At 39.0% G+C, this 72,010-nt stretch overlaps 1 protein-coding gene across 1 annotated transcript; it reads left to right on the top strand.

The window, feature by feature from the left end:
- Nucleotides 1-46,769: 46,769 nt before the first annotated feature.
- On the top strand, nt 46,770-47,243 carry LOC110732560. The gene has a single exon (XM_021912547.1). It carries the CDS (start codon nt 46,770-46,772, stop codon nt 47,241-47,243), a length of 474 nt encoding a protein of 157 aa, XP_021768239.1.
- The last annotated feature ends 24,767 nt before the right edge of the window (nt 47,244-72,010 follow it).

The raw sequence follows: 72,010 nt of genomic DNA, 5'->3' as shown, positions 1-72,010 counted from the left end.
TACAAAATTCATTTCAAAGATTAAAAAGATAAAACTTAATTAAGAATAAAGGAAAATAACAAGGAGTGAATAATCTAATATATATAAATAAAGTAGGTATTTTTTGGGAGCATTTGGCGCGCCACATAAGCGAAGGTATATTTTCGAACAATTAAAAATTAGATTTCTATTTATTTTAGAATTTAAAAATTCACTTGCCACCTAAACAAAAGTGACGAATCAGATTTAAGAATTTTGCCACGTAAATAAAAACAACGAATAGTAATTTATCATGATTTAATCTAATTAAAAAACTAAAAATTATCTTTAAGAAAAAAATCATCTTTAGATACAGGATTTAATCTTGATAGTGTTTATAATAAGAAATAAAAATTATTCTTTTATTATAATTAAATTAAAATTTGTGATACCTACCACTATAAATTGACGCATCCTATAACACCAATAAAATTTCGTATCAATACAAAACCAAATCAAGCGAATTTTTTTGTCAGTTTAAGGTCATCAATGGTTGCGTAATTCTTAGTTTAATTTTGAAAATCCATGTTTAAATGTATATTTGTGATTATTGCTTACATTGTGTTTATTTGGAATTTACTGAATTTGTTTTTACATGTAGATCTAATTTAATCAGAGAACTAAATTCGAGCAAAAATGATTGGAAAATCAAAGAAGGAAGAGGTATTATATCTTTATTAATCGTTTACAATTATTAAGTTTTTTTATAAACCTTTTTTTGTTTTTATTAATTAATTTTATGATTAAAACAAATTTTTTGTGATTTAATTAGATAGCTTAATCAAGTCATCAAATTAACTTAATTTTTATTTTTAATTACAGGGTGATTACGTTCATGCCTCAGTTAAAGCCAACTTTGTACAATTTCATCCAAAATTAATTGAAAGAAAAGTTTACTCCATTAGATACTTTTCAATCGTTACAAATAAGAAGCAATATCACATGCATTGTCAGTGACAACAAAATAATGATTTAATTTTCAAAATACTATTGTTCGGGCAATTTGGGACGATGAAAAAATTCCAATGCATAGATTTGATTTTGTACAATTATAATTTTTAGATCAATTTCACAACAATTTTTCACTTCATGGTAAATATATTGATTTATTTTATAAGACTATAAAGATTATTTTATATAAATTTATTTTTGCTAACATTTTTTATTTATCCATTTTGATTAGATGGAAGAGATATGGGTGTGAACGAAGTTGGTGATTCTATCAAAATAAATGATAAATAGTATACATGTTTATAATATTTTTATTTCTTTTAAAAAAACAACAAATAATGATTTAGGATTTAAATTATTTAGAAAATAAAAAAAAAATTATCTTTTCACATTAAAGATTTAAACCTAGTATGTAACCAATAAAATATCATATGTACAATGTTTTTTTTGAAAGATATCATATTTCAATTTATTCATATTTTTAAATCTAATTGTCATATAATAAATAACCACAAATATAATACAAAACAACAATAAATAAATAAAGTCGCATTATAAATTACATTAGAAAAAAAAATTATACTTTTGTAATAGGCAGTAACAATTTAATTAAATTATTATGTATTTTTTTTGTATGAAATTATTAAATAGTAAATATAAATTAAATAATTATTAAAAAAACTTAAAATCTATACGAAAATATCTTTTCTTGAGATTTATATATGAAAAACCCGTGCGTCGCACGGGCTTTCATCTAGTATATAACTAAAGAAATTAAAAATGGCACGGGAAGCAAAGATAAACATACAATAATTAATACTTTTCTCTTTTAACGTACCTTTGTACGTTGCTTCCTCAAGAATTGATGTTGTGTGCATAAGTGAAGCCATATTTGGATCAAGCAGTAAGATACGAATTCCCATAGCATAATTTGGGATTGATAGCCCGTAATCACCATACTCTTGACTCATTAGCCTTTCGCGAAAGCACACAAATACAAGAATTATGAGGGCGACAAGTTTCAGATTAGTACCCAATGGAGAAGAGTATTTAATTTGGGGGGGTTTTTTTTAGAGAGACGTGTATTTGATGAGTGACAGGAAAAAAATGAAATTTAATACTTTTTGTATGAAAATTATGAAGGTTATATAGTTAAAAGGGGTTGAGATTAATTATTCAAATAATTATGTAACACGTGTATGAATTACAAATATTTTGAAAAAGGTAATTATGTATCCGATTTTGTTTCAATCTGGTTTTGCCATGATTTGGTTCAAATCTGGTTTTTCCAAACCGCCCACTGTGAACTTGTGGTCAAATAATAGTTTTGTAGTTTTTATTTCATCTTTGTAGGTAGTCCAAACTGATTTGACTTGACTTTATAACTTTTCTTTAAGTAAAAACCCACAGAGGACAGGACACTGATGTAGACAAATTCTATTTCAAGTAGGTCTTCCATATCATCTTCTTGAAAACAAAATTGTGATGAATGTATAGCCTCCACATCATAACTAAGATTATATACATGAATTAAAATTTTTTTGAGCTCTTAAGAAAATACAAAATCTCAACAAAATGTTATGATATTGTTACAAAGTGATATTATTTATTTCCTAATTGTTGTTATTTGCACAATAACTTTGATCACCTATCTTGAGTGATTCATTTCCAAATACATACATTATCCCTCTTTTTTTTCTTTTTTTTTTTTTTTTTTTTTTTTTTTTGTATTTTATTAAAGGAAGTCAAAGTAATATTTGTAATAATATCTTTAAAATAGATCGAAATACATAAGAAAAAATTACTCAGTAGCTTGGATACAAGATGGTAAAGCCTTGATGATATGATGCATATAAATAGTTTAGATAAGTATGCACAAAATAATATAAGTTAAGATAAATTTAGTTAAAATAATATGAGTTTAGACAAAATAATGTATATAAGGGAACATAATATTAGATGAAATCAAATAAATCATACCCATCATACTTAGCTAAACCATACAATTCGAATATTATATTGACTAAAGAAATGTTAATGAACCTTCTTGTTAAAAACTTATAATCATGTTTTTTTTTTTTTTTAGTTTGCCCTACTCGGTTTCGATCAGGGTTGCACACCTTTAATTTGCTTATGGTGGATGAGTCTCCCAATAAGGGTATTTTGCATGCATCCGGTGAGGCTCAAACCCGAGACCTTTCTTAAGCGACATCAAGTTGCTAACAACTTGAGCCAACTCTATCTTGTTGGTTTTGTTATAATCACGTGCCATAACATTTTACTTAATTTTGTCCATTCATTTTTGAAGAAAATAACAATTGGTTTAATAATGTGCATTATTGGAGATTAACACTATGTAAAATTAAAACCAGTTAAAATCAAGATGTTTGAAGACTGAACTATTTAGATAAAATATAAAGATTTAGTTTTGTATGCATAATATAGATTTGTTTGTTTCTATTTTCCTTATCATAACAAAATTTTATAATTTTTTTATTTTAAAAAAGCCCACCCTCCCCCCACTAGCACTAGTCCATCTCATCCCCTACACCTCTGGTAGTCCCCTTCCCCTGCTGGCATTCAACACACCTTCCCCTCCGGCGCCATGTCTCCCCCTCGCTGGCGACCCTATCCCCAAAGGTTTGGGTAGTTTCGGACTTTTGGGTGGAGGTTTTGGGATTTGGATCGTGTGTTTTGGGGTAGGGGACCTCACTAGTGACGACCCCCCTAACCCTAGTTAGGGCTTGGGTGCTTTCGGATATTTGGATTGGGGTTTTATGGTTTAGATGGGGCTTTTTGGGGGTGGGGGTCGATTCGAAGAAAAAGGAGGGGTGGTGGTGGGGTCGCCGACATGGGAAGGCATTGCGCTAGTGGGGAGGAGGTAACGAGGAGGGGTTGATGGATTGGTAATGGAGGGGGAGGAAGGTGGTTGGGCTGGTTATGGGGAAGGGGTGTTTAAAAGAAATATTTAATTCTTACAAAATTAATCATGATTAAAAATTTTAATTAAATTATTATTATATTTGATAATAAAAAATTTGGAAATATGAAAAATACCACAACCTATTATACTCATCTGTGTAATTACTACGAAGAGGTTTTTTTTTTTTTTTTTTTACTTAACCACCAATAGTATTTCAAAACATAAAAAATCACTACCTCTTTGCCAAAACCCTCTATAGTGACGTCACCTTCTTCAATATTCCTCTATTTTTCTATATTTTCTCTTGATTCTTAGCCTTCACTTTTTATTATCTTCTTAAACCTATATTACTATGCCCACCTACCAAAATTATTCCCCAAACGAATAAATTCTAACTTGTTTTTATCTCTCTCTCCTCTTTTCACATCAAATTGAATGTTCATCATTGTTGTTTGAAACAGAGCTCAAGGGGGGGGGGGGGGGATCAATAGCGAAGCACAAATACAACATTTGAAGGGGATTAAGGTTTGGATATTTGTTCTTATAACACAAGAAACAATCAAATATTTAGGTAAATGGTAAAAAAAAAAAAAAATTTGCAACCTTAAATTTGTTGCTAAATAGCAGTAATTCACAAAATAAGAATCAATTTTGCAACAAATATCACCACAATCAAATCCCCAAATTGATTTCACATATAAACTCTAATTTTAATTCAAAAAGCCCCAAATTGATTTCATAAACACTGATTTTAATTCAAAACCCCCTAAATTGATTTCATAAACTCTAGTTAAACATACCTTTTTGATAAGACGATTATGCATTCAGTGTTGCATAGTTGTTTGGATGGAGTGGCGAATTAGATACCTAGCTAATTACTTCATTGATTGCAAATTTTTTTTGCGAATTGAGAAGAAAGATGAAGAAATAGGAAGAATAGAAGTTAGAATCGAGAGAGGATGGAAGGAAATAGAGGAATACGGTAGTTAATAGGGCCCACATGACGTCATTATAGAGGGTTTGGAAAAAAAAGGTGGTGATTTTTGATGTTTTTATGAATTGTTGGTGGTAAAGTAAAACAAAAGCTCTTAGTAGTAATTAATAAAATAAGTATAATAGGTGGTGTTATTTTACAAATTTTTCTAAAAAATACAAGATTACTAAGGAAAATAAATTTTCTTTAAATTTAAGAAAGAGATAAATTAAAAATAGAGTGTTACCAATGAGAATTTCTAAATAATATTTAACAAACTAAACAATATAATAAAAAAACAAGGTTATTTTGTATTTTACCACCCACAAATAACTCACTTTTTGAAATTACCACCAAAAAAATATTTATATTAAAACATGATGAATAAAAAGTTATGCCGGAAGTGCACGATGTCTGTTGTTAGCAGAGACTTAGCAAATATGAGTTAAAACCCACAGGGAGACATGTTTTATTACTTTTTTTTTTTCCGAATTATTATAAACTATCTCAATAAACGAAGATTAATTTGATATTAATTAACTAAACTAGGAAAATAATGAAAATAAGGTTGTTCACAAATTAATAAGGGTCTATGGCATATGTTCGGTCCACCATGCTTATACTATAAGAAATGGAAACAACCCATTAATAAATAAACTAGGTAGCTTAGAATAATTAAAACACATGTTAATCCTACAGTCGGGAATTAACGCTTACGAATTAACATACGTAGTTCGGTCTCTAACATAATCAAATCCGCCAATTGTAATTTAGCCTATAAAATATGTTCTTTCAATTCTAATTTTTATTAGCTAAATGATATGATCAACTCATGATATTGGCCAATTACACGAATAAAAAAATAAAGCACAAATCAATTAGAATCATTCAAACCCTAATTCATGAATTCATAAATAAATAAGCACACATAATCAAGGTATAAACATGACTTCCCTCACTTAGCCCTAGAAAACGACTACTCACTCATAATTGAAATAGACAAAACAATAGGAATAAATAAACTTGAATTCATAATTAATAAAAATAAAAGACAAAAGATTCAATGAAATACCTTATATATCAAATTAATAAAGAACAATAATCTAGGGTTCAACAATACAAAAGAAACTAAAAAGAGCGTTCAATCCTAAAATCAAGCTTAAGAGGCAAAATAAAATCCTAAAATCAATCGTATTTAAAATTTTGCCTCATCCTAAATAAAATAATTAAATAAATACATAAGCTATAATGCTATTGGATGATAATTGTTGACGTGGAACGATACTGAACTTGATCACGTCAAACTACCAAGAAACACAGGAGCATCAACGACCTATAGCTTGTTCATCGAGTGAGCTCTCGCTCACTAATGTCGTGATGATTTGTAGGGGCGAGCTATAACTCTCTGACAAACGACCTATCGCTTCGACGTTGAATGTAGCTACTTCCTTGACGAGCTAGCATACAAGCTATAACTCGCATAGGACTTTGCATACGGTGGCAATGAGCTAGTAGGCGAGTTAGCTGGCGAGCTATAGATCACATCTTCCCTGACTTGCGGCCTTACTGAGCTAGTGCTCGAGCTATAGCTCAAGCTTAGCTTGATGCAATAATGCTTAGAAACTAGAATTGTCAATGCACCTAAGGCTTGAAACAATCTCGTGCTTGTAATAAGGACTACGAAACAACTCCGATTCGCTTCTAGGAATTTACATACATATATAGGCATAAGGTAAATGAATCATCGACCTCAAATCAACATCCTTCCATCGAACGACTATTTGAAAAATGCTGAATTCTTTCGAGAGCGTCCAAATAGCTATGAAAACTGCTTGAAACATTAAGAAAACACAAGCAGAGCATAATAACACGATAATGATAACTTATGCATAATTGACCCCTAAAAAAAGGACTAAAAGACTAACAAGTGACAAAAAAACAACAAAAATGTTCCCAACAATCCTATATAAATATGATTTAATAAATTCCCCCAACCTAAACCGTTTCTTGTCCCCAAGCAACACCTAAGACTTTAAATGAACGAATACAATAAACATGATTTCCAGGGAACCAGAATAAGACCAACCCAACTCTTGAGCAAACAATTAATTTGGTGTTATTAAGATCAAAATTTAGCTCGGATATGAACTTGGCCACAACCCATTTCCTGGTCAAGATAGTCGTCGTCGCACACCTTGCAGATTACAAACATTTGATGCAGAAAAGGGTAATGTAACAACAGTAAGAGATTACATTCACTCAATCATACAATACACATGCTGATCAAATGAAATTTTTAAGCTTGTAACGGGGCTAAGATGAAAAGGTAGGATAATATTTAAGAAGATGTGAACAAAGAACTAACTTGAGGAGCATAAATACGAACATGAACACGATCAAATGAAAAAGATTGAAATGATCTTTGCTATTCCATTTGACTTCACAAACATCATAAAGAATACTATGGAAGTGATTATTAAAAACAATCTACAGATTATTCATGCATGAAATTGATTTCTTCTCCTTTTCATTGCCTCTGTTTTTTTTTTCCGAACATATAAACAAGCTTTTTTTTTCATTTTTTTTTCTTCTTCGATTTTTTTTCATAGCAACATTTCAACTTTAGATACAACCCCATCAAACTCATTTAACCACGGTTTTGTATAGCATGAAACCCGACAATTTACAAACAATGACACCTTATCAATGAGCTCCCCCAAGCAAGACTTGGGAATAGTAACCAATGAGGCTAAGAGGCTTGTAATGTGGCTATATATCAATGAATGGGAAAAGACATCAACATTGGTGGGCAAGAAGGGAGCCAAAGTATCTAAATATCATCTGAAGGCTGCCTAGAGAAAAGAGCCTTTATCATACGCCACATGCATAAGTGATAACCAAATTACTAATTGTAGACACCCATTTGTCTCTCCCCAAAACCAAACCCAGTGATGAATAACTTTCGCGTCGAATCATAATCGAATGAAGTGAAAGTGTGAAAAGTCTAATGTTGCGGTTAGTTTTTATAAAAAATCTTTCTTTCTGTTTTTGAAAACCTGCTCTATTTTATGAAAATAGCCAGCCCAGTTCAGTTTGGTCCATGACAAGGGTCCAATAATTATGTATTTGGATGGGGCTCGAAAAGATCTTTCCAACGATACATTATAAGCCCAATTCCGATGAATTATGAGGAAGTGACAAGCGCACATTAGGGCGCGCATTAAGGCATATAAATGGGTGATTTTGGATGTATTTAGGCCCGTTTTGGTCGTTTATTGCCTTGTTACACTCGTTTCCTTCATATTACGTGCTTCACGGGTTTCGGTCTGTTTTTGGTGTGATAACAGGTATAGTTGACCAAGTTATGTCGAGTCCCGAACCATTGGTGCGTAATCAGGCTATTATTGATCCTAGTCCACCAAGCTAAGGCTTTGCTGCGGTTCTCAAGGCCTTGAAAGGCAAGTTAAGTAGCAGGCAAGGCAGAACAGTTCACAAATATGACACCTGTTCACTATTTTTCTCACAACTTTCGGTATACAAATGATAATGGAGTGATTTTAATTGCATTGGAAAGTAGACTTGAAGAGATTTCCAACGATATATTGCACGCCTTAAACAGAGCTTTGGATAAGAAGTTGTGACTGTTTTAAGAAGACCAAAGTGCCTGCAACCTTCCTGCCTATGCTGCACGGCCGTGCCAGATTCAGCACGGCCGTGCCAGGCATTAGCACGGCCGTGCCAGATTCAGCACGGCCGTTCCAGGCATTAGCACGGCCGTGCCAAGCCAATTTCCATGCCCGTGCCAGGCATTAGCACGGCCGTGCCAAATTCAGCACGACCGTGCCAGGAAGCTGCACGACCGTGCCATATATAGCACGGCCGTGCCAATTTGAAGAAGAAACCCGGTTTACTTACTGACAAGCTAGCACTGCCGTGCCAAATACAGCACGGCCGTGCTGATCCAGGGTTAATTGCGCGCTTGACTTCTCCGAATTAGAAGACGTATATAAGGCCCAACTTTAAGAGGATTCCGGAGAGAGTTTTAGAGATAGTTTTGAGAGCCTTTGTAGAGAGTTATTGGAGAACGTTCTTAGTATTAGAGATTCATTAGTTTTCTTAGAGAATTTCCTAGAGATTTTAGTTTTCTTGGATTGATTTGAAGCAAGATTTGCGAAGATTCTTTGTATTATTCATTGACGACGGATATCAAAGTTCTGAACTTTTCCATTGATTCGCATCAATACAATTGGTATTATTCATTCTTATTAATCAAGCTTTATTATTCCTTAATCAGAATTCATGTTTATATCTATTATGCTTTTGGAATTCATTATTGCTTTGATTATGAATATGTGTGAGTAGTCTCCTAGCTAGGGTTTCGGGATGAAACCCGGCCTAGGTAATCTATGTAATTGAGGATTGATTTTGATAAACGGATTGTGATTAAATTGATTATATGCGATTGCATGTTAATTCATTATAATAGGAGTAGCTAACCTAGAATCTTGAATTTGATTGCATGATATTCTTGATTTGAACAAGAGATTGTGAATTGAGTATTTCATTATTGAATGTGGTTTGATTATGTATCGAGTAATGTTAAGTGCATGAGAAATCCAAGCTTAGTATTGCCCGCTGTCTTCCTATCACATGATATTGATCAGACTTATAGTCTTTGCATATCCCGTTTGTCTCTGTGATTCCTTGTTGCTTAGTTACCAATGGTTAGGCGGATTCCCGTTCTCCCTAGTGTCTTAGTTTATTGATTTATTCCATCTTATTAGTAGTATTTTAGAACACCATTTTCCATTGATTTCGAACTAGCTTAGGTTTAAGATTGATTTGCAATTACTCTCGTTCCTCGTGGACCGAACCTTTATTTGCCATTGTACTTGGTTATAGGGTGTTCGTATAAGTATTGTTTGATTGAGAGTTAGATTGTAGCGACCGATTTAACCCTTGTCAAAATGGCGCCGTTGCCGGGGAACGGTGTTTGTTAATTGCTTTTTGATTTCTTGAGTCTAGTTCATCGTAAAAATCACAAAAAGATTTTTCCCTTTTGGCTACACTTGTAGCCCTGCTATTTAATTGGTTTGGTTAGTGTGTATGCGCAGGTCTAAACAGAGAGAATTAATACCCTTCGATCCAGAAATCGAAAGAACTTTGAAGAGCAATCGTAAATCTCGATTGACGTCATCAAACTCTCAAGGAAAGGAACACAACACACAACAGGTTCCAATGGCAGACATACCGCGCCAACCCAATCGGCCAGCACCACGACCCCTTAAGGAGTTGGGAACTCCTGGGGCGTATAGAGCTTCAAGTGGGATTGCTCCACCCACTACTGAGGCCAATGATTTCGAGATCCGGCCGGCTATGATCACCCTCATCGAGAGAAGGAAGTTTAGTGGTGCCAAGCATGAGAGCCCTTTGGCTCATTTGAACGAATTTGAGAAGTACTGCAATACCATCAAGGTTAATGGGGTGAATCAAGAGTTCGTGAGATTGAAGCTTTTCCCCTTTTCACTTATTGGGAGAGCTCTTGAATGGTTAGAGAAGGAGGTGAAGCCAAACTCTCTACACACTTGGGATGATGTCACGACAACATTTTTGGGAAGATTCTATTCTCAAAAGAAGACGGCCGATGCTAGAGCCTTGATTCAAGGGTTTCGGCAAAGGAGTGGGGAGTCGATCTATGAAGCATGGGAAAGGTACAAGGAGTACCAAAGAGAGTGTCCACACCACGGAATCCCAACATATCAAGTTTTATAGATTTTCTATGGAGGATTGAGTCCTCAAGGGAAGACCAGTTTGGATGCGGGAGCAGGTGGCCCAATAATGAACAAAACTGAAGAGCAGGTACATAGAGGAGCAAATGCTAGAGGACGATGATGGTGATAACGGTTTCAAGGAAATTACACCCATGTATGCACTTGCTGAGGCCACCACAAAAGAGGTAAACGAGGCCCCTAAAATAGAATTGAAACCTCTACCATTACATCTAAGGTACAAATTTCTTGGCCCTGATTCAACTTATCCTGTCATTGTGAATTCTTCTTTAGATGCGGATCAAACTCGGAAGTTGTGTGATATATTGAGAGAGCATCAAAGTGCCATAGGTTATACCATTGATAACCTCAAGGGTATTAGCCCCGCTATATGTATGCATCACATAACTCTCGAGGATGGTGCGAGGCCTTCTATTGAGAGGCAGAGGAAACTCAATCCTCAAATGGGGGAGGTGGTGAAGAAAGAGATCACCAAACTTCTTGATGCAGGTATCATCTTCCCCATTTCAAGCTCTAGATGGGTTTCCCCTGTGCATGTTGTCCCTAAGAAGGGGGGATTGACTGTAGTTGAGAATGAGAATGGTGAGCTCATCTCAACTAGAACGGTGACCGGCTGGCGGATGTGCATAGACTATAGACGTCTAAACGCATCTACCAAAAAGGACCATTTTCCCCTCCCTTTTATTGATCAAATGCTCGAAAGACTAACTAGGCACAAGTATTATTGCTTTCTTCACGGTTATTCGGGGTTTTTCCAAATACCTATAAACCCGGATGACCAAGAGAAGACGACTTTTACTTGTCCATATGGTACTTTTGCCTACAGGAGAATGCCTTTTGGACTTTGCAATGCACCGGGCACCTTTCAACGGTGTATGATGAGCATTTTTGGGGACATGTTGGAGGCTGAGATGGAGGTTTTCATGGACGATTTTTCTGTTGGGGGAGCCTCCTTTGATGATTGCCTAGTGAACTTGGGGAAGTGCCTACAACGGTGTGAGAGAGTGAATTTAGTCCTGAACTGGGAGAAGTGTCACTTCATGGTTGAAGAAGGTATTGTTCTCGGTCACAAGTTCTCAAATGCAGGCATAGAGGTGGACAAAGCAAAGGTTGAAGTTATAGCAAAGCTACCACCACCGGTCAATGCAAAAGGGGTAAGACAATTCCTAGGGCATGCGGGGTTCTACCGGCGATTCATAAAAGATTTCTCTCTTATAGCCAAGCCTTTGACTGCCTTATTGCAAAAGGAAGTCGACTTCAAGTTCGACAAAGAGTGCCTACAAGCTTTTAACACACTTAAGAAAGCTTTGATTTCGGCACCGATTGTGCAAGGACCACGGTGGGACCTACCTTTTGAGTTGATGTGCGATGCTAGTGATACGGCTATTGGAGGTGTTCTTGGGCAACGAGTTGAGAAGAGGGTTCACGTGATCTATTACATGTCCAAGACCTTAAATGAAGCACAAAGGAACTACACCACTACAGAGAAAGAGTTCCTAGCCATTGTTCATGCATTTGAGAAATTTTGGGACTACCTCATTGGTTCCAAAACGATTGTTTATACCGACCATGCTGCCATTAAGTACCTAATTTCGAAGAAGGAATCCAAACCACGCCTCCTCCGATGGGTCCTCTCTTTACAACAATTTCATGTGGAGATCCGGGACAAGAAGGGAGCCGAGAATGTGGTTGCGGATCACCTTTCGCGCATGGAGAGGGAGCAACAAGAAGATGATGGGCTGCCCATTTGTGATGAGTTGAAGGATGATGTTTTATAACTCCTCAAGGAGAAGATTCTACCATGGTTTGCGGATTTGGTAAACTACTTAGCTTGTGCGGAGTTTCCCCCCGATTACTCCAAGCACCAACGGAAGAAGATTAGGAGAGATGCAAGGCATTACATATGGGATGATCCAATTTTGTTCAAGAGAGGTGTAGATGGTCTCCTAAGAAGGTGCGTTCCAGAGGAAGAATTTCATAGTGTGCTGAAAATGTGCCACTCCGACCCTTGCGGAGGTCACATGGGGGCTAATAAGACAGCCCAAAAGGTTTTGCAATGTGGGCTATGGTGGCCCCATATCTTTAGGGACGCGTGGGCATTTGTGAAGACTTGCGATGCTTGCCAACGGAGTGGAAACATTTCCAAGAAGAATGAAATGCCTCAAAAACCCATACTTGAACTTGAGATCTTTGATGTGTGGGGCATTGACTTTATGGGACCCTTCCCTTCCTCCCGTGGGAACCAATTCATACTTGTGGCTGTGGATTACGTGTCTAAGTGGGTGGAAGCAATTGCCTCCCCTACAAATGATCACAAGGTGGTGGTAAAACTCTTCAAGAAGATTATATTTCCAAGGTTCGGGGTTCCTAGGGCGGTTATAAGTGATTACGGGTCACACTTTGTGCATGGGGCCTTTCAAAGGATGCTTCGAAAGAATGGAGTACATCAACGGTTCGGGACAACCTATCACCCTCAATCTAGTGGGCAAGCGGAAGTCTCCAATCGACAGATAAAGTCCATCCTTGAGAAGACAGTGGCGAAGAATAGGAAAGATTGGTCCGATAAGATTGATGATGCACTTTGGGCATACCGGACTGCTTTCAAGACCCCAATAGGCACCACCCCATACCGTTTGATCTACGGGAAAGCATGTCACCTCCCGGTCGAACTAGAGCACCGCGCTCAATGGGCTATCAAGAAGATAAATTTTGATCTAGCAAGCGCGGGAGATCAACGGATGTTGGACCTTCATGAATTGGAGGAGCTTCAGATGGACGCATATGACAGTGCGAACCTATACAAGTCCCGATCTAAGGAGTTCCATGACCGGAAAATAGAGCGGAAGGTGTTCAATGTTGGTGACAAAGTCCTCTTATATAACTCTAGGATGAAGCTCTTCCCCGGTAAGTTGATGTCAAGATGGAGGGGTCCATTCACTGTCAAAGATGTTTTCCCTTCCGGTGCGGTTGAGCTTTATGATTCTAGTGGGTTGCAATCCTTCGTGGTTAATGGGCAAAGGTTGAAGACATACTATGAGGGAGCCCATGTTGGTGTGATAGATGTGTTCGAATGCGGTCACAAGAGTTGAATGTGACCACGTCAAGCTATCGACGTTAAACTTAGCGCTTCCGGGAGGCAACCCGATTTTCTTGCTTTTACTAGAGTAGTTTCTTTTGTTTTGTAGTTGGTTTAGCTCCTATTTTGTGTGAGTTTTGTGTGCTCTTGTGTGTTTTTGTGCAGGTAGAAGATTGGTTAGAAGTCGAAATGAAGAGAGTGATGAGTGCCTTGAAGGAAAAGAAAACCTGCAGACTGCATCAGACAGCACGACCGTGCCATAATCCTGCACGGCCGTGCCAAACCTTAAAAGCCCACTGACATTCTAGCACGGCCGTGCCATTTTCAGCACGGCAGTGTCAAGTACTAGCACGGCCGTGCTAATTTTAACACGGCCGTGCCATCTGAAATTCAATTTCGCAAAAAGCCTGCCAAGCCAACACGGCCGTGCCAAACTTCAGCACGGCCGTGCCAGTTATAGCACGGCCGTGCCATCTGAAATTCAATTTCGCAAAAAGCCTGCCAAGCCAACACGGCCGTGCCAAACCTCAGCACGGCCGTGCCAGTTATAGCACGGTCGTGCAGTGCGGGTTCCAGATAGTTTTTCGTGTTTTTTTTTTTTAAACACGATTTCACTCACACTCTCTCATTATTCTCCAACTCTCCTACCCTTTTTCTCTCTACACTAACCCAAACCCCCAACCTCCTCCCTCAATTCCTCAAATCAAACCCTAATTCCCTATACTCTTCTTTCAAGATCTCGGCACCCTCCTTGCATTAGAGCATTTTTCAAGTGATTGGACGCAAAATTCGGCCCTCTTTGAGCTCGCCACAACTCCACTTCGTGGAGTCCTCGGTGACTTCGTTCTTAAACTCATTGATTTCCGCAATTTTTGTCCAATTTCATTCGTTTTATTGAATATTTGTTGTTGAATTGTGCTTTATTGTTGCAAGTTTGGGTGAACTAGTAGTGTTAGGGTAGTACATTGCATGCTATGATAGTTTCTTGCTTGTTAATTGGTATATTGTGCTTAATTTCTTGAATCAAACATGCCTAGAACAAAGACATCGACTAGGAGACCGGGTCGGGACGATGCATCCTCATCCATGGTTCCACCCACGGTGGACACCATGGGTATTGTTTTTAATAACCCGTCCTTTTTGGACAAATTTGTAGGATTATCCCACCGACCGATCCGGCCTACCAAGTTCTACGACCCTTTAGCCGCTAGGGCTTTAGGGATCCAAAGCGACATGGTTCAACTATTTTCATTTACCAATTTTGATTCTTTCCTTACCATGCATGCTCTCACTTACAAGAGGCTTACCCTCGAGTTTTTGTCTTCTTTGTACGTGCATCGGGATGAGAATAACTCACCCCGAAGAAGAAGTCATTGATATCATAGAAGATGTGGTACGACACCACATGGATTGGAAAGATGGAGAGCGAGAGGCCATGAGCAAGAGTGGAGGAGCGGTCTATTCGGTAGACCATCTTAATGCAATCGGGAATTTGACATCGCAAATTGTAAATCTAGGTAAGGAAATGTCAATTATCAAAGAGAAGCTCAACGATCCACCGCATCAAAATCTTCCATCCTATTCTAAGGGAGCAGGTATGCACTCTAACTCTAATAATATGCCTGCTGGATGTATATTCTGTGAAAACTGTGGGTCTTATGACCATGATACCTCTGCCTGTAACGTAGACTCCCAATTTCAATCCAACTATAATGATGGTAATGAGTGTGATAATGAACAAGTCAATGCCTTGTCTTATGATAATAGACCTAGGAATGACAATAACAGATATTTACCACCTAATCAAAGAGGGAACAATTATAATCAACAAGGTAATAATTCTGACTACCAACAGCAAAACCAGTGGGGAAACAGGAACCAAAGGGACCAAAATCCCCAAGGGTCTTATAATCAACATGGTAATTTTGGTAATCAGAATAATTACCAACAAAATGCAGGTAATCAAGGGCAATTCAATCAAGGGGGAAACGACATTAATAACAGGGGACACTGGAATAATAATAAGGGGTACTCTAATCAAAATCCCCAACAATCTAATGTGCATGGTTCCCGAGCTACAAATGATAATTATTATGCTCATGGACCACCACAGAGATCTAGCTTGGAGGAAATGATGGAGTCCCAGGCCAAAATGTTCAACACTTTTATGTCCACCACTGATAAAAAGTTTAGTGAAGTGATGACACATAATAAGATGCTTGAAACCCAGATTTCTCAGTTGGCTAGTGCTATAAAAGATGGGGTTGGAGTTTCAAAACTACCGCCTCAAGGTATTGACCCTAAAAACTCTGTAAATGCTATCACCACTAGGAGTGGAAAGACATTGAGGGGGAGTGATGAAGTAGTACCCCCTAGGAGTCAACCTGTGACTCCACCTATCACTGATAATGTTGTAGGAAGTGAGGATGAGATGACCAGAGAAAAAGATAAAATTAATGAGGTCCCAAAGGAACAGGTGGGAGCACAAACCAATGAACCCGACCTATTACATAGACTCCCCTACCCCCAAAAATATGTGAGACATAATCTAGATGCCCAATTCGGGAAGTTTTTAGAGACCTTGAGAGAAGTCCACCTTTCTATACCATTCACTGATGCTATCAAGCAAATGCCTAACTATGCTAGGTTTTTAAAAGATATATTGAGTGGTAGAAGAAACTGTGAAGGGGTAGAAACTGTTAACCTCACTGAACACTGTAGTGCTATAATAATGAACAAAATGCCTCCTAAGTTAGGAGATCCGGGTAGCTTTTCAATCCCTTGTGCTATAAACAAAATGAATATTGATAATGCTTTGTGTGATCTTGGAGCTAGTGTTAGTCTCATGCCATATTCTGTTTATCAACGATTAAATATAGGAGAACTTCTTCCCACTAACATATCCCTTCAATTAGCTGATCGATCGATCAAATTTCCAAAGGGTAAAGTGGAAGATGTTCCCCTAAGGGTGGGGAAGTTTGTCATACCTGTTGACTTTGTGGTCCTAGATATGGATGAGGATGTTCATATACCTATAATTCTAGGACGTCCTTTCCTAGCTACTTCGGGGGCCCTTATTGATGTAAAGGGTGCCAAGATTTCATTGAAAGTAGGAAAGGAGGTTTTAGATTTTGATTTAAATAAAACTATGAAATATCCTTGTTCTAATTCTGATAATTGCATGATGGTTGACACTGTTGATTCCATTGTCTCTGATATGCGTAACGAATTATTCTATACTAATCATGATTTTGAGTTGAATGAGAACAAGGAAAACAGGGACATGGAGGAGCAATTTCTAGATGCATTAGATGTGGCCACTGCAAAGGAGGCTAATAAAGCACCAAAGGTAAAGCTTAAACCCCTTCCAACACATCAAGGAAGGGTTTCCCCTGTGTTTGTAGTACCTAAGAAAGGAGCGGTGACTATTGTCAAGAATAAGAATGGTGAGGCTTATCTCCACTGCAATGGCAAGTATTGATTATGGGTACCCTGTAATCCATGTGTTGCGTCAAGCTAATGACGTTAAAGAAGCGCTTCCGGGAGGCAACCCAAGACCCAGTCAATGAGGTACTTTTCTCTTTCCCTTTTTGCCTTCTAGGTAGTCTCTCGATGCCTGACATTGAGGACAATGTCTACACTAGCTTGGGGGGGGGGGGTGAATGGTTTCCTTGTTGATTTTCCCTTGTTTTTCTTCATATTCCTATAAAAAAAAAAAAAAAAAAACGAGTTTCTTTTGGTTTATTTTTGGTTTGTTTCTATCTAACCTGTGCAGATATGAAGACTCATGGAGGTAGCATTAGGAGCTTCGCCGCATCTCATATTGTCTTAGTGTGTTTTCAAGAAGCATTTGGTGAAATCTTTCCCTTTTTCCTTTAGTTTTTTTTTGTTTTTGTGTGCAATATAGGAAAAGCTTCTGTTATGAGAATGTGTAGTCTAGTTTATATGATTTGCCTCATAGTCTTTTCCTATATTTTTGGATCGTGATAAACTTGTCTAATTGCATAAACTTTTGGAATAATGCTCATATTTGGATTCGAAACGTGAATGAATGTGTGTGGAATATCTATTTGTACTTAAGCCAGTGATGAATACACAGTTTGAGTCTATTGTTGATCAATGTAGACGAGTCTAGGCGAAGGTAGTTGGTTAGAACACTTTTGTCATGTGAAACTCTATGCCTTTGGGCTGTGGTAAGATGGAGTCGCTTCCCATTTGTGGATTTGATCCCCTTAATTGGTAGTTGCTTTGTTTTTGAATCCCGTGAGGTTTTATTGTTCTAGCCTTCATCATTCTTCTTGAGTGGCATATTTGGATCCTTGATTACGCATGTTTCGATCTTTGTGTTGACTTGTAGCTCCCAAGACCGACTTGACACTTTTAAGGGAGGAAGAGGGCACCTTTTTCATTTTTCTTATTCTTGTTCCTTTTGTTTTGTTACAAATTAATTTTATTTTTACATCATCTTACTTGCTAACCATGTTGAGCCTTTAATTCCATTCTTGGTTACCCATGTTACAAACCCGATGGCCGATGTTTTACCAACCCTTAGTTGTGAAGCGTTTACCTCGCAAGGTTTGTTTGAGCTTATTGTGTATAAACCAAGAATAATGATCGATAGTTGGTTTGAGCAAGTTTGAAAGTGAGCTTAATTGTAAAGATGTAATATGAAAATTTGTTTTTGAAAAAAAAGAAGAAAAAAAAAAGAAAAGAAAATCAAAATAAAAAAAAAGGAGAAAAGCCGTCCGAATTGTGAAAAAGGCGAGGACATATGAATAAAAGCTTTGAAGTTTGAAAAAGGTGATTTGAGTGTGTATAACATAGAGAGTTTGGGATGTGTAAAAGTGTGATCAATGTTTATTGTGGAATGTGAATTGCATCTTTTGAACTATTGTTTTTGAGAATTGTGATTCTTGCGCTTCATTTAGGAATTAACCCCATTTTTTAAATTGTTTTCACCTACCTTACCCATTGCCAATACATTACAACCCTTTAAGACCCTTAGACTTTAGAGGTGTTCGGTTCTCAAACGGTGGAGGGAGATACCTTTCAACCCTATGGAAAGATTATGCGTAATCGAGATGTCGGGATACCTTTGTTATTTCCTCAAAATATCACTTTTTCCGGTTCCTTCGAGGAATCACGAGGGGCCAATTAGGGTGGTGATTTGAAGCAAAAGGGGAGGACGTGGCCGGTTTGGTTGGGTTTAGAGGGAAGCATGACTTCTTTGTTCTCTATGCTTGGTTTAGGTTTTGTTTGCATTTTGATCAACGATACCTTGGATTGTGTGTCTCGTTGCTTGTTTGAGTGAGTTTTCATTCCGTGCATGGTTGTTCTAAGTAGGATCCATTGACTTCATTCCGTGCTAAATTGGATTTATATGTAATGGCAATAGTTTATTTGATCATGTGTGTGTGTGTATCCCTTAGTTTTGCTCGAGGACTAGCAAAAGTGTAGCTTGGGGGATTTTGACAAGCGCACATTAGGGCGCGCTTTAAGGCATATAAATGGGTGATTTTGGATGTATTTAGGCCCGTTTTGGTCGTTTATTGCCTTGTTACACTCGTTTCCTTCATATTACGTGCTTCACGGGTTTCGGTCTGTTTTTGGTGTGATAACAGGTATAGTTGACCAAGTTATGTCGAGTCCCGAACCATTGGTGCGTAATCAGGCTATTATCGATCCTAGTCCACCAAGCTAAGGCTTTGCTGCGGTTCTCAAGGCCTTGAAAGGCAAGTTAAGTAGCAGGCAAGGCAGAACAGTTCACAAATATGACACCTGTTCACTATTTTGCTCACAACTTTCGGTATACAAATGATAATGGAGTGATTCTAATTGCATTGGAAAGTAGACTTGAAGAGCGTTCCAACGATATATTGCACGCCTTAAACACAGCTTTGGATAAGAAGTTGTGACTGTTTTAAGAAGACCAAAGTGCCTGCAACCTTCCTGCCTATGCTGCACGGCCGTGCCAGATTCAGCACGGCCGTGCCAGGCATTAGCACGGCCGTGCCAGATTCAGCACGGCCGTGCCAGGCATTAGCACGGCCGTGCCAAGCCAATTTCCATGCCCGTGCCAGTGCCAGATTCAGCACGGCCGTGCCAGGCATTAGCACGGCCGTGCCAAATTCAGCACGGCCGTGCCAGGAAGCTGCACGGCCGTGCCATATATAGCACGGCCGTGCCAATTTGAAGAAGAAACCCGGTTTACTTACTGACAAGCTAGCACGGCCGTGCCAAATACAGCACGGCCGTGCTGATCCAGGGTTAACTGCGCGCTTGACTTCTCCGAATTAGAAGACGTATATAAGGCCCAACTTTAAGAGGATTCCGGAGAGAGTTTTAGAGATAGTTTTGAGAGCCTTTGTAGAGAGTTATTGGAGAACGTTCTTAGTATTAGAGATTCATTAGTTTTCTTAGAGAATTTCCTAGAGATTTTAGTTTTCTTGGATTGATTTGAAGCAAGATTTGCGAAGATTCTTTGTATTATTCATTGACGACAGATATCAAAGTTCTGAACTTTTCCATTGATTCGCATCAATACAATTGGTATTATTCATTCTTGTTTATTAATCAAGCTTTATTATTCCTTAATCAGAATTCATGTTTATATCTATTATGCTTTTGGAATTCATTATTGCTCTGATTATGAATATGTGTGAGTAGTCTCCTAGCTAGGGTTTCGGGATGAAACCCGGCCTAGGTAATCTATGTAATTGAGGATTGATTTTGATAAACGGATTGTGATTAAATTGATTATATGCGATTGCATGTTAATTCATTATAATAGGAGTAGCTAACCTAGAATCTTGAATTTGATTGCATGATATTCTTGATTTGAACAAGAGATTGTGAATTGAGTATTTCATTATTGAATGTGGTTTGATTATGTATCGAGTAATTTTAAGTGCATGAGAAATCCAAGCTTAGTATTGCCCGCTGTCTTCCTATCACATGATATTGATCAGACTTATAGTCTTTGCATATCCCGTTTGTCTCTGTGATTCCTTGTTGCTTAGTTACCAATGGTTAGGCGGATTCCCGTTCTCCCTAGTGTCTTAGTTTATTGATTTATTCCATCTTATTAGTAGTATTTTAGAACACCATTTTCCATTGATTTCGAACTAGCTTAGGTTTAAGATTGATTTGCAATTACTCTCGTTCCTCGTGGACCGAACCTTTATTTGCCATTGTACTTGGTTATAGGGTGTTCGTATAAGTATTGTTTGATTGAGAGTTAGATTGTAGCGACTGATTTAACCCTTGTCAGGAAGTCATGGCCAAAATACTAAACTGGGCCCAGTTTGGTTCTTATATGCGGCCCAATGATCTAGAGGATGACCTATTATCTATTATCATTCCTAAAGCTATTAGGATAAATTATATTCTTCTAGAATCATCTAGAAGGTTCTTTTTAAATCCTAATAAGATTAGGATTGATAATTATGTTTATAAGTTTTACTTGGAATAAAATAAGTGTTTTATGTGAAAATACGATTTTACCCCTAACACGAATTTTACGACTCAATTTTATCGAGAAGTGGATTCCGCGTTGAAAACGCGTTGAAACCTCTTGCACCGCCTGACGACAGGTTCGTCGCCTGGCGCTGTAGTGCAACGCCTGGCGACGAGCTCTGTCGTTGGCGACAAGAGGGTGTTTTATTCCTTTTCGAACTCTAACTCTTTTCTATCAATTCCGGACTATTTTTCTTATAAATAGGGTCCTTGGACCTCCATTTTCAATAACCAGAATTCTCTAATTCTTCTCTCTATCTAAGCTAAAGCTTATTCTCTCTCCCTCTTTCTAGCCTAACCTTTTACAAACACAATTCCTCATACATTAGCACTAAACACACCTAACCAAGTTCGAAATTTCCTTCACCTTAGACGTGAAAGGTTTGATATTGCTGAGGGTTTGGTCCCAAATATCTTTTTCAATTATTTAATTTGATTGTTTTGTTTTATATTTTCCTTGAAGTTACAAACGTGAGTATTTTGTTATTAGAAAGAGATACGAGGCATCAAAGTAAGTAATTTAATTATTTTATTGATCTTTTGATATAGAAATCATGCTTAGATTATTTTCCTAGTATTATGTTAGGTTGTTTTTATTGCTTCCTAGTATCATGTTTAAGGTAATAATTAAGTTTCAAATATCAATTATGATTTCTATGATGCTTCCTACTTTCTTTCCTAATATCATGTTAGTATCATGTTAGGGCTAAAACTTTGATCTTTATTATTAGTGACATGCTAGGATTTGTTATTAATCTTGTTAGTATCATGCCTAGGATCTTGCTATTAATATTATGCTTTAACATGATTATTTTAATAATTATTATGATTATTATTATGATGATTATGATTATCATGTTGTTTGTTTATTATTGTTATTGCTTGATCAAACCTTTTATGCATGTTTAAAGGGAATTTGTACTTGTAATCACGCTTAATAAGATAATTAATAATCTTTTTTATGGTTAATTTGATTATAATTCAAGTGATCACCAATAATAGATTTATTCGTGCATTAATATTCAACCAACATAGATAAACAACTTTAGGGTAAATCTAATGATTGCATGTTAGTCAGAAAGTGCACATGAATACGAGTAGAATAAAGTAGAGGCCTATTATTAGGGAAAGTTCTTTCTCTTTTAGATTGGATTTGTACCTTCATCCCCGAACTTCTAGTCTTGGTTCCAGACCTATTGGAGTTAACGATCTCCTGGATCTTTAAGGGGTGTAACCTTCACCCTGTGAATGGTTTACAAGTTCCTTAAAACTTGTTGGCGACTCTTTTGCTCTAGCTTCCTTCCCTTTGGACGCCACCATGCTTAAATGTATGATCACAGTGGGGTTCAAGTTTGGTTTAATGATTGAAATATTCACTACACTAATAGATCTCAAGCTAAAGTTACTCAAATAACAGATTGCATAAGTCACACACAAACACAAAGTAGGGTGATTTAGCAAGAGAATTGGCTAACTATACTTGATACGCGACAACCAATCTTGCCGCTAACCATTCAATTGATTCACATAATGTAAAGTAGTTAGCATTGTATAGCACAAACCGAATGAATTTTGAAATCATAACTAAGGTCAAAAGAAACTCAAAAGAATCAAGTTTAAATCTGCACACGGTTCGAAATCACAAGCATAAGAAGAGGACACATAAATGCAAAAGAGAATGACTAAAATGAAACACTAAACTAGGAAAACAATACATTTTTTTTCGTTTTAGGTAAACTCCCACTCTTAGTGAATGGTACAAACCGAACAACATTCCTACTAAAGCAAATAAAACTACACTGTGAAAGCAATTTAAGATAGACATCCCTCTGCAAGATAAATGAAACATAGTGTCCTCGCTGTTGAAATGCATAAAGACAAAAGGAAAGGGAATAAAAATTGCTCACTAATTAGGAGCTTATAAACTAGGAGCAGCATCGCCAATAGTAGGAAGAGGGTCCTCACAAGCTGTGGTAGTTTGAGTAGTGGTGACAACTGTAGCAGGTTCATCTCCTCTAACTAAGTGGCGTAGGCTCTTGGCCTCCTTGCGAAGCTTGATTCCATGACCTTCGATGATTTTGAATTTCTGAGATGTCTCCTTTCGAAAGGAGGTGAAAGAATTTAAAATAGCATGTATTGCCTCCTCTATAGTCAATGAAACATCAATAGTAGCTAGAGAAGAGGTTCTTGTCTCTCTAGGCTCAACATTAGTAACAAGTGGTGCTTGGGTGCCGGTTATCAGTGGTAGAGGTTGAGAACCTGACTGATTAGCATCCGCATGGTTTGGAGCAAATAACCATGAACCATCACAGTTTAAATGAGCCTTAGCATTTGGGAAGTAAGAGTAGTGCATTTTCCGTTGTCCTTTCGAATCCTTCTTTAAGCGCCAGACATAACGAGTCTCACTCCCCCTTCTTTCCAACTCAATTCATTCAAAAAGTTTCATCGCATCAATATCCAATGACTTACGTTTTGAAACTAGATTCTTACCTTAGGCGATAGTCCCAAGGACTTGGCAATGCAAGTAATAAACCCCCACAGTGGATTTCACTAGACTCACCACGAACATTGAGAAAAGAGCAAATCAAGAAACTCCCATAATTTATATGACCGTGTTGTTCCGGATCATGACTAATTAGGAAAAATAGGTGCTAGTGCACACTTGACTCATGTCTTTCTTATGATAGAAAGTAAGAAACCCTAAATCAATTGGTGAAGCATCCCCATGGTTGGATTAATAATTGACAATGACTTGCTATGACTAGCTCGCTAATCTGCCCTATTAGTAACTTTAGACCAAAATTCATCGGCATCAAATAGATTCTCCTTCTTGATGATACCATCAAGAAAAGTGTCAAAATTGTCTGGATGAATCAATCCTTTTTGTTTCAAATAAAAGATCTCATTCAACCCGTCAAATGAAATTTGGTGTTTCTCTCAATCAAGTTGAAATGTTATATGCAATTTAGGATAAGTTTTCTGATGAATCATATTTATATAGGTTTTATAGGCACGTTTATACTAGCTTTTATAGTTACTTTTAGGTCTTTTAGTCACTTTTTACGTCGCAAATGCATAAGTTGTTTGTTTTGTGCTTTATTACTCCCCGTTTGTGTTTTTCTCAATGTTTCAGGTGATTTGATAGACATTTGGACGCTTTCGAAGTGTTTGGAGTTGATTCAGGTGATATTTAGATGGAAGCCGACGAATCAAGTTTATTAATCGAAGATACCATGTTCGTGAATGTTGATTTTGAGATTTATATGCATGAGGAATGAATATAGAATACACAAGGGTCTCTATGCACTTTTCGGAAATGAATTTGAGTTAGAAACGAAGTTAAACGAAGGCTTGCAAAGTGTCAAAACTGACCTTTGGTCACTCTTTTGATCATAACTTGAGTTTTACATATCAAATTGAAGCGATTCAAATTGTGTTAGGAACTAGACTTGAAAAGCTTTTTAAAGATAGGTCACATAACTTAATACAATCTGTAAAACAAAAGTTACAGCCTCTGCAAATATTCCTTGTGAACCAGCAGACGACCAGCGCCCGAAGCTCGATACGCCAAACCACGAGTGAGCTTCTGCCTGGCCCGATGGATACCCAGCGGGCTCTAGTTTGGGCGTGGCTGGAAGCTTTTGATTGGCCTCGTTTTCCCACCTACGCAAGCTTCCTTGACTACGATTCCACTTGTCGCCTTAGTCGACCAATCATAATATGACTTATGTAGTTGCTATTTTTTCTGATTTTATTTTATTTTATTTTATTTCTTTAGATTAGTTTTAGGATAATATAAATACTCAAGGGATATTATTTTTCCCTTATGACTTTTTATGCCTTATTATAATTTTTGTTTTACGTTCGTTTTAGTTTTCACCCTAGCCCTAGTTTTTCATGGACAACTCCATGGATTCCTCCATGGATTTGTTCTTGAATTTCTTACTTTAATTCATAGAGGTAATTTTATTTCTTTATTTTTATTATGCTTTCTTCATTAGATTTAGTTTTTATTATTTATTTCATGCTAGAGTAGTTTATGTCTAGGGTTTGGGAATCCATAGTTATATTATGAATCTTGATTGATGTTTTTAATATTTTGATTATTGATTTCTCTAATTGATAGTGTTTTATTGTTAATCTTGCAACCTGATCAATTGTTCGATTAATTATTGTTAATAAGAGTTTGAAACGAAAGATCTTACTTTTAGAGGCTTACCTACAATTAGCAATTATGATTATGTTAGCGAACGAACTACATATGTTGAATTGAGAGCGTTAAGACCCGACCGTAGGCTTAGCCATTGCTCTAGATAATTGATTGATTGAATTGTTATTGATACTTGATAGATTTCGAACTATAAGCATAGTGAACCATAACCCTAGGTCTTTTTATTAATTGTTTTATTTCTTATTTCAATTAGAATATATATCTATCCCAATTTCGTGACATAGTTTAGTTTCTCCATACCTTAAAAGCAAGATTGAATAGCCATCTCTTTGTGGATTCGACCCTACTTACCCTACTACATTGTTAGTTAGTTTTGTTAGGAATTTATTTTTGACAGGTGTACGACAACCTATAATTTTCAAACACCCATGTACTTCAAGAGAAGCCAAAAATTCATATGTCCAGTCTTTATAGGTGTACTCCTCAAAGCTTAGGAATTTCTCCCATGAACTAGGGGATAAGGCATATAGAATGCTCCCATGTAAACCTAACTTTTTGACATATTTCTTTGAATAGAATAGAGTAGGCTTTATGGGACAGGTAAGAATGTTGTCAAATCAGCGTTTATGTGCAGGGTTAGGGAAAGAGAATTGGCTTTCAGATTGAGGTGGGGGAATAGGAAAGGGAATTGTAGTTAGGGAAGTTTATGGTTGAGAGGCTCTAGGCAGGGGTTTACTCTTGGAGATTGGCTTGCTTTACGATATTGATTTAGTGGCATTTTGTTTGGGATTAGTTCTCCTGGCTGCAGCCATGACTGAAGAATAATCATAAGAATTGTTGCAAAAGCCTGGCCTTTAACACTTCATCAATTAGAAACACAAACCAGAAAATCACAAGAGTAATATTCAAATCAATTTCAACAATGCACAACAAGAATCATCCAAAACTCAATCAAGGATTTTCCAAAACTCAGTCAAGAATCAATAATCTAGTGCAACAACTAAAGATAAGGTATATGTCCAAACAAGTCACAATTCACAAATAAGTTCAAAGATAGAGAAAAAAACAATTGATTACAAAACCTTTATGAACTGTCGATTAGGCCCAAATCTGATGTCAATCCCCTACATAAATGCTAAAATAAAAATCCAAGACTCTAATTTGCTCCAATGTAATTGAAATAAAAAAACCCTATTTCAATTGAAAAGGTTAGGGTTTGTACAGAGGCGTGATTTGGGGAAAACGGGTGAACTGGTGGCGTTAGAGTGGTTGTAGGGTGACTAAAAGTGGTCGCCGATGGTGGTTGTGGGATTCGGAGGTGCGGCTGCTTGGAGAATAATGGAGCAGTAGGTAGGAGTCGTGGGTTTTTGAGAAGTAGAGGAGTGAAATTTTTATAAATTTAAAACATTTAGGTCGCTAATGGGCTGCAAAAGAGGAGCTATAGCTCATTCGTCGAGTGAGCTCTCAATTAGGCATGTCGTGGGATGTAGTAGCAACAAGCTAAAGCTCGTTCATCAAGTGATCTATCTCTCAGGATAATGATTGATCTCGATCTATGTGAGCTAATTCACGAGCTATCGTTGCTTCGCATTGCATGTGCTATGTCAACTTCACAGCCTTGTAACTTTTGATTCACAAGTCGTATATAGGCGTGTGACCTACCGTTGGAAAGCTCTTCAAGTCGAATTGTCAATGCACTAAATCCTTGAGACGATCTCGTGCTTACAATAAGAACTGAGAAACAACTCCGATTTGCTTCTAGGAATCTGCATACATATATAGGCACAAGGTCAATGAATCATCATCCTCAAATTAACATCCTTCCATCCAACGATTATTCGACAAATGTTGAATTCTCCATAATGATAACTTATGGATAATACATTAAGAAAACACAAATGGAGCATAATACAACACGATAATGATACAACACGATAATACAACACGAATGGAGCATAATACAACATGATAATGATAACTTATGGATAAATGACTCTAAACTAACGACTAAGAGACTAAGAAGTGGCCAAAAAACAACAAAAATGTGCCAAAAATCTTATATAAATATGATTTATCAAAATACCACCCTAAAGAAAAAAAAATTCACCACCATTTAAAACTTTCTGCTATAAAAATGTTGAGGAAAAATTGGTACAAACAATCCTATATTTTGCTCGTTCGCTCAAAATAATTCTAACTTTGGGTCAAAATCTTGGCTAATTGATCGAAATGGGTAGCTTTTGTAGACCCATAGAACATGGAACAAATAGGGTGGGTAGGATTATTTTTAAATAATCTAAACTCTAGGGGTTATTTGTTGATGAATTATATTTATATAGGATTTATAGGGCACATTATTATGCTAGTTTTATAGTTGCTTTTTAGGTCTTTTGTCGATTTTAGGGTCATGTTTGCATAATTCATCTTAATTCGCTCTATTAAGCTCTGTTTGTGTTTTTCTTAATGTTTCAGGTAATTTCATAATCATTTGGACGCTTTCGAAGGGTTTAGAGTTGCATCATATGATAGTTTGATGGAAGCCGATGAATTAAGTTTGTTGATCAAGGATTCTATGCTCAAAGACATCGAGTTTGATTAGTGTGTACATGGAAAATGAACATATCATCTGCTAGGGGTCAATGTGTTCTAATCTAAAAGTTGAGTTGAAAACGTAGAAAAACGTTAATGAACGATAATGCAAAAAGGACCGCTGTGTTCTATTTCAGCCATAACTCGAGTTCTACAGATTGGATTGAGGTGGTTCAAGTTGGGTTGGAAGCTTGACTTGAATATCTTTTCAAAAACAGGTTTCACATCTTCATAAAATTTATAGATCCTGAGTTTCAACGCTAGTGCTGCAAATATGCCGATCTAGCGCCCAGCCATCAGGTGATGGCCTTGCTGCACACACGAGCTATTAAATCTTATCTGGATGCTGGTTTTCCATCACCTGATTGGGAGGAAATCCTTTATCATTGCAGCTCACGACCACTTGACTGGCGCCCACCCATCGGGTGATGGGTGGTGCGTGCACAACAACGAGCATAACAATCTTTTACGACTTTGACTCTTCCAACAACCAATCGTTAGACGACTTTTGTTATTTTTATTTTCTAATATTATTCTTAGGATAATATAAAAACACTACTAAAATTCGGCTAAATTGCGACCCTTTTTCTATGACCGTCTGGAAAACGGTTGCAAATTATGAAATTTGCCACCGTTTTTTATGCGATCGCAATATTACGACTGCTTTGAAAACGGTCGCAAATTTGCGACCGTTTTGCGACCATTTTTTGCCTTTTAGACGATCGCAAGGATGTTTGAACAATTAAAAATAATTCTAAATTAAATTAAATAGTTTGCGACCGTCAAAGACGGTCATAAATGTCATAATCTACGACCGTCAAAGAGACGGTCGTAACTGTCAGAATCTGTGACCGCCTCTAAAACGGTCGCAAATTTCTAATTTTGCGACCGTTTAAGCGGTCGTAATTTTTTTTTAATTTTTAAAATAGGGTATAAAAGGGATGGAAACTCACACTAACCCTAATTTTTTCACAGCCGCTACTCCTCCTTCATTTTCTTATCTCCTCTCTTTCCTTCTCACGTTCCTCCTCTCTCTAATTCTCTTTCTCTTTCTCTAAATTTCCTCCCATACTCTTTCCTCTTCTCCTTCACGTTCTCTTTCCTCACCTTCCTCCATCTCTGTTTATTTGTTTCTTCTTCATTTTATCTTTTTCTTAGGATTCCTGTCCACTAATGAATTGTGGTGTTGTATTTTCGTCAAAATTTGGTAATACTGGTCAAATTCGACCATAAAAATTCCAGATCTGGAGTTTTTATGGTCGAATTTGACCATATAAACCTAAAGAGGAAGAAGTTTTGTGAAAGGTATGTGTTTCTTCTCTCAATTTTTATTATATTTCTGTTTATTCTCAATTTTTGTTGTTTTATTTTGTTCTCTAATTTCTATGATTGTTCAATTTTTTTTCGATTTTTGTTTGTGTTTTTGTTTGAGTTTTGGTTCGATTTTTGTGTGTTTTTGTTTGAGTTTTGGTTCGAATTTTTGTTGATTTTGTTCAAATAGTGGTTCGATTTTTGTAGAAATTGTGGATTGTTCAAATTTTGTGGGTTTTTTTGAGTTAAATTTTTGTTCAAATTTTACTTAGTGTTTGTGGGTTTGATTTGTGTTCGTATTTTTTGCTGATTTTTATTTAATTTTTGTGCATTTTATTTGTGGGTTAAATTGTTTTGATTAATTTATGTTGTTTTTTTTTTAATTTTTTGTTTGATTTTTGTAAATTTGTTCGAAATTATTTGGGTTGTTTTTGTTGGTTTAATTGGATGTTTTTGTTGGTTCAATTTCAGGGTTAATTTTTTTTGATAAATTTATGTGTTTTTTTTTTTGGTTAGGGTGGGTGGTGGTGGGTATTGATGGTTGAAGGTGGGCGAAGATGATGGTGGGTAGAGGGCGGCGGCTAGTGGTTGTTTAGGGTGGGCAGTGGTGGTGGCTTGGGTGGGATCTAGTTTCGGTGGTTCTGGGTCAAGGGTGAGCGGGTGATGGGTCTGTTTTCCTTTTTTTTTTAAAAAAAACTTTTAGCGACAGCTTATGACGGTCGCTAATTTCAAGATTTGCGACCGTTTCATAAAGCGGTTGCAATTATTAATATTTGCGACCGTTTTCTTAACGGTCGTTGAAAATAGTAAAAAACGATCGCAAAAAATCTGCGACGGTCAAACAGTCGTAATTTTGTTTTTTTGCGACCAAGAGAATAACGACCGCCATGTTACGACCGTTGACGGTCGCAATTATGTTTTGCGATCGTTTTTGCTATTTTCTGCGACCGTTTGAGGCGGTCGCAATTTGGCTGAATTTTATTAGTGATACTCCAGGGACATTATTTTCCCTTTATACCTTTGATGCCTTTTAGACCTTTTATTGCTTTACGTTCTATTTCTAAGCCCTAGTTTCTCTTGGGCAATTCCATGGATTCCTCCAAGGATTGTTCTTGTAGGGAATATTTCAAGCATTATCCCAAACTTGAACCCCACTGTGATCATACACTAAAGAACGGTGGCGTCCAAAGGGAAAGAAGATAGAGAAAAAGAGTCGCCAACAAGTTTTAGGAATTTGTAAACCGTTCACGAGGTGAAGGTTACACCCCTTAACGATCCAGGAGATCGTCAACTCCAATAGGTCTGGAACCATGACTGGTAGTTTGGGGATGAAGGTACAAATCCAATCTAAAAGAGATTAAACTTACCCAAATAATAGACCTCTACTTTATTCTGATCGTATTCATGTGCGCTTTCTGAACTAACATGCAATCGATAGGTTTAACCCTAAACCTGTTTATCTATGTTTGTTGAATATTAATGCACAAATAAATCTATTATTGGCGATCACTTGAATTATAATCAAATTAACCCTAAACAAGATTATTAATTATCTTATTAAGCGCGATTACAAGTACAAATTCCCTTTTAGCATGCATAAAAGGTGTGATCAAGCAATAACAATAAAAATCAAGCAACATAATTATCAGAATTAAAATAATCATAAATCATCATCATAACAATTAGAATCATAATATTCATGTTAAAGCATAATAATAGCAAGATCCTAGGCATGATACTAACAAGATTAATAACAAACCATAGCATGTCACTAAACAATAAAAATCAAATATTTAACCCTAACATGATACTAACAATCATAAACATTAGGAAGAACATAGGAAGCATCATACTTTTAATCATACTTGATATTAAAGTTACCCTAGACATGATACTAGGAATTTATTGTTGTCACCCTAAACATCAAATTAAGAAAAACATCCTAACATGATACTAGGAATCATAATAACAACCTAAGCATGATTTCTACATAATTACATCAATAAAAACCATTAAAGTACTTACTTGGATGCCTCGTACCTCTTTCTAATAACAAAATACACACGTTAGTAACTTCAAGGAAAATAATAAAACAAACAATAATTAAATTAAATAAGTAAAAGAGAGATTTGGGACCAAACCCTCACAAATTTAAACCTTTCACGTCTAGGGCAAAGGAAACTTCGAATTTGGCTAGGTGTTTCTAGTGCTAATGTATGAGGAATTGTGTTTGTAAAAGGATAGTTTGGAAAAGAGAGAGAGAATCAAGAAATTATTGATGAGAGTTGGTGAAAATTGGTGAAAACTGATGATTTAAAACGGTGTTTTTAAAAGGCTATTTATAGAGAAAATCATCCAAAAAGATAGAAAATCGAAACAGAATTCTGACGCGCAAAAACAAGGTTAGCGCCTGACGCTAAGCTTAGCGCCTGGCGCTAGCTGACGCTGACATTAGCGCCAGGCGCTAAGCTTAGCGTCAGGCGCTAATGCTGGCGTTTGGCGCTAATTAAATTATTGATGCGTTTTCTAAAATCAGATAAAAATTAACCGTACAAGAGGATAAAATCGTATTTTCCTCAAAAATATTCTTTGATTCTGATTAAAACTCTAAAAAGTCAACAAAAGTCAATTTATCAATGCTAATTAAATTAGGAATGAAAAGAACCTTCTAGAAGAATCTAGAAGACTAAAACCATTCCTAATTGCATTAGGAATGATAAATCTATATTATGCCCTCCTCTAGATTATTGGGCCACATATAAGGTTTAAATCAGGCCCAGTTTAGTAATTTGGCCATAACTTCCTCAATATTCATCGGAATTGGGCTTATAATATATCATTGGAAAGATCTTTTCAAATCCTATCCAACTACACTAATATTGGACCCATATCATGGACCAAACAAACTGGATTGGCTGTTTTCTTAAAATAGATTTTCAAAAACAGAGAGAAGAGAAAAGAAATTAAAACTATCCGCAACACTCAACTTTCCACACTTTCACTTCATTCGATTACGATTCGACGTGAAAGGTACTCATCACCGGATTTAGTTTTGGGGAGACACAAATGGGTGTCTACAAAATCCTCCACTTTGACTGAGTTTGGATAAACGCAAGTTTCGAAAACAAAAGTCAAAGTATCGATAGGGACGGAGAATGATTCAGAACGTTCTGCGATCCTAAATCACTCTTGTAACGCCGATACCTGCAAACCAGCATTAGTGAAACAGATAAAAGAGTTAAGAAACGTGTATCTTGCACCGTTGAGCACACGTCTCTGAAGTAACTGATTTGTTGCTGCATTTGCTGTTGTATTTGTCGTGGTAACCTTCCATAATCTAGGGAACGCCATCTTGCTGCTTGTTTTGACGATATTCCACAATCTAGGGAACGCCGTCGATCAATGTTGCTACATATTGAGCCTTTTCTTGAATCATAGTGACAACCTTTCCAATCATAGCAAAAGTCGTTGAAGACCGCCTCATCACGAACCGCTCTTCTCAAATCTCGGTGACAACCTCCACAATCTTAGCGAATGTCATTGAAGACCGCCCATCTCGTGCTATCTTCTCGAATCTTGGTGACAACCTCCACAATCTTAGCGAATGCCGTCGAAGACCGTCCATCTCGTGCTATCTTCTCAAATCTTGGTTGACAACTTCCACAATCTTAGCGAATGCTGTCTAAAATAACCTCTTTTGAAGTCATCCTCAGTTGTTGCCATAATATTCCGAAGAAAACTGTAACACCCTTGAAATTCCTTTCCTTTAAATACACACTTTACTCTTTTTAAAATACGTTTTAGGAATATCTAAGACATTACCACCACCGTGAAAACGGCTAAGGTAACTATCAAAGATACACAGCGGAAGACTTGAAAACCAAAACTATTTAAATAACCCAATTTAAAAACCAAACCAACGAAAGTAAAGTTGAAAATCACAAAACCAAAGTCAAATAAAATCCACTACAACTTGGAACCATTTAAGGCCCTTATTCAAAACCGAAACAACCAAACTTTGGTGTTAGTCTATAAAGTAATATAATAAAAATTCAATGCATAAAACACATCATATCCTAATGGAAGCTAACATGATTCTCTCTTCACTCATGCCCCGTCAAGAACATGCTTCAATACCTGAAAAGTGTATCTCTACTTGCCCCCACTACTCTCCATTAAAATGGATCATCGTAGGGCCAAGATAAAGACATGTCCAGACACAAACAACACACATAATCAGCAAAGCTGAGTACATAAGCGTAATTAAACATACTAACATGCATTCTCCTATCATCACACACACTTACCTCATTGCACCTGTTTACAAGCACACACAACAATCAACAAGACACTCTAACTAGACACTAAATAATTCATTTTGCGTTGATTACGCATCGAACGGGTTTCCAACTATACCTATCCCAATAAATTGGGGTTAACTGACACGGGAGCTAACCGTGCCAGCAACAAACCTGTGCCACACATAGGTGGCGGAATTCCAGCGCATAATAATAAAAAGGAATATACAGCGTCCTGTACTCCGTTAGAAGTTATGATCAAATATAAAGTCACATAACTCCCCCCATATGTTCATACTCAAGGTATATACGTTCCAAGAGTTTTGGTGCGTAATCTCTTTCACTTTACGTTATTTACACATTATTAGACTTGGTGATGACTCTCAAGGCATAATAAGTCAATCAACAATAATTATTCAATCAAACAAATATACCAATTTAATTCTTGAATCATTAGTGACCACATAATATTTAATGTTGAACCCTTTTTAATTCTACCTCAGTGTCGAAGACACCTTAAACGCATAAAGCGCCAACAATCCTATACCTCGGTGTTAAAACACCTTAAGTGCACAAAGGCACCAACATACAATTTATTCCTTGTGTACATAGACACTTATATAGCTCCTTTCTCATGCTTAAAGCATCAATAAAAATTATATGAACCATAATAAAATTTCTTTTCAATATTCCAAACATAATTAAACAATTAGTTTAATTAAACATGCTCTCTATCATGCCATAAATAAATATGTAGTCCATATAATCATGCCAAAATATAATTTTTCCAATCCATAAACCTTCACAAATAATTCATGCTTCACAATTCAATCACCAACACCAATAATTCACGATTCAATACATAAACCTTAGCATGATACTATTTGTAATTGATTGAAATTAAACCTAGCATGATTCTACATCATCAAAATATGCTAAGTACGCGAACGTACCTCAAATAAGCTCTTAAAATAATCGAGTACTCTACAACAATTCTCGAACCAAGTCTCCTACATAAAGGGACAATAATACTATATTAATTACTCTTGTATACACAATTTCCAGCAACTTAAACTCACTTTAAATAACTTATAATAATCTAAAAATTATTTAAAAACCCCTGATTAAACTCCTTTTTAATGGATAATCACACCCTTTTATTAAAAATCACAATTATACTATTTTAAATAAAATTCCAACATTTTAAACTAATCAAAAATCCTTTAAAACTTCATAAAAATACATCTTTATACTTAAATTATCCATAGAAACATTAAATTATCTCTTACCCCTTTTAAACTCAAAGATAAAATTTAATGCATAAAAAAAACTTCGTTAAAAATCAAAAACTGCTCAAAAATCATATTTAGAGGCTGAATTTGGCCATGAGAGGGTAGTGAGTCTTTCTTAAAACGTTGTTTTCACTCGAAAAACACTACTTTTTTTTATCAAAATAGGAGGAGTTTAGAACCTGATCGGGATTAAAACGAGATTAATATTAACGAACGGAAATCTAATTATTAAAACATGAATTTGCGTGTTCAAAATAAATCTGGAATTAAGTTAAACTAATAAGTAGTTATAATCACCAAAATTTCAAAACATCATTACTATAAAAGCCCTAAATCAATTAATCATAAAAACCCTAAAATCATGATTTTCAATAAATAAAAACCCTAGGTTATAAAATTTACAAAATCTGAAAATTATAAAGTTCAATAATCAAAATACAATTTAATAAAATCAAAACCCATAAATCAATAATTATAATTACACAAATTAATAAAACAAAGGAGAGAGAAAATAAAACTAACCTTTTTGTGTGGGAAATTTTTGGGGATTCATGGGGTATTTATAGAGTAAAAAGTGTAGGGTTAAGTTTGGGCTTATAAAAATGTGGGCTTGAGTTATAGGATAGGGCTTAAGTTATGGGTTTTGGAATGGGTTATTCCAATAAGAGTATGTAGGAATAATTTACATTGCCCAATAATTAATAAACGTTTGGCCCAAAACTTATTTTACTTTTATAAAACTTTATATTTAAAATACTTTAACCCTTTAAAATATTTAATTAAGCCCTTGACAATACATTTTATTAATACTTAAATACTTTATAAAAATACATAAAAAATACGGGGTATTACAAAAACTACTGAAGACCAACTCTTGTCGATATTTAAAGCTCGCTTGAACTTTGCTTTAGCCGGTGCGTCGACGCTTTTGATGCTTGTGAACCAATATGTCGGTACTTTGAATTGTGAACCTGTATGTCGGTGTTGTGAACCATTACGTCGGTGCTTCTGAACCAGTATGTCGGTGCCTTTGTGATGAGCCAATGTTTAGGCGCTTTAAGCTAAGTGAGACGATATTTCGTCAGGTCGATCACTTATTTGCGGTGGTAATCAAATCGACTACTCAATCATTTCAAATTGCTTACGGGGGCTAACTGGCGTACCAAGGAACCCGAAATTGATGTTCTGAGAGGCTTCGAGCTCTGTCGCTGCTGAAATATCTCTGGCACCGCGATTTTTCTCTGTCGCTAGACGCTGGGATCTAGCGCCAGGCGCTGAAATCTGTTGCCCGACGCTGGATGTTGTAGTCTGGCGCTGGAGTCGGGTCTTCCCTTTCAGCTTTTGCTGCCACTGTTCGTTGCTCGGTTTTGCTCCGAACTTTGAACTTGGTCGTTTCCCTTCAACCAAATCCGCTCAAATCTTTTGTAAATTAAAGCTCTTCATCTCTAATTTACCGATCAATGTAACTCCTCTTATCTTGGAGGAATCTCCTGTGTCATATTCGCGGTTTTTTTAAAAAAATCCGGGAATGTCCTCGCTTGCTGGGATGCACCTGCATTTATATCTTTGACTAAAGGACTTTGCTTATCTTTCTTTAGGGTTGACCTAAAACTTAGTGTCGCTTGACTCATTGACTTGACATGACTCAAGGTATAAACTTGACTCGCTGTGATTGATTGAGGTTGACTCGACTCAAATTGTTTGACACATGTGTTAGACTCAAATCAAGGTGATATGACACGACATGACTCAATGCGTACATGACTTGTGTTTGCATTGTAATGTGATCGTGCGACTCTAAAATGCAAAAAAGAAAAAAATTTCCGTCATTTTTGTGGAGGGTACTGATTTTCTCTTGAAAAAGAAAGACGCGAAAAAAGAATCGAAGTTTTCGAATGCATGTTGAATGAGCTTAGTCAAATGTTGTTTGATACTATCTCTCAAGGTGCAAGGGTTAATCCATCCTAGGCTATCTCAATGGTTTACTCAATGATGAAAGTATTTGGGTAACTTAGGCACGGAGGCTAAGCACTTTATACTTCGTGATGCAATGACAATTATGATTGATGAGTGATGTTGATATGACAAGGCATGCTTCAACATTGTGTTAAGATTTCATGAAAAAAGGGTTCCTAAGGGAAGTATGTTTGGTCATGTATCTGTGATGTGTGTGATAGTGACACTAAAGTTAGGCCGCAAGGGCTAAGTGTTTGGAAAGATATTATTTAAGAAGAGTCAAATGATGGTGACTCTTCAGGCTAGGTAAGCTAATGATGTAAGGATCAAGCCCCTAAGTCTAGCTCTAAGTGAATAGGGATGAGCATTGGAGATCCCTTGATATGACCATGATGTGTGAATGTGAATGTGAATATGAATGCATTTTTATTACGGCCGCACCTCGATGTAAAGTTGCCTACGTACCTGTAGACACCCATTTGTGTCTCCCAAAAAACCAAACCCAGTGATGAGTACCTTTCGCGTCGAATCATAATCGAATGAAGCGAAAGTGTGGAAAGTCTAGTGTTGCGGATAGTTTTAATTTCTTTTCTTTTCTCTCTATTTTTGAAAACTTATTTTAAGAAAACAGCCATTCCAGTTTGGTTGGTCCATGATATGGGTCCAATAGTAGTGTAGTTGGATGGGGCTTGACAAGAGCTTTCCAACGATATATTATAAGCCCAATTCCGATGAATATTGAGGAAGTTATGGCCAATTTACTAAACTGGGCCTGGTTTGAGCCTTATGTGCGGCCCAATGATCTAGGGGAGGGCCTAATATGATTTATCATTCCTAATGCAATTAGGAATGGTTTTAGTCTTCTAAATTCTTCTAGAAGGTTCTTTTCATTCCTAATTCAATTAGCATTGATAAATTGACTTTTTGTTGACTTTTCAGAGTTTTAATCAAAATCAAATAGCATTTTCAAGGAAATTATATGATTTTATCCTCCAGTACGACAAACTTATCTAATTTTCGAAAACGCGTTAAAAACAGGTCTGGCGCCTGACTCCAGGCATTGGCACCTGTAACCAGGCTTGGTGCCTGGCGCCTAGTGCTAGCCATTGGCGCCTGGCGCCAATTAGCCAAGGCTGGCGCCAGCTCTGTTTTGCGTGCACCAACCTCGTTTTGCGTGCGCCAAGTGCTCTGTTTTGATAATTTATCTTTTTGGATGATTTTCTCTATAAATAACGTATTAAAAACTCCGTTTTCATTCACCAATTCTCACGAATATTCACCTACAATCAGTTTTCAATTCTCTCATTAATTCTCTAATTCTCTCTTAATCATTCACCAACTCTCATCAAGATTCTCTTTGTTATTCTCTCTCTCTCTTTTTCTAAACTAGCCTTTTCTCAAATACAAAATTCCACATTAGCAAGATCTAGAAACACCTAGCCATATTCGAAGTTGCCTTCGCCCTAGACGTGAAAGGTTTAATTTCTGAGGGTTTGGTCCCAAATCTCTATTTCAATTATTTAACTTAATTGTTGATTATTATTTTCCTTGAAGTTACTAACGTGTGTATTTTGTTATTAGAAAGAGGTACGAGGCATCAAAGTAAGTGATTTAATGGTTTTTATTGATATTATGATGTAGAAATCATGTTTATATTGTTATTATGATATTCCTAATATCATGTCTAGGGTAACTTTAATATCAAATATGCTTAATATGATTCCTGCGATGCTTCCAATGTTCTTCCTAATATTTATGATTGTTAGTATCATGTTAGGGCTAAAGATTTGATTTTTATTGTTTAGTGACATGCTAGGGTTTGTTATTAATCTTGTTAGTATCATGCCTAGGATCTTGCTATTATTATTATGCTTTAATATTAACATGAACATGATTATGATTATAGTTGTTATAATTTATGATGATTATGAATATTATTATTATTGTTATTTTGATGATGATTATTGTATTTATGATTATTATTGTTTTGATTATGACTATAATTTTATAATGATGATTATTATTATTGTTATGATTATTATTATGATTATTATAATTATTATTCATGATATTGATTATTATTATGTTGCTTGATGCTATTTTATTTTTATTGCTTGATCACACCTTTTATGCATGTTTAAAGGGAATTGGTACTTGTAACCACGCTTAATAAGATAATTAATAATCTTGTTTAGGGTTAATGTGATTATAATTTCAAGTGATCGCCAATAATAATTTATTTGTGCATTAAATTCAACCAACATAGATAAACAGGTTTAGGGTTAAACCTATTGATTGCATGTTAATTAGAAAGCGCACATGAATACGATCTGAATAAAGTAGAGGCCTATTATTAGGGCAGGTTCAATCTCTTTTAGGTTGGATTTGTACCTTCATCCCCGAACCCTTATTTGGTTCTAGACCTTATGGAGTTGACGATCTCTTGGATCGTTAAGGGGTGTAACCTTCACCCTGTGAACGGTTTACAAGTTCCTAAAACTTGTCGGCGACTCTTTCGCTCTATTTTTTTCCCTTTTGGACGCCACCGTACTTTAGTGTATGATCATAGTGGGGCTCAAGCTAGTGGGATTAAAGCTTGAAATTATTCCCTACAGTACCCGTTAGGAATCAGGCCGAACGTAGCTCTAGTCGAACCTTGCACAAGTGTGTGTATACCTCAAAAAGGTCTTTTTAAGGGTTGTAACGTGGTTAGGCTAAAGGTTGAAAAAGAAGGAGATAAAAGGCTCAAGACCATCGATAAGCCCCCAAGGTGTGCAACTTTGCTTTTGAATCTTTGAATTTTTTATGCTTGAGTTTCTACTCTTTTTTTAGCTCTTTATTTTTTTTGCTCTATTTTTGTTTTTGCATTTTTTGTATTATTTTGAACCTTTTTTATAAGTGTGGTCAATCCCGATTTTGCGGTCTATCACTCACTTGGCATTCATGTTTCTCAGGCACGGTACCGAGCACTCGATAAGAGACGCAATCTGAGACGTGTTCATATCCAAAGACATGTTCATGTCAAAGACATTGGAACACTTGCCCTTTTGTACACTTTTATTTATTTTTTTTCTTATTTTTTGCTATATTAATCTTTTGAAGTCACTCAAGCTTTTTATGAAATTGAAAATTGCATAAGTTGCACACCATCCCATCCCAAGATTAGGTAGATATGGGTTTAAAAATGAAAGGTCTATCGTTAGGCGAGGCTCAAAGTGGTTTATCGAAAAAAGGATTGTATATTTGAAAGGGCGAAAGGTATGATATGGCTACAAGAGGTGCCTTAAATCATTGGTATACCTTGTGCTTAATTCGACTTGGAATTTTTTTTTTTTTTTTTTAATGCGATGTAATGAAATGATCATATGCAAAAAAATAATTGCTCATTTTATTAAAAGGAAAAAATAAAGAATCTACAAAATTAATCTAAGGGGAATAAAAAGGTGCCTATGCTAGACTTATTGGGGAAAGGGCAAATAAAAAAACAAATAGAAAAAAAGGTCACGAAATCTTGTCGTTGAAGCTCGCCTCTTGTCTTGTGTCGTTTGCTTTATCATCACTCGCTCTTCTTGTTAGCTGGAGGCATGGGAAGCTTGTTATTATCAATAAAATGTTGGATAGCCTCCTTTAGTTTCCAACAACTCTCAGTAGCATGACCCCTACCTTGATGGTACTTGCAGTGTTCATCTGGATTCCAAGTAGGCAATCTCTTTTCAGGTGCGGGATCTTGAATAGGTCCAATGGGAGTAATGAGTCCCTTGGTATAGAGTCGATCGAAGTCAGTATCGTAGTTCATCCCAATGGGGGTGAAGTATTTCCTTAGTTGCTTCTTAGATCCTTGGTTATCCATGGCTAAAACTTCACCGAGATCAAAGGTAATAACATTGTTACTAGAGTGGCCGTTTTTGGAAGAAGAAAGATTGTCATTCTTTTTTCCTTTCCATCCACTGTCGTTACTATTGTTAGTAGCTTTTTGCTTTGCGAGGTCGTCTTCGATCTCGATACCTATGTCATAGACGGCTCTGAAAGTATTCAAGTTTTGTTGATATTTTAAGTGCTTTGAATACTTTTCTTGGAGATTCTTGATAAACATCCTCACAGACTCTTTTTCGGTGGGGACCTCAATCATCTTAGCGGAAGTTTCCCTCCACTTATTGAAGAAAGAAGTAAAGCCTTCATTCTCTTTTTGTCTTAGCATTTCGAGTTGTCTATAATCAGTTTCGACTTGGATATTGCATTTATACCTATCAATGAAAGCGTTTACCATCGATCCCCAAGTAGAGGTTTTCTCTTTGTCCAGGGAGAAGAACCATTGCTGACAAACGGTTTCAAGAGATAAGGAAAACAAGGAATGAAAGACTTTCTTATCAATCCCCTTAATGTTCATCATAGTTTCAAAGGCTCTTAAGTGAAGATAAGGATTATCTGTTGCCTTGAATTTTGGGATGTCGTTGGCATTGAACTTATGCGGAAGAAGTTCTTTGTCCACCAAGACCCCTTGTGAACTAATGCCTTGAAACTTGTAGTCACTAGACAACTTGCTCAAACTTTCTTGCATGAGGTCCATCTGTTGTTGCTTCATAGGGTCATTGATTTTGAGGGTTAAAACCTTCAATGCCTCAGTCACGGTAGTCAATTGATTCTTAAGTTCGTTGACTTCTTCTTGAGTTTCCAATATCTTTTTAGCTTTCCTCTTTTGACGAATCGGTTTATCAAAAAGTAAGACTTGAATAAAGAGGTTGTCCTTGATTAATTGCCCTTCTCTCCTCGACCAAGTACTGTTGAAAAGGAATTTGGGGATATTAATTGTTAATTATTTGACTCAAACTCTATTCAACATGCAATGGATGGAGGAAGTGAAGAAAGATGGAATAGAATGTACCCCCAACTCGAACGACGGAAAAAATTGACTCATGCATGAACCTAAGACATGGTCATGGTGACATGTACTCAAAGTGTGTGCTAAGACTAGTGAGTGTAAGTGACATGTTAAGACTCGTGTCATAACCATGTGGCTAGACTATGTGACTAGACTCAAGCAAAGACTAAGTTAAGACCTCATGTATATGCATTAAACTGGACAGCCTGTGGTATTTTAGTCATAACTTTTGATCTGTGACTCTGATTGGGAATTTGGGATGAAACCAACGTCAAATTAAAGATAAAACTCGGGGCTACAGATCCATAGTTTATACGACTCGTAGTTCTTCCTAGAACTCCGTCTATGACCAAAACAAGTTGATGTTTGTGCAGTATACGGGAATAAAAATCCGGGTTAACTTAAAGGGACTATGACTCGATTTTAGACATATTTATTAGCTCAAATTAATTAATTAATTAATTAATTAAACAAAGTCCTTTAGTCATAAATCAGTTTATTTAATATTAACACAAGTCAAAGAAATGGTTAGGAAAAAACACATAGAGTATGCACAACCAATAATGCGCAATTAGTCAAGTAGGCAGAATATGATGCAATGAGTTTGTAACCTAACCATGGCTCTAGTTCTCTAAAGTTCGGGATATGGGTTAGTCAATAGAGGGTCCATGGTTAATTTTTTGGATGCACCGCGCGGAAGCCTAACCGTGAAGGGTTGGCGCGAGTGGATGAGACACCGCAAGTTAAGAAAAACTCGCTTCCATGGTTTGGTGAATTCAACATTCTCGGATGTACCCTTTGTTGCTTAGAGCGTTCAATAAGGTAGATAGAGCATGAATTCCCAGAGGGTTATGTCCATATATAGAACACATATGGGTTTCAGAAAAGTGAGAAAAACTCAATCAGGAAGTAGGATCGAGCAAACAGTGCTAAAAAATTGGTCAAAATTAGAACGCATATTTCTGGCTCAGTATTGGAAGAACTTGGCGCCAGCAAACAGAGGCTGACGCCAGCTTTTGGCTTTAGCGCCTGGCGACAGAGTTGTGGTCTAGCGCTAAAGTCAAAATACTGGCGCTAATCTCTGTTCGCTGACATTAGTTCCTACATGCCTCAGCAGCTTTTTGTGCTCGATAAAATATTCCAGTTTCGCACAGTGCTATTTTGACCCTAGTTATGAAAGATATTCCTCAAATTTCCTACGTGTAAAAATCCTATGTTTTAACTCATTACCGACGATCTTTCCAATGAGATCTTTTTTATGCATATGACAATAATGTTAATAAAAATTACGCACATGAAATACTTAGAATTTTTTGAGTCTCATCCACTCATTCTAAATCAGGAATTAAAATAGAAATCCTCCCCAGCAGAGTCGCCAAAAACTGTAGGGAATATTTCAAGCATTATCCCAAACTTGAACCTCATTGTGATCATACACTAAAGTACGGTGGCGTCCAAAGGGAAAGAAGATACAGCAAAAGAGTCGCCAACAAGTTTTAGGAACTTGTAAATCGTTCACGAGGTGAAGGTTACACCCCTTAACAATCCAGGAGATCGTCAACTCCAATAGGTCTGGAACTATGACTGGTAGTTCGGGGATGAATGTACAAATCCAATTTAAAAGAGATTGAACTTGCCCTAATAATAGGCCTCTACTTTATTCTGATCGTATTCATGTGCGCTTTCTGACTAACATGCAATCAATAGGTTTAACCCTAAACCTGTTTATCTATGTTGGTTGAATATTAATGCACAAATAAATCTATTATTGGCGATCACTTGAATTATAATCAAATTAATCCTAAACAAGATTATTAATTATCTTATTAAGCGTGATTACAAGTAAAAATTCCCTTTAAGCATGCGTAAAAGGTGTTATCAAGCAATAACAATAAAATCAAGCAACATAATAATCAGAATTAAAATAATCATAAATCATCATCATAACAATTAGAATCATAATATTCATGTTAAAGCATAATAATAGCAAGATCCTAGGCATGATACTAACAAGATTAATAACAAACCATAGCATGTCACTAAACAATAAAAATCAAATATTTAACCCTAACATGATACTAACAATCATAAACATTAGGAAGAACATAGGAAGCATCATACATTTAATCATACTTGATATTAAAGTTACCATAGACATGATACTAGGAATTTATTGTTGTCACCCTAAACATCAAATTAAGAAAAACATACTAACATGATACTAGGAATCATAATAACAACCTAAGCATGATTTCTACATAATAACATCAATAAAAACCATTAAAGTACTTACTTGGATGCCTCGTACCTCTTTCTAATAACAAAATACACACGTTAGTAACTTCAAGGAAAATAATAAAACAAACAACAATTAAATTAAATAATTAAAAGAGAGATTTGGGACCAAACCATCACAAATTAAAATCTTTCACGTCTAGGGCGAAGGCAACTTCGAATTTGGCTAGGTGTTTCTAGTGCTAATGTATGAGGAATTGTGTTTGTAAAAGGGTAGTTTAGAAAATAGAGAGAAAGAATCAAGAAATTCTTGATGAGAGTTGGTGAAAATTGGTGAAAACTGATGGAGTTTTTAGAAGGCTATTTATAGAAAGAATCAGCCAAAAAGATAGAAAATCGAAACAGAGTTCTGACGCGCAAAAACGAGGTTAGCGCTAGACGCTAACATTACCGTCAGGCGCCAAGCTTAGCGTCAGGCGCTAATGCTGGCGTTTGGCGCTCATTAAATTATTGACGCGTTTTCTAAAATCAGATAAAAATTAACCGTACAGGAGGATAAAATCGTATTTTCCTCAAAAATATTCTTTTATACTGATTAAAACTCTAAAAAGTCAACAAAAGTCAATTTATCAATGCTAATTGAATTAGGAATGAAAAGAACCTTCTAGAAGAATCTAGAAGACTAAAACCATTCCTAATCGCATTAGGAATGATAAATATATATTAGGCCCTCCTCTAGATCATTGGGCTGCATATAAGGCTTAAACGAGGCCCGGTTTAGTAATTTGGCCATAACTTCCTCAATATTCATCGGAATTGGGCTTATAATATATCATTGGAAAACTCTTTTCAAGCCCTATCCAACCACACTAATATTGGACCCATATCATGGACCAACCAAACTGGATTGACCGTTTTCTTAAAATAGATTTTCAAAAAAAGAGAGAAGAGAAAAGAAATTAAAACTATCCGCAACACTCAACTTTCCACACTTTCACTTCATTCGATTACGATTCGACGTGAAAGGTACTCATCATCGGGTTTGATTTGGGGAGACACAAATGGGTGTCTACAGTTCTTGAGTTTGTTGCATCAATTCATTAGGATGTTTTATTCTTCCCTTTTAATCATGCTTTCTTTATTAGATTTAGTTTTAATTATTTATTTCATGCTAGTGTAGTTTATTTGTAGGGTTTCGGAATCCATGTTTATACAATGAATTTTAATTAATGTCATTGATGTTTTGACTATTCATATCTTGCAACCTGATCAATTGTTTAATTAATTATTGTTAATAAGTTTTTGAATTGAAAGACCGTACTTTTAGAGGCTTACCTACAATTAGCATTTATGAATATGTTAGAGACAGTACTGTATATATTGAATTGAGTGTGTTAAGACCCGACCGTAGGCTTAGGAATTGCTCTAGATAATTGATTAGTTGAATTGTTAATGATATTTTGATAGATTTAAGAACTATAAGCATGACACTTTAACCTAGAACTTTTTATTATTTTTATTATCATAGTTTAGATTACCTTTGTATCCTGAATTTCATGACATATTTTAGTTTATGCAATTCCTTAGAAGTTAGATTGAATAGCCATCTTTCTGTGGATTCGACCCTATCTACTTACCTTACTACAATGTTGGTTGATTTTATTAGGAATTTATTTTTGACAAGTGTATGTACGAAAAGCTAGAATTCGCTTAAAATAATGGTCCTAAGTGACTGGGAACCTATTAAAAAGGTAAAAAAAATTTGGTGTATGTGACACGTGTCACCATGTGATTTGGTTAAAATATTTTTTAATCCCACCCACGCAACCCAACCACCGATGAACCTACGTAATTCTGGCAGCGCCCTCCCACTTAGCCCAGCTAGGTCCCATACACCACCCTAAATCTCATCCTTAAACCACCACCCAAATTTATTGTAGGTAGCGAATAAGTGATTATGGGGGCTGCGATGCTTCACTAATTGCAGGTTCATGGGTGAGATTGTTGGTGCGAGAGGAGCAATTGAATGGCTTGATTGTGGTGGGGAGTGATGAGGTGGAGGTGGGTGTTTGGTGTTGTGGGTTGTGCGTTGTTACGGGGCATCTGAATTGTGGTTTCGTGATGGTTGATGTGTGTTTAAGGGTTGGTTCTGATGTGGTCGCGACAAAGCTAGTGGTGTATAGGAGTGTTTTATAGAGTAGTGGAGGGGCTTCGTCGACACTGGAGATGGGTTATGCCGTGAGGTGGCCATGGCACATGGTGGGGAGGGTGACCGTGGGTGAGACTAGCTATTTTCTTTTTTAATTCTTTACAAAAAAAGTATTTTAAGCTTTTCTTTTTAATTATATACCAATTATGTCACCTTAACATTTTATAACATGTTACGTGATCGGCTGGGACCATCTTGAGCGAATAACCCCAAAAGTTCGGATTGTTTATAAAAAAAAAATTCAAAATTGAGATTATTTTAAGCGAACGGACAAATTTTGAGATTATTTTTACCATTTTTCCAAATGTTAGATCTAGCGTTTTAAAAAATTTCTTCAAATTTTGTGTCATAAACATGTAGTATGGAGTGATATAGAAGACTTCCTAGGTTCGCATAAGGGAAATAAACTCCTCATAGGGGATTTCAATCAGGTAGAGTGGTGTTCACAGAAAAAAGGAGGGTCAGACGTGGTAAGGGGTGCTTCTTCCTTTTCAAGCTAGAGAATCAGAAATGGACTACTTGAAATCCCGTACAGGGGAGTAGATTTTACCTGGACCAACAACAAACTTGGTGAGGAGAATATAATGGAACGTCTTGACAGAGCATATTGCAATCGAAGTCATAGGGATTTGTATCTAGAGGCATTGCTTTGGAATTTCCCAATTTTCATTTCTGATCATGGCCCAATCTTGTTTGATTCATGCCCAAAAAAGGTCGAACGAAAAAAAAGACCTTATAAGATCGAAGCGTGGGCATTGAGTTTCTTGGAGGTTACCGCAATTTTAGACTCAGTGTGGAAAGAGGAGATATCAGGGTCTAGGATGTTTGTATTTAAACAAAAGTTAAAGAGAGCTCGAGAAAAGTTGAAAAAGGGGTGTCTAAATTATAGGGATGAGCACAGGATAAACTGGAACCAAATACAGGGGACTTTGACAGATATTCAGCTGAACATCACGAGCGAGCAGAATATCAAGTTGGAGAAGGAGATGAGAAATAAGATGGAGCAGGAGGTAGAAGTGAAGAATATGTTCTGGAAAGAACGAGCCAAAAGTAAATAGGAGAAATTGGGGGGATAGGAATACGACCTTCTTCTTCAGATCAGTCAAAGAGAGAAAAATTAAAAACGAAATACGGGTGATCCGGCTGGGCAAAGAAGACTGGACCTCGGACTCTAGGCGGATAAAAGAGGAGTTTGTGAAGCTTTTCAAGTCTATTTATTCTCCGCCAGCGCTAGAAGATCAGGAAATCAGGCAGGAGACAGAGACCTTGACTGTAGAGTGGCTTCAACACATTCCTTAGCTAGACGCACTCCAAATAGAACATCTGAATGATGACTTCACCAAGGAAGAAATCAAAGCTGCGGTGTTCGGTATGAAATCTCTGAAGGCACCAGGGCCGGATGGGTGTCTTCCCATAGTTTTACAAAAATGCTGGAGTACTATGGGAGAAGACATTTGTCAAGCAGTGAGGAGCTTCCTTAATGTTGGGCATAACTTAAAGGAGTGGAACAAAACGTTTATCTGCCTCATCCCAAAAGAAGCAAACTCAAACAAGGTGGATCTTTTTAGACCAATTGGCCTGTGCAACACGATCTATAAAGTGATCTCGAAATGCTTGGTGAACAGGTTAAAACCGATTCTGAAGGAGGTTATTGGAGAAGCTCAAAATGCTTTTGTCCTTGGGAGACAAATGTCTGATAGTGCGCTAATGGGGCATGAACTGATCCAATTTATCAAGAGGAAGAAAAGGAAGGATGGAAATTTTGCAAGGGTCATGAAGATAGACCTGAATAAGGCATATGATAGAGTTGACTGGGATTTTATTATCAGCATTCTGCAAAAATTGTTCTTTCCTGAGAGATGGATACAATGGATAAAGCAATGCATAACGACAGTGAAGTACTCGATTCTGGTGAATGGTGAATAGACGGATTGGTTTACTCCGAGAGCAGGCCTCAGGCAAGGTGATCCTCTTTTACCATACCTCTTTATTTTATGCATAGAGGTGCTTTCGAGAAGACTAGCCTGGTTACAGGAGCAGGGGAAGATTCAAGGAATCAAGATAGCTCGGGGATGTCCATCCATCACTCATTTATTCTTCGCGGATGATGCGCTCCTCTTCTTTAGACCTTCTGTAGAGGTATGCAGCGAATTGAGGAGGGTAATGGATGATTTCTTCAGGATGTCAGGGGAGGTAGTAAATGCAAAGAAATCTTTTGTCATGTTCAGCCCTAATACTCTGTCCACCTTTGTCAGAATTTATGAAAACCATTGGGAATGATGAGTAGACTCTCATTTGGGAGTTATCTTGGATGCCCCATGGATATAGATAGGAGAAATACTTCTCAGCTGAACTTCTTGGTTGAAAGGGTTTCAAACAGGATCTTGTCTTCTGTTAGTGAAGAGGACAAAAGTAAATTCAGCATGGTAGTAGATCTGATAGATGATAGAGGGGAATGGAAGATAAGGGAGATATGGAAGCTCTTTGATACAAGGATTGTGAATTCTATTCTCAGCACTTATCCAAGGAAAGAGGAAACAGATGAGGTTTTGTGGGGTGGCGATATGATAGATGATAGAGGGGAATGGAAGATAAGGGAGATATGGAAGCTCTTTGATACAAGACTGTGAATTCTATTCTCAGCACTTATCCAAGGAAAGAGGAAACGGATGAGGTTTTTTGGGGTGGCACGGAGTCAGGAGCATGCATGGTAAAGTCGGGATATAGATAGCTCATGGATTTGAGGGGAAAGGTAGAAGTTTCGGTTTTCTGGAGGAAGTTTTGGGATCTAAAATGTAATCTGAAATGGCTTATGTTGGGTTGGAAGATTATGAATAATGCATGTAGCAGCAAGGTAAACCTGATCAAACGCGGGATTGGTGTTCACCCTAACTGTGTCCTCTGCGAGAAAGAAAGGGAAACAACAACACATCTTTTCAGAGACTGTCAGGTAGTGAGAAGGATTTGGCAATGTGGTCAGCTGGGGATTAAAATAGGAAATGAGGGATTACCAATTGAGGTATGTTTGAGGAACCTATTAGGTTATGCTGTGAACTTAAAACAGCAAATCCAATCCTCCCAGGGTATATCCTAGCGATCTTGTGGTGCATCTGGAAGCATAGGAATGACATTATCTTCACAGGTGTACATGCATCTCCTTCTCACATTTTGAGATTAGTGATTTAGTAATGTTAATCTATCCCCTTAAGGAAGAGGGTAAGGCAACAAAGGAAAGGCAAGATATGGATAGTAGAGGGGGAGAGGAGCTGAACTATTGGCACAGAGGTACACATACCCCCCATCAGGTAGCTATCGGCACAATGGACGGAGCGTGGAAAAAGGAAGACAGAAAACTAGACTCAGCGGCGATTGGATGGGTTATTTCTCTGAATGGGATTCTTATTCAAGAAGGAGGGAGGAGAGTGGTGGGAAGCTCAGCGCTCTACTGTGAATTGCTAGCAATAAAGAAGGCAATTAGGAGGGCAGGAGATAGCATCTTGGAGATGGAGATTAGAAGGGATAGCAAGCTGGCGGTGGAAGCTCTCAGACATCCTCATAGGTCGCCAAAGCAGCTCCGGAATCCGGTTCTATGTATCCTTAATCTTAGTTCTAAGCTCTCCTAATTTTGTTGTTATTACGTTCCTAGAAGTGTTACTTCCCGAGCTCATGACCTGAAAGTTAAAGCCAGGAAAGGAGTGTAGGAAGCGCTCTCAGGTATCTGATGTTTTTTGTTTTACAGCTGCCAAAAAAAAATGCTCTTACGATGTTTTTGGGGTCATTTTTGCATTTGAAACCTATTTAAAGTCAAAATTATAAAAACATAGAGATACCATGTTTTGCATATACACTAAAAAAAAACCTCGATGCGTGATACACACAAAATGAGTCATTTTTTTATAACTATTTGTCAATTTTGACGTATAATCGTAGCCTTAAGACAAAAATAACCCAAACAATTCCGAAGAGCATGTTTTAGGCACAAAAATTGAAGAAATCTTTAAAACCCTTAGATTTAACAATTTTGATGGTGAAATCTAATTTTATTCGTTTTTAGGTGGTATAAGATGAAGCTCATGCGATGCACGGTTGTTTGTATTTTTTCAAATAAATATTTTACTGAATATATATTTATCTTATAAATTTTGTGATATTCTCTTGCTTAATACTTGAATTTTTATTATAAATTGAATTATGAACTTTGTTTCTCATATTTAGATAAAATTTGTTATATGAAAAGATAAAATTTTATTTCACATAGTTTCATGTGTAGTGTCACACCGTGCGGTCGGGATTACTTGATCAGGAGTTACTTAGTTGATCAAGAGATACTCAATCGATCAGGGGTTACTTGGACGGTCAGAGGTTACTTAGACGATCAGGGGTTACTCGGTTAGTGTTTGGGTGTGTCAGCCGGCCACACGATATGGCCAACCACACAAAAAACGTGCTATTTTTTATATATATATAATTAATATAAAATTTTGATCTAAAATAAATTGCAATTCTTTTTTTTTTTCATTGGCTAAAATATAACATTTTCCTATGTGACACTCTAACATTAATCGTACGTGGCATAATCCTATTGTAGTGTTTTAAAATTATTATTTTTATGTGGTGTTTTTTTTAAAATTATAATCCTACGTAGCACTTTACAAAAACATATCTTACATGGCATAATCTGATTGTAGCGTTTTAATATATTAATTCTAAGTGGTGCTCTAATAATTTTTTAAAATATAAAATCCTACATGAAAATATATATAGGATTGAGATCCAATGAGAACGATCTTAAAATGAGAAGAATGAGAAGGAATCTTGACCATGTATTTAATCCAACGATGAAATTTATCTTTGCAAAATTATGCACATTAAGTCTAAAAAATGTGCACAATTAGTTCGAAAATTATGCACATTTCATTTTCTAGTTTTTATATCAGTTTTTTTTTAACCTTTTCTTCTCCTCCTCGACATCTCTCTTCTCTAGATTCATACACATATTTTTGTCTCTCTTTCTCTCTCCTAAAATTATGCACATTTGCCTTAAAATTTATGCACGTTTGACTCAAAATTTTTGCACATTCATTTTATCATTGGTTTTCCTATTCCTTATGTTGGATTCTTTCTCTCCTACATCAATGCTTATTCATATATAGTTCTAGTTGTACTAATAATTTTATAAATGAGAAAGTAATGATGGTCATGAATAACTTGTAAACTAAACAATAATAAGGATTAATCGACCGACGATGTCATCTAGAGAATGTTAAGCTAGCAATATGCACATATAGTTGGAAAATTTTGCACGTTTAGTACAAAATTTTTGCATATTCATCTCAATAAATATGCACAAATTAGTTTAAGAACGTGCACAAATTTTACAAGAATAATGTCGATTTAGTTTAAAAACTATGCATATACAATGTTTACTTTTACTTGATTCTACTTGGTTATCATTTTAGAGCATCTTCTAAATTTAAAGAGGAAAAAACTTAGGGAAGATAAATGAACAAGGAAAAGGGAGAAGTAGAGAATGGGGAAAACCAAAAGGGATGTGGAAAAAAAAGGATATTTACATTTTTTCCATTAATGAAGGATGTAATGAGAGCCATTAGATAATTTTTTAATTAAAGGTATGACATTCTTTCTCATTCTTCTCACTTGACCCTAAATATATACACACACTAGATTTGAAAATAATTTTTTTTTGTGGTAAAATACAAAATTTTTTAGAAACAAATGTGGCAACAAAATTGAGTCTAATGGACGATGAATAGAATAATACAGTATTCACCATTGTCCGTAAAAGTTAGTTTATTTTGGGTTTTTTTAGGTGTGAGGAAAAAGTTAGGTAGGCAAATTATTAGATATCAGTACCTGCTAAAATTACAATACTTTGCTGGAATGGACCCATACGAACAAACTTCGAATAACCACGAGTATCTTATCTTGCCACAAGGTGGGCTACCGTGTTACCTACCCTCTGAACATGTGAAGATATAAAAGCGTAAAAAATTGTGATAAGATGTTATCATCATAAATTAACCAAATTGACAAGCGACCTCTAGAGCCACTGTTGATTTCCTCACACAATGAAAAAGAGTCCCCTTCAAGAAATACTAGTGTCACACCTAGTCGTCTAGCCACTAAAAGCCCAAAAAGTGCTGCACCTGCCTCAACAGACTCCACCTCCCAAATACACTCTAATCGTCTAACTGCCACCATACAAGCTTTTCACGATGGTTTCTAGCAACTGCTCCCAATCTTAGTGGCAGATCTAGGATTTAAAATAAAATGAGGAGTGCAATAATTTTTTTCAAAATAAATTTTGAGATAATAAATCATCTCAATGGTAATTAAAGAAAATACCTAAAAGTCCAGTTATTTGCGAAAACTGGTCTCTTTGATCTAAAAGTATTGATAATTAAACATATAACCTAAGAGACTAGTTTCTACATATGCAGTCTCTTTGAATTTAATTCACAAAGGCGAGGCTGATTTGTTGTTTTGGCCAGTTACATAACCATGCCTAAGAGACCCGTTATTAGAAATACGCGGTCTCTTTTGTTAACATTGTTTTTTTGCGGAATGGGGGTGCGGTCGCCACTAGCTGCCTAATACCATATAGGTATTAGTTATATGAGCATCGACCTTGACCTTTATTAAAGATTTTGGGGGACAAAGCCAATTTGTTGACGAAATTTAAATTGCGAGGGTGGCACAAGAACACTTTCTTAGCATACAAACAATAATCCTCAACGAGCTTTGCATATCCCGTTTCCATGTGAAAAGTATTAAGGGAAAAGCCCTCATGAACCCTCTTGTTTCTTTGGAACCAAAGTGACCAAGCCATGGCACATAGAGCACACAATTCATGAGGATGTAACTAACATGCAAGCCAGACTAGCTTTGAGCAGAAAGAGGAGCATAAAGTTTCATTCAAAATTGATTGAAAAGGGCTAGAATTCCAGACATTTTTTGCTGCATCACAATTAAAAAGCACGTGAATGATTTATCCAACTCCATCGTCACAGTCCCCACATAACTCATCCCTTGATATATGACTTCGAAAGAGCTTTTTCTTGACCGCAACACACCCCTTCTTACACATTTGCCACAAGAAATGGCGAAGTTTTGGATGACCATCAAGCTTCCAAATAATCCACCAAGCTTCCTTTTTGTCATCCACAGTCTCGGCAGCCGTACTAGCAATGTGGCACATCCTTCAAAGCCAATACCCTGATTTTTCATTGTAGATACCATCTGTTTCGGATGAAAACAATCGAATCTCGGAAGATCCTTTTATCTTGAGGGAACTTGGTCTCGGTCCGAACGACGCAGGAGCCGAGGGTTTCCTGCACAACAAATACACGTAAACTAGCCTCGGGGGGGACGCCGAGGAAGGCCCCTCCGATGCTTAAGTCAGTATATTAGAGAGAGAAAGCTGTGCAAGAGTTTAGTTGCTTGAGGCTTTATTGTCCTACCAAGGATTGACCAAATTGTTGGCTTTTATACCTTGGCTAATGAAGGAGGCGGATTGGGCCCGGAAGTCAGTTGGGCTGGGCCAAGCTGATTGGGCCGTTGACTGACCTTGACATGGCTTTGAGGATGTTGATTTTTGACTTTAGCATATTTGGAGAGTTGAACCTTAACCTTGGGCTTTTAATTGGATCATTCAGTGACCAGGCCCAATTGGACTAAATTGGACCCAAACAACTTGCCCCCCAGACCCGATTTGGAAGGATGACGGGTCGGGTTTGATTTAATCAGAAAAGGAGGGAAGTGAATGATTTGTTGATCCAAAAATGTGAATTTAAACCGTAATTAACCCATGATTAATGAGATAACAACAGTTAATGTGGATAATTGCGGAAGTTGGACGGGTAGTGGGCGATTTAACTGCAAGGTCGTGTGTTTAACGGCTACTTAGTGGGGTGCTTGAGAGAAATTGAAACGCAGACTCCTTGAATTCCCATTTCTGGAGATATAAATAGAGGCGCGTCTTCTCTCCCCACTCACTCATCAACACAAACCCAGAATTCTCAAGAACGCTCAAGAGCCCGCATCAAAACTTCGCAAATTCCCCGAGCATTAAGCTTAGAAGCTGAGACCTGTCACTACCAATTCGTAAATCGGCGGCTTTTGCTTCAGATCAAGGTAAATTCCTTTGATTTTATTTCATTTTTCCTCGACTTTGCACTCTTTCCCCTTTTTCGACTTTTTCCTTCGAAATTCGTCGATGGTGAGGGGAGTTAGAGGTGGAGCCCGTGCTCCAAGAAGAGCAAGGCTAATCCCCGATCCCAGGGACAGGATTGGGACCTGGAATGGACGAAGGACAGAGTCTGACCCTGCTGAAGGGGTTAGGGCGACTCCCATTTCTTCGGCTCCTCCTCAGAGGGCTGAGGGGGTGAGAGCTTCAGGACGGGATGATGAAGTTCCCGCTGTCCTTTGGGATATCCTCCCAGGGTTTTCAGAGTGGGAGGATGCCGAAGTAGCTTCGGCCATGATAAAGAACCGTCCCTACTCATGGTGGGTAGAGAACGCCGATCAATATCGATTTGCTGAGCAAATTGAGTTGCACTACGGCATTTTTGAAGCTGATGGATATTGGTGCCGAATGCCCTCAGCATCCGATAGAATCCATCGTCCACCCCCGGGGTATGTGGGGGTGTACACGAGACAGCTTCAGTATGGGCTGAGGTTCCCTTTGGACGTATTCGTCCGAGACTTGCTGATCCATTACAACATTTCCCTGTGCCAGCTGACCCCCACCAGCATCCGAAGGGTAATGACGTACTTATGGGTCTGCAAATTCTTCAGATACGTGCCGAACCTGCACTGCTTCAGAAAGCTCCATCGGCTAGTGCCAAATATTCAGAGTGGGCACGGAAGCCATGGTTCTGGGTGGTATCGGATTGAGTCTCGGCCCCCGTTCCTAACCATGTGGCCGAACGACTCTTCAGACAAGGACTGGAGAGGTCAATGGATTTGGGTTAGGGCGCCCACGGAGCCGAGCCATCCTTATGTTTTCAGCGCTCCCCGGTATCTTGCCGAGCCGGATCCTGATATGGGAAGTTTAGGTCCTCCCGAAGATAGCGGGCCAGACCCGAACCTTAATCAGCAGAACATCTTCGGCAAGCTGCCGAACCGGGGAGGCAGCGGCCGAATGCAGCATATCCCGGAGACTTGGCTCCCCGATACGCACTATGTTTTCCAAGAGAATATGCTGGCAGCTGTCGGCCTCAGCCGAAAGTTTAGGGATGGTAATCTTCTTCGGCTGGGGCCGAGGCCTTTTAATTATCTCTTTTCTTCTTTCATTTTGCTTTCTTGTGATGTGCCGAACTAACTGAATTGACTTCTCCCCTTTTCTTTTTCAGAACGGGACGAGACCAACGTCGGCATTGATTACGCTCGCCTTGGCGTCAGCCGAGAACGAGTCGTAACTGATCGGGCTCCCCCTATCACTGAACCAAGGCGCCGAGAGGTTCACCTAGACTCTTCCCACTTCCAAATTGAGGCTGTTGCTCTGTATCAGAGGCAGAAGCCTTGGTGGAAGAAGAGGGATCCCTTGTTTCAGCTGCTGGAAGAAGAAGCTGAAGCTGCCCGCACAGCCGAAGAGGTTGCACGGGTACTTGAGGCTTGTGAAGGAGGAGAAGGGTCCTCCAGAGCTGCTGAAGCCGAAGCTGCAGCTAGAGCAGCTGAAGAAGACGAGGCTTTGCTGAAGACCTCGGTGAGTTTTTAGACAACTTTTTTCTTTTCTTTTCTTTTTTTTTTTTTTACTCACACTCTTCTTCCCCCCTGTCTGTTACAGTCTGAAGAGAGTAACAGACACAGGGAAGGCAAAGCTCCTGTTCGTCCCGAAGATCAAATACAAGAGTCTTCAGATTCAGATATGGACGAGCAGCCCCTTCTGAAAAGGCGCCGAAGGATGCCATCATCGGCCCTCATGATTTTCAGCAGAGGCCGATGACCATCGGCGTCGCAATAAGGGAACCTGAGGAAGGCAATGGATCGCCGAGGGTTCCCCAGCCAACACCCCAATCTCCTCAAAAGACCCCTCCGCCACCTCCTGAGATGGAGGTGGATCAGAGAACTCCCGGACCTAAGGGAGGGGTCCAAGAAGAAATCAAGGAGAGTGCTGCTGAGCACGAAAATAAAGATGCCGTGATGTCAAGTGCTGAAGGCTTCACGGCAGATATCGCAAGAGAGGTTGAGGCTTTCGTCCTCACCCCTGAAGAAGAGGAGGTCATAGTACTTGACTCCTCTGAGAAGGACGATGCTGAGACAACCAAAGCTAATCAAGCTCCATCGTCGTCCTTCCCTTCTTTCCAGACTCTGCATTCTGGAGAAATGGGTTTCTCGGCCCCCCGAATTCCAATCCCAGATCACATCTGGGACCTCATATGGGGTCAAAACCGAGAAGGAGCTGCAGCCTACTTCGGCAATTTTGCTGGCATGTCCGAAGTAGACAGGGCAAGGATCTGGTCGCTGAAGGCCACTGCTGGGATGGGCGAATCCAGTAGATCAGTTCCTGACCCAGCCAGGTCTAACCAACTGCTGATGATGCAGGTAATTTTCCTTGCCTTGATTTCTTTCTGAACTCAACCTTTCAGCTATTATTTTTTACTTTTTTAACTTGTGCCCCTGTTTTCAGTTCGTGCACAATCAGACTCTCACTGTAGAGCTGATAGATTCCCTACAAGATAGGGTGGACGCTGCTGTGCACGAAAGGAAGGTGGCTGAAGAGGAAGTTAAGCTTGCTAAGCTGAAGCAAGCAGCAGCTGAAGAGAAGCAGCAGGAGGTTGAGGAGTACGGTAAAAAAGCTGCCGAAGCTCTGAAAACCTTCTGCGATGCTATGGAGATGGAGGTTTTTTCCCCCACTGATGGAAGGGGAAAAATTCCTCCAAGAGCACCTGGGGGTGGACATCTCCAAGTTCAAGGCTGCTATCGAGAGCCGAATCCAAGAAGGAGCTGCTGCACAAGCTGAAGTGCAGCATCAGCTTGAATCTCTTGAAGCCAGCAGAATGGCTGCTGAAGAGATGCTCCAAGCTAGGGATGTCCAACTCTCAAGGGCTGCTGCTGCTGCTGAAGCTCAAAGAGCTAAGCTACAAGAGGCTGAGGATCAGCTCACTGCCAAGAAGGAAGAAATGGTCCAAGTTCAGGCCGAGGCTTCCCGGGTTCAGCAAGAGTTTACCGAGCTGAAAGGCTCCTCCTCCAAGCTCGTCGATGAGCTGAAGAGATCCGAGGAAGACTTGGAGGAGACGAAGAAGAAATTGGCCGATGCTGAGGCTCTACTCAAAGTCCGTATCTATACCCAAGAAGAGTATGAAATGGGTTTTAGGAACGGGTTCAGAGTGTGCCGAAGGGTCTGCCTTCATGCTGAGCCGAGGCTGGACTGGTCCAAATGTGCTGAATGGGTCCAAGATCCCGAAGACCCTCACATGAAGTATGCCACTCCCATCGAAGCTGAAATCCTTAAGGCTGAGGAAGCCGAGGAAGAAGCTGAGAGGATGGAGTTGGAGGCTGAGCAGAGGGAAAGGGAGGCTCGGCAGAGTGCAAAGCCTGCTTCTTCTGCTGCTGGAGCTGAGACCACCATTGGGCCCAATGAAGCTGATCAGTCTGATCCTCAGGCTGAAGCATAGGAACTCGGGCAGTCGTCTTCAGAATCTTGCGGTTCATCATGCGCTCAACTTTAGACTTGCCGCTTTCTGGATTTTTGCCTTTTGTTGTTTTTTGCTTCAGCTTGCCTTATCGTACAACAGCTTATTGTATTTTTATTTTGCCTGTACGTATTTCGGCAGCTGTTACTTTCCGCTTGTGGGCGGCTGCCGACTATTTTTGTAATTCAACATTTTTATTTCAAAGAAGTTCACTTTCTCAGCTTTCTTGTGTATTTTTTTTTTCTTCGCTTTACCAGTCTTCGCACTTTACTGCTTTCCTTGAATGATCTTTCAAATATTTGCTAAGTGCAGAACTTCGGCTAGCGAGAATCATTTCTGCTGAGACTTCTTTTTGCCGTTTGTACTCGGATGTTTTCAACTTGTGAAAAAACTGACATAAGTATCAAACTTCGGCTGAACTGAAGGGTATTAGATCAGTTGTGCCATTTCTCTATTTCCCTCTGCCCCCCCAGAAATCTGAAGATGAGGTCTTCTGAATTCTGGAATGGCTGATATTTTTTCTCGGCTAAGCCGAGGATCTTTGAACACTTTGCTTTATTTTCTACATCTGTTTTTAAAGTACTGATTTCCCACCTGAGAGTTTTCACTCTAGAGATGGTACTCTTGTGACACTTTCTTCAATTCATCCAAGGGAACAACTATCCGAAACACCATGCCGGGGCAGCAGTTTATCTGAAGTACGAGGCATCATCATGCAATACTTCAGAGTTGCAACTACCACCCGGAACTGATTCATCCGAAGTACAAGGCATCACTATGCAATACTTCGGGGCTTTATCAGTTCCTATTTTTTAGGCTATGTTTCGGATAAGTCTATGGCCTTTTTGCCCAAAGGAACAGATTCTCCGAAGTACAAGGCATCACTATGCAATACTTCGGGCTTGTATCCTTTTTTGGCAGGTTTTACGGCTTGCCGAGGTACAAGGCATCATTATGCAATACCCCGGACAGCGCCGAATGAAACCTTGAATTTTTGAAAAACCGTAGAAAGCATAAAGACTTAAAGAATACACGCAATCTGAATGAATACTGGCTCGATGGCCTTTTTGTAAACAAAATCAGTGTACTTACATAGATTGTACTATCCGAAGGATTTACACATAGTATTTTTTGAGCACATCGGCATTCCAATGGTTTTTCAGCTCGGTGCCATCCATTTGTTTGAGTCTGAAGGTACCAGGCTGAAGCTCTTGATAAATTTCATAAGGTCCCTCCCAAGATGCTGAGAGTTTGCCATGAATGCGACTTTTTTGAACAGCTGCAGCATTCCTCAGAACTAAATCCCCAACTCTGAGAGGTCGTTGATAGACTCTTCGGTTGTAGGACTTGCTCATTCTGAGCTTGTGTGCAGCCATCCTTTCTCGGGCTAGATCTCTAATCTCGTCAAGGAAGTCGAGGGACTCTTTCATGAGCTGCTCATTTTCCTCGGCTGAGAAGAGATTCACTCGTAGGCTTTCTGAGCCCACTTCCACTGGAAGCACTGCTTCGGATCCATACACCAGCTGAAAAGGTGAATGCCCCGTTGTCTCCTTCTCGGTTGTCCGGAGTGACCAGAGGGTTCCCGGAAGTTCCTCTACCCACTTGGACTTTTGATCCTCTACTCTTTTTCTGAGAGCGTTAAGGATCTGTTTATTCGCGGCTTCGGCTTGGCCATTACTCTGAGGGTGGCAAACCGCGGAGTAAGCCAATTTTATCCCGAATTGATCAGTGTATCGGCGCAAGGGCAGGTTGTCAAACTGTCTGCCGTGGTCGAACACAAAAACTTTTGGGATGCCGAACCGAGTTATTATGTTCTGCCAGATGAACTGTCTGACAGTTTGCTCAGATATGCTTGAAGCAGCTTCCGCTTCGATCCATTTGCTGAAATAGTCGATTCCGACTATCAGCCACTTTCTTTTGTATGGGGCCTCGGGAAAGGGTCCCAGAATATCCAACCCCCATTGTGCAAATGGAAGAGGATTAAGAATTGGCTGGAGATCTAGGCATGGCCGATGGATTACCGGTGCAAATTTTTGGCATTTCTCGCATTTTCTGACCATGTTCTTTGCATCCGAGATCATTGTAGGCCAAAAATACCCTGCCCTGAGAGCTTTGTGGGCTAAGGTTCTCCCTCCTATGTGGTTTCCGCAGATGCCGAGGTGAATCTCTCGGAGAATATAGTCGGCATCCGTTGGACCCACGCATTTCAATAATGGAGCGGAGAAGGATTTTCTGAGGAGTTGGCCGCCGAAGACGAGGAATCGTGAACTGATCCGCTTTATCTTGGAGGCCGAATTCCTATCCTCGGGGAGCTCGTCCCTGAGTTTATAAGCCAGGATGTCATCCATCCAGCTCGGCTCGAGTGCAGCGCAGCAGATTGATATTGCTTCGGCTACACTCTTTTCTCGGCGCACCTCCACATAGACAGAACGGCTTAACTCAGTCAGAGTTGAGCTTGCAAGTTTGGAGAGTGCGTCCGCTTGAGCATTTTGACCCCTTGGGATCAGCTCTACTTCGAAAGATCTCAGCTTCGCAATTGTCGATTTGATCCTTGTGAGGTAAGCTGCCATTGAAGGCTCTTTAGCCTCATACTCCCCCCGGATCTGATTGGCGACCAGCTGAGAATCTGTCTTGAGGTAGACATGCTCGGCTTCCAACGATATGCACAGGTCTAAGCCAGCAATGGCTGCTTCATATTCGGCCTCGTTGTTAGAGGCTTTGAATGAAAATTTTAGTGCATACTCGAAGGTTTTGCCTTCGGGAGAGGTAATGACGACCCCTGCCCCCGAACCGTTCACGGTGGAGGACCCATCCGTGAAGACGGTCCAGATTTTCCTCCTTGCATCCAGAGTCTCCTGATAGGAGCACTCGGCCAAGAAGTCTGCCAAGGCTTGCGCCTTGATGGCTGTTCTCGGCTGATAACCGATACTGAACTCGGTGAGCTCGAAAGCCCACTTTGCTAGTCTACCGGATTTTTCAACCTTGCCGAGGACTTTCTCTAACGGCTGATCAGTTAGAACCGCTATTTGATGAGAATCAAAATAGGGTCGCAACTTCCGAGCAGCCACCACCACTGCATAAGCCACTTTTTCTAACAATGGGTAGCGCGTCTCGGCATCCGTCAGGGTGTGGCTGACGAAATAGATCGGCTGTTGAACTTTTTCTTCTTCCCTTAGCAGCACCGCGCTTACCGTGGCTGGACTGACCGCCACGTATAAGTATAGGATGTCTCCTACGACTGGCCTTGCCAGTGTTGGGAGTTGAGCCAGGTGTTCACGGAGCTGCTGAAAGGCTGACTTTTGTTCGTCTCCCCATTCAATGCCTTTTGAATTTTGGAGCTTCAGCGCCTTGAAGAAAGGGAGCCCTTTGTCTGAGGCTCGTGAGATGAACCTGGACAAGGCAGCCATTCTCCCGGCTAGACGCTGAATATCCCTTTTTGTCTTCGGCTCGGGGAGGTCTAAAGCAGCTTGTACTTTGGCGGGGTTTGCATCAATCCCCCTCTTGCTGACCATGAAGCCGAGGAACTTGCCTGACTTCACGCCGAAGACACATTTCTTCGGATTCAGCTTCATTTTGTATTTTCTGAGGGTGGCGAAGGTTTCGGCTAGGTCCGTGACATGATCTTTTTCTTTTATGCTTTTGACGATTGAGTCGTCAACATAAACCTCCATGTTTCGGCCTTTTTGCTCGGCGAAAACCTGATCAACCAACCTCTGATATGTTGCCCCCGCATTTTTCAATCCGAAGGGCATCATTCTGTAATTGTACAACCCGGAACTTGTTATGAACGCTGTTTTAGCTCGGTCCTCGGGGTGCATGAAGATCTGATGGTATCCCGAGAATGCGTCCATGAAACTGAGCAGAGCATGCCCGCTTGTCGAGTCGACCAGTTGGTCGATCCTCGGCAGCGGATAGGAGTCCTTGGGACATGCCCTATTCAGGTCCGTGAAGTCAACGCACATCCTCCAGTTACCATTTGCCTTCTGAACCATTACAACATTGGCCAGCCACTCCGGATACTGACAGGGTTCAATGAACCCAGCATCTAGGAGCTTATCGACCTCAGCTGCGATGTTCTGGTTCTTTTCGGCGGAGTAGTTCCGCTTTTTCTGCTTAATGGGTCGACTGGAGGGGTCGACATTAAGCCTATGGGAGACGAAGTCCGGATCAATCCCGGGCATTTCTGCGGCTGAGAAGGCGAACACGTCTCCACTGGCCCGTAGGAGTTGGACGAGTGCCGCACGGGTGTTTGGCTCCAGTGACGACCCGATGCTAACACATCTGTTCGGATCTCCTACGGTCAGTTCTATTGACTCGGTCAGGTCATCCGTCTCCATGCTCTTAGAGTTGGATTCCTCGAATTCCGGCCTGCTATCAATATTAGCAGACTTTCCTGACCGCGGCTGGCCATCAGAGTCGTTCGGCTCTGAGGCGGAGTCAGCCTTTTGGCCCCCATCAGATTTCTCGTTGTCTGGGGCTTCATTAGCCGAAACGTCTGAGCCTCTCGGCTTTTTGGCGTTTCGGTCCCGGTGCTTTTCCTCCCCATCGCCACGGTCGCCTCGGCGAGACGTGGATGGCTTGAGGTGATTGCATCGGCGGGCTTCTTTTTGACTGCCCTTTATTTTCTCGGAGCGTCCCTCGTCTGAAACGTATATCATGATTTGATGATACGTGGAGACGACTCCTTGAATGCCGTGAATGAGGGGTCTCCCCATGATCACGTTGTATGCAGATGGAGCATCTACGACCAAAAATTCGGCCATGATATTCCTAGCTGCTCGGCCTTCGCCGATGGTGACAGGAAGTGTAATCTTCCCGTCAGGATACGATGAAGAGCCGTTGAATCCAGACACCGGGTAGGGTGCGGGGGCCAGGTGCTCGGCTCCCATCCTCAGCTGGTCGAACGCTCCTCGGAAGAGGATGTTCGCCCCGCTACCGCCGTCGACGAGGGTCCGCCAGATGTTGCGGTTGGCGATGCCCAGAATGATTACTAGTGGGTCATCGTGGGGGTATACCACCCCCTCACAGTCTTCGGCTGTGAACAGGATGTTCGGCGCCGGTGACTGGGACTGCCGAAGCTCAGCCTGATGAATCTGATGGGTTAGACCCCTCAGTTGGCGTTTGGCTGTGCCTTGCGAGATTCCCCCGGAAATAACCAGGATGTCGAGGGACTCCTTGCCCTGAGGTCCCTTATCCTTCTTCCGAGCGAAGTTGAGGTCCTGCCGAGAATCTTTTTCAGCTTTTTTCTCCTCGCGCCTGTCCGCGAGGTATTGGCCCAGGTACCCCTTGCGGACCAGATCCTCAATCTGGTCCTTCAGCTGGACGCAGTCCTCGGTGCGATGTCCGGGTGAGTCATGGAACTCGCACCACTGGTCCTTTCCCCTCGTCTGATGCCAGGGAGGCAATGGACGAGGTTTTTTTGAATCTCCCCTCGTCCTTCGTCGTGCTGAAAATCTTAGCACGGGGAAGGGAGAGTGGAGTGTATGAATCGTACCTTCCCGTGTAGGGAAAGTGTCTTTCCTTCTTCGGCTCGGCAGCAGAGGACGGTTCTGAGGCCTTAGCCTTCCCTTTCCTCTGCGCCGAGACTTCGGGCTGCTGCCCTTTCGGCTTCTCAATTCTCGGACGAGACTGAGACCTGGATCTGTTCCATTCCTCGGCTCGGATGAACCTATCCGATGCTTCCAAGGCTTCCTCCAGGGTCTGCGGGGGATGCATGACCATGAAGTCCAGGAACTTTCCAGCTTGGAGGCCGTTCCGTAGCGCGAACACGGCCAGGCCTTGATCCAGGCTTGTGATTCCGGATGACTCGTTGCTGAAGCGAGTCAGATAGTCGCGGAGGCTCTCGTCCTCCGCCTGCTGCAGACTCATTAGCTCTGCAGTGGTCTTCTCTCGGCGGTTGGCCGTAGAGAATTTGCTCTTGAACTTGTTGGAGAGGTCGTTCCAACCGGTTATGGAGCCTTCCTTGAGCCCTTTGGTGATCCAGGATTGGGCAACACCTTTGAGGGTCGTAGGAAAGTATTTACACCAGGTAGCCTCAGACCTCGGGTTCAGATACATGTGCCCCTCGTAAGAGGCAATGTGATCCTTAGGATCTGAGGTACCATCGTAAGTAATATGTGCCGGGATTTTGACCGTTGGCACATGCTCTTCCAGAATCCACTTCTGGAAGGGCGAGTTCGATGGAACCATGACCGCCTTCCCCTTGTACCCGGCCTCAGGGACCTCGCTCCCTCCTCTCTCAGAGGTGGAAGTGGTTTTCGTCCCCGGCTGAGACAAGGTTGGGTGGGGTCCGGTATCCTCTGGGAAGGTGAGGCGGCTATGCACACTCACCTCCCTCGAACCCAAGCGTTCATGAACGCTTTGGCGGGCGAATTCCGGGTCCTTGGAGGGCCCCATGGAATTCTGAGCTTCGGAGTGGTCAGAGGGTTGAGGGTTCCTCCTCCTCTCCTTACTGGAGTTTCGGGTGTCCCCTCGCCACCTCTGGCCGAGCTGTCTATGTGGTGGAACTTGTCCACCATCATCCTGACCGATCCTCCTTTTCAGGTTTCTCGGCTGGTGATCATCAGGCATCTGGATTGGAGCCCCTTGAGCTTTAAGGAACTCCATGCAGATGGCCACTGCTCTGGCCACTTCCTCGGTGGAGGGTCCGGAGGGAGGAGTCTCCCGCGGATGTGACCTGGACTGCACGCTATGGCGCGGCGGGGAGTTCCTCGCACCTGAGCCACTCGGTCTCGGGGATGGCCCCGGCTGCCGAGTGTGGTGCGAGGTGTTCTCCTCCTGGAGGCTAGGACCTCTTGAGGCTTCCCTTTCCGGAGAAATGGGGGCCTCCGATTCGGAAGAGGCTTGCTCCGGGGAGGGATAAACCGGCTGGCGTTCCCTCACCGTAATCCGGCCTCCTCCCTTCTTAGCCTTCTTGGAACTCTTTCCACTCTTAGTCATGGCGACTGCCGGAGTGTTTGATGACTGACGCGAAATTTAGTAGCGCTCCCCACAGACGGCGCCAAATTGTTTCGGATGAAAACAATCGAATCTCGGAAGATCCTTTTATCTTGAGGGAACTTGGTCTCGGTCCGAACGACGCAGGAGCCGAGGGTTTCCTGCACAACAAATACACGTAAACTAGCCTCGGGGGGGACGCCGAGGAAGGCCCCTCCGATGCTTAAGTCAGTATATTAGAGAGAGAAAGCTGTGCAAGAGTTTAGTTGCTTGAGGCTTTATTGTCCTACCAAGGATTGACCAAATTGTTGGCTTTTATACCTTGGCTAATGAAGGAGGCGGATTGGGCCCGGAAGTCAGTTGGGCTGGGCCAAGCTGATTGGGCCGTTGACTGACCTTGACATGGCTTTGAGGATGTTGATTTTTGACTTTAGCATATTTGGAGAGTTGAACCTTAACCTTGGGCTTTTAATTGGATCATTCAGTGACCAGGCCCAATTGGACTAAATTGGACCCAAACACCATCTTTTAATAACTCCCAAAACATTTTATCACTAGGCATTAAAAAGCTAAGGGGAATTGATGAATGGCCTTTCAATCGTCAGTTGAAAACAATTCTCGTAACACTTCAGAGATCCAGCTAGCCGATGGTGCATCAATTATGACACCCGCAAATTTAGGTCACAATGTTGACCACATGTAGGTGCTTTATCTAGAGTCCCAGGCAGCCATGCATCACACCAAACACGAACAATTGCACCATTTCCTATCCTTTATCGAAGTCCGTCAAGCAGCAAAGATTTAAAACCCCGCAAACTACGCCAAGTGTAACTCGGATTAAAACCTCTACTAGCCTCTAGAAATGAGATATGTTTAAAATAACCAGCCTTTAGGATAGCATGGAACAAAGAGGATTGATCCGAAAAGAGTCGCCGAATTTTCTTGGCTAGAAGAGCTTGTTGGTTGAAAACTCTAAGGTCATGGAATCCCATTCCGCCCATGGATTTTGACTTACATAAATCGTCCCAACTATGCCAATGCATTGTCCTAGCTGAATCTAAAGAACCTCACCAAAATCGGGCCAAAGTGGATGAAAATTATCGAGGAGTCCGTTCGGAATTTTAAAAATACTTATCATATACGTTGGAATTGCCCCAGAAACGGCTTTAATTAGTTATTCCTTTCTGACTCTTGATAATAATTTCTCCTTCCCCCTTGAATTTTCTTCCAATTCCTCTCCTTTAAACCAACAAAAACAGCCTTTTTTGATTTACAAATATCAGTCGCAAAATGATGGGTAGAAAAAGAAGTGGTCAACACATTAATATATCCCACAAAAATCCAATTCTACCTGAATATCCCACACTGCTATGACACACACCGTTTACAAAAACACAAATGTTACGAATTCTCTTTAAAGCAACAGTTTCTAACATTGTTTCCATTAAGAAAACAATATTTGGCTTTCTCTCTAGCACCAATCCCGGAGAGTTTTAATTGTCCGAGGGTTGCCAAGCCCCTGGCCAATCTAACTCAAGATTTTTATGGCTATTCAAAGTTTGGTAATCACCAAAACCCTCTACCTGATCTAACTCGTCTCCGGCACAAGATGACAAATCTACCCTCGTGTTTTTATCATACAAAGGTCAGATCTCAAGTCAACAAACTAAATTGTCTCCACATGAGACCTTTTTATACCGCCGTTTTCACCAAAAATCAAATCCTCACTGTCTAACATAACATGATCCATATCCCTTTTTCTCGTTAACCTATCCCACTTTCTATCCCCACCTAGCTTTTGAGGATGAAAATGAGAACAAGGCACATGTTGGTAGTGAGTAAAGATTAATCTACTTTCTATCCCCTTTCGAGTAGCAACCCCTCCCATAAGCCTAAAAGGAACTTTCGTGATAATAATCAACTCTTCAAAACCATGCAATGCAGCAAGTCAAAAGTGGTTGGACGTAAAGAAGCACGCAAGACCTCAAAAGGTGATCTGCTTGGTTCTTTAAACCACAATCAGATACAATTAGAGTTAATGAAACCTCTCCAGCCTTGAGATTCAGCTAGGGGACTCACAACCTCCATATTAGAAACACTATGGATAATCCTCATTGACATCACTGGCATAGACCTCAAACAGTATAAATTGAATTCACTCCCTAGCATAAGACACTGCAAATTAGTGGACGGATCGGAATTTGAAAAGATGAACTAGGACATTGACAAGAAACATACTTATACTTCTGCAAACTATTATCCAACTTAATTGGCACTAAAGAGAACTCACTTTCCAAGATCTTAGAAACCTTAACATCTATCATGGGCTTGCCCTAGTCAATCAGTCTGATTAACAAATTTTGTTAATCAATACTGCTTTTGCCTTTTAATAATAATAATAATAATAATAATAATAATAATAATACTTCCTCCGTTTCTTTTTACTCGCAACAAAGAGGGGAAGTTCGGACTCCTAGGCAAAATATTGAAAGCATGATTAATGAAAAATAAGGGCATATACTTAAGTGTTAATCTAACCCTAAAATAAAAAAGAAAAATCAAATTTTAAATTTACAACCCAGCAGGCTGCTATCACGAACCACCACCACCTATCACCACCACTACCTATCACCACCACCTAGCACCACGAAACCACCCAACACCACCACCTAGCACCACGAAACCACTCAACACCACCACGGCACCACCTAGCAGTGCGAAACCACCTAACAACACCACCCACCATCACGAATCATCGACCACCACCACAAAACAATCACAAACCACCACCACATTACCCACCACCCACGAACCTAGACCCACAAAAATTTCAATCGATGAACCCAAAATCACAACCCACCACCACCCACAACTCCAAACCCACAAACCACGAACCCAGAATTCACGAACCCACAACCCACTAACCTAACCACCCACAACTCAGAACGCGAACCCAGAAACCCAATCCTCAGAACGCAAACCTAGAACCCAAGAATCCTGCCTATGAGAAAAATCGCAACCCACAATCATCAATTAAGGCTTTAGTTGGTCAAATTTAACCCTTAAAACTCTAGATCTAGAGTTCTCATGGTTAAATTTGACCATAAAACCTTCAAATTTGAGCTTCAATACCAAGGACGAAACAAAAACAAAAATGAAAGAGAGAGAGAGAAGACGGAGGCGGCTAGGAGCAAGGGGACATCGCCCATTAACTGCCGGCGACGGTGGCGGTCGAATTGAGGGGAGATGAACAAAGAGAGAAATTTCTTTGATGTTGAGTAGAGAGTGGAGATCGGTGGTGGTGGTGGTGGTGGATGAAGATGATGAGGTTTTTTTTAGCAAAAGATGAAGATGCTGATGAATTTGGATGGAAAGAGAATTATTTTGGTGGAAATAGTTAATAATTATTGTTAAGGTTTAAGTTAATAAGATAAAATTAATAGTTTAATTAAGATTTTTTTTTTTAAAAGTAAGGGTAAATTTGTAAAATCACAATAAAAAACTTTCTATAAAAGGAAAAAAAGGTTATTGCGAGTAAATTGTAACGAAGGGAGTAATAATAATAATAATAATAATAATAATAATAATAATAATAATAACTCAAATCTTAATCATCAAAACCACCATGAAGTCTTCGCCACAACCACTCTTTCCTCCAAGCAACTCGAAGTCCTTTCCAAGCCAACACCACCATCTTCGTCTTCGTCTTCACGTCTTCGTTCCTTAACAACCACCTTTGTCTTCTCGTCTTTATCCTAGCCACAACCACCATCTTTGAGGTCACAACGCCATTTCACGGCAAAACAAAAAAAACACTCTAGTAGCAAAGAGTGTCAAGTACGGTCATATCAATAATAGCACGATAAAGTATGACCATATCAATAATAGCACGCCACTTTCTCCCTACATTTAAATATTTAAGCATCATTTTACTATGTATTTTGATAATTGCTCTCTTCGTGTGTGTTTTCTTTGTTTTGTAGGAAATTAGTCAAGTTCAACGTGAGTTTAGATGGATGTGCCAGAGAGGGTATGAGCATTTTTGTTAATGAAGGTTTTGGTGATAATCAACATCAAAACCAAGAACACAAGCAATACAATGATTCAGCCTTGACCTTAATTAAAAGGAAAATTTGTTAGAAAAAACCTTATAAAGCAACTATTTTTGTCCATAAAAACTTTTTAAAAATTTATTGGAAATTTAAAATCAATTTATAATTTTTTTTTGAAGAAAACCAAGGGCTACTTTTGGACGTTGACTATACTATTTCCGGCATTGACTATCCCATGTGCCTTGCACATGTTATTATTTTTTTCTTTTCCCACCCAATTTCTTCTAATGCTATCAAAGTTTCCTCTAATTGACTCAAGCTAGTGTTTAATAATTAATTACCACAACCACCTCCACCAGACCACCGCCAACTAGCCAGCCCTCCCCCATTATAACCGCTGCCCAGATCCCACCCTCGATGAGCCGCGTCAACCTTCGTCGACCCCCTTTATTTTTTTTTCTTGTTCTTCATTTTGCTTTTTTCACTCCACTTGCATTTCTTTTGTCATGAAAATTTTTTTTGATCAATTTTTTTTAATTGATTTATAATGATGATTTGAATTTTCTCAAAAAAAATTTGGTGAAAATTGAAACCAACAATCAAGCGTTTTGTTACAATCAATTGGAGCTTTGTGATTGTGCGCTTGAGCCTGACATTTGTCTTCTTCAAACTGAGGAGAAAGGGAGGGGGTTGTTTCGTGGTGAGGTAGTAGGGGGGAGGAGGGTTGTCTTCGGTTAGGGTATGGCTGGGTTTGCTGTAGGGGTTCGGGGTAAGGGGGTAAGGGAAGGGGGACGGCCGACGATGGAGGCTAGCGGTCGTCGGCTATGAGGAGTTTTGGGCAGTTTGCAGGGAGTTTTGGGCAGGGTGGCTGGCTGCCTAGCTGGTTGTAGAGGTGGTGGTTTTTATATTTTTTATATTTATTAATTTATTTAATTGTTAGATAATTAACCAAATAAAATTAGTGAGTTGGAGGGAATTTAGAGGGAAAAAAGAGAAAAAGGGGGTGGGATTAGTAAAAACAAAAAAAGGGAAGAAGCTAATCTTGCCCCTTTACCCGCGAAGCGCTAGACGATGGCGTCGCCAATTGCATGAAAGAAAGCCTTGTCCAGCATTTGCCTTCACCATTTATGAATCTAGAAAAAACCCTATTCCTTTCTCGTATTTGAGACGCGAGTAAGAGTCTATGATGAATGAGATGATCATATATGAAATTGACCGATAATTTTGTCAACAACTGCCATTTAAATGTTCACTTTTGAGAACAACTACCATTCAATTTTTTTTTTGAAAAATCTACCACAAAAACCCAAAAAACTTTGAGTAGCACTACCACACTTAATTTTCCGGCAAGAATCTCTGGTTGAGGGGGCTTAATTTATAAGATTTTATCCAATTGTGGTTGAGAAAACAAGGGAATTCGAAAAGCCAAACATTATTATATGTAGATTTTCTTTAATTTCGCATTGTAATTGTTTTAATTTCTCAATTGAATATTAAAATTAGGATTTATAGGCAAAAAATTGAATTCAGGGTTTTAAAAATTGGGGAATTTGGGGCAACTGATGTGTAATACCTGATTTAGAATTAATTTAGACCAATATTGTCTGTTAATTTGTGTTTTTTGGATGAAAATTTTATAAAATACGCCCCTAAAACGGAGATTGAAGAAGCATGACCAGATATTCTAATTCCTCTAAAAAGGCCATCTCTTTCTGCTCTTCGAATCATAGCCGAGAAAATTTCCATACAAAGAACAAACAAGTATGAGGAAAGGGGATCCACTTGACGAAGATCGCAAGACAACCTAAAAATCTTTGTTGGATTGCCATTAACTAGAATCTGGTACGAAACTGTAGAGACACATTGTCGAATGATATGGATCCAGTAATGTGGAAACCCAAGGACCTCAAGAACCTGCCACAAGAACTCTTAGTTGAGTCTGTCGTAAGTTCTTTTCGTAAGTTTTTAATTCTTCGTATTTTCCTTTGTTACTTTAGTAGTTTATTCATCTTTATTCTTAATTATGTGTTTCTAGTCTTATTTCTAGATTTAAGTTGAACCCTAACATGATTAATACTTGATTATTATGTTAAATTCTTAATTAATTGTTTATATTGTTCATGCTTAATTGATTGTTCTTATGCTAATACTAGATTAGAGATAATTGGTATTGTAATTATTCCTTTGTTTTAATCGCAACGAGAGTTAGGTTTTAACAGATTTGAATAAATCAATTAAGGATTTGAAGTTCATCACGAGAGTAGTTTGATGGATGATTAGGAATCTAGGTATCGTGCTTAATGTTTCTAATTTGCATGATTCCACGAGAGTAGACTTGATTGTGATTAGGAAAGCCATTGATAACTAGAGAGAGACCTCTGGTATGATATAGAGATTACTTTTTTTTTCCTAACATATAATTGATTGATTAGGGTAAGAATTTATCTAGTATTGATTATACTAGTGGTGATACTTAATTCTAAAGGAAAAATTGCTCCCATTAATCTGAACTTTGCCTCGTCCGCCCAAATAATCCCAACTTTCGTTTATTATCTATCACTCCTAACTTTAGGAGGTATTTAATCTCTATAGCACCCAACAGGTCATCCAACCTGATGTAGCAGGTTAACTAGACACGTGTCAACACGTGATAGGTCCAAAAAAAATTTTAAAAAAAAGAAAAAATAAATAAAAACAAAAAATAAAAAAAAACTGAACCCAGCCACCACCCCCCAATTCCTGGAAAACACTCCATCACCACCCCCACCCCGCCGGAAATTCGCGCCCACCCCCGAAAACCGCCGCCCAGCCACCCCTTCCCTTCCCCCACCCCCGAAAACCCCTCCCCAGCAGCCCAGCCACCCCTTCCCTTCCCCCACCCTAGAAAACCCCTCCCCATCAGCCCAGCCACCCTCGAAAACCCCTCCCAAGCAACCCATCCACCCCCGAAAACCCCTCCCGAACAGCCCAGCCACGAAATCGGCCGAAATCAGCGACGTTCAGCCACGAAATCGGCCACAAACGCCAAAATCGGCCAGATTAGGGTATTCAGCCCCAACATCGGTCGTTTGTGGCCATTTTCGGCCATCGGTGGTGGTTCTTTGGTATGCGTCGGTGGTGTTCATGTGGATGTGGTGTTCGTGTGGTGGGGCAGCTGCTGGTTGGTTTTAAGTTTTTTTT

The sequence above is a fragment of the Chenopodium quinoa genome, unplaced genomic scaffold (genome assembly GCF_001683475.1).
Source record: "Chenopodium quinoa cultivar QQ74 unplaced genomic scaffold, ASM168347v1, whole genome shotgun sequence".
In the NCBI taxonomy this organism is placed as follows: Eukaryota; Viridiplantae; Streptophyta; class Magnoliopsida; order Caryophyllales; family Amaranthaceae; genus Chenopodium; species Chenopodium quinoa.
This window is presented reverse-complemented; position numbering and strand designations above follow the sequence as displayed.

Excerpts from the sequence above, each read along its gene's own strand:
- LOC110732560 (XM_021912547.1), top strand. The coding sequence starts at position 46,770 with ATGGAACGTCTTGACAGAGCATATTGCAATCGAAGTCATAGGGATTTG.